The sequence below is a fragment of the Nicotiana tomentosiformis genome, chromosome 3 (genome assembly GCF_000390325.3).
Source record: "Nicotiana tomentosiformis chromosome 3, ASM39032v3, whole genome shotgun sequence".
Classification (NCBI taxonomy): Eukaryota; Viridiplantae; Streptophyta; class Magnoliopsida; order Solanales; family Solanaceae; genus Nicotiana; species Nicotiana tomentosiformis.
The window spans coordinates 136,761,800-136,833,888 of NC_090814.1; the positions used below are offsets into that span (position 1 = coordinate 136,761,800).

The 72,089-nt window shown below is 41.3% G+C and overlaps 1 protein-coding gene across 1 annotated transcript; it reads right to left on the minus strand.

Moving 5' to 3' along the window:
* Positions 1 to 16,512: 16,512 nt before the first annotated feature.
* Positions 16,513 to 25,318, minus strand: LOC138908549 (uncharacterized). Its single transcript, XM_070199227.1, has 4 exons — positions 25,163 to 25,318; positions 24,565 to 25,063; positions 23,177 to 24,151; positions 16,513 to 16,658 (listed from the first exon to the last, which is right to left on the minus strand). Exons 1-4 carry the CDS (start codon positions 25,316 to 25,318, stop codon positions 16,513 to 16,515), a joined length of 1,776 nt encoding a protein of 591 aa, XP_070055328.1.
* Between the last annotated feature and the right edge of the window lie 46,771 nt (positions 25,319 to 72,089).

Sequence of the window (72,089 nt, forward strand, 5' to 3'; positions counted from 1 at the left end):
CTTATTTAGGTGAGCGGGGTTCTAGCAAGTAAAACGACCGGTCGGGTCATTAGATTCTCCACCTCTTAAACAAATGTTCATCCTAGAACAGGTTTAGATTCATATCTGAAGTGCTGAATAAGTGTGGATATCTGCTCCGCATGTCCTTCTCGGACTCCCAGGTCGCCTCCTCGACTGGTTGGCCCCTCCACTGAACCTTTACCGCGAAAATCCTCTTGGACCTCAACTGGCAATCCTGTCTAGCAACAATATCAACTGGCTCCTCCTCATAACTGTAATACCCCGGAAAATTTCTAAGTGTTTTAAGACCATTAAGAAGATTGACGGGTGCTAATTATATCAATTCAGGTATGAACAAGACTGGTAATTTGAATGATATCAATTGATCATGATAATATATGTATGAGGTGAATTAAGAATGGTTTATGGTCTAAGAAGAGCCCAAAGGCTAAGTCAAGTTGAAATTTATATGATGGGATAAAGTTTCAAGTGAGTTTGCACAAGATATAAATTCAAATGAGCATAACTCTCAGGATATGAAGGGTTATATGGTGTATAACCTATCCAATTAAAGCCCTTTTAGTGTAGTTTCCAACACATCAAACTATTCATCATTTGGATATGTATAGAGAAAGTTATAGCCATTTTACTGGACCAGTACCATATGCGCGCCCAGATGCGCGGCCGCGCATATTTGAGACTTTCTGCCTCAGGTGCGCGGCCACTTGCCCAGGTGCGCGAACGCGCACGTAGGAGCTCATTTAATACCCCCAAGGCCAGTAGGGAGAGGGGTAAGTCATTTTTGATCTAAAACCTGATATTTTAGAGAGATGTAAGAGCATTTTAGAGAGAGGAGTAAACCTAATATTCCAATCATCCAATCTTGCACCAATCTCCAAGAATCAAGGAAGCTAATTTTAAGATCTTCATCAAAGAGGTAAGGTTCCATACCCCAGTTTTCAATTTTTGGATTTGGATTAAAAGTAGTTCATAAAAAGTATGATTCTTGGGTTTGAGAGTATTATGTATACATGTATGGATTTATTATGGAAATATGAGTATGAATCAAGTATTGAAACTCATGGTATAGTGATTGGAAGCAATAAATTCTCAATTTAAATGAATACCCACTGTATAAATTGAAAGGTGATTATTTGATGGAATTTTGTTGGTTGGGTGAGAATGGTTGGTCACACATGTGATGTTAGGATTATAAGTTGTTAAAGAATGATGGTGGGATGAATTGTTGGTAAATTATGGTAGTTGGAAGAACTAATTCTATGGTTAAGAAATGTATAAATGTATGCCTACTAGATGTTTGATAAAATGCCTAAATGACCAAATCTGGAAATATGTTTACTAATATTGGTCCACTTGAATTATGTTGATGTAGATTGAAGTTGTAAGAGTAGTGAGATTTCTTAATATCACTAAAGAGTAGAATTAAGAAAGCTCGATTTGTGGCGATCTTATTATCGAGGGATTTTCAAGGAAATCATCGGGATTTGATTCGTTCGGAGGTTGATATGCGCGGAATGGAATTTTCGGAGTATTGTACAGCTTGCTCGGTATTGGATTTGGCTTGTTCGAGGTAAGTAACTCTTCTAATCTTGGAGGTGAGGGTATGAACCCTGAATTATACGTGTTATGTGTTTGGTATTGAGGTGACGCACATGCTAGGTGACGGGCGTGTGGGCGTGCACCGTGTGAACTGTGACTCCGTTATTCCTGTGGTACTGTGTAGTTACCTGAACTTATCTAAAATTATGAAAATGTCTACGTACTAGAGCTATTGAGCTGAGAATCATATTAAAAATCATGTTAAGGCTATGTGCCAGTATTATTGGGACCCACAGAGGTCATATTAATGTGAATTATTTGTTTTAAATTAAAAATTCATACTCAGTCATATTTATGTCATTACATATCATATCTCAGTCTCTGTTGTTATTTATTGATACATCATATCATCATTTTCGAGCTATTTTCATGACATTGTGAGCCCATGAGGGAGAGACTGGAGAGATTGATGACTGAGTGAGGCGAGGGCCTGATTGTGAGGATAATTATGGGATCGGGCTGCACGCTACAGCATGCCATATTGGCTTTATATACTTTATGATTATGGGATCAGGCTGCATGCCGCAGTAGGCCAGATTGGCTTATTATAGCACGTGAGGTGTTCGCGTGGATACAGATATTGATACTATAGCACGTGAGTTGTCCGTGCAAATTATAATGCTTGGGCTGAAGGAGCCCCTCCAGAGTCTGTACACCCCCCAGTGAGCGCAGATACCTATTGAGTGCGAGTGCCGAGTGATTTGGGAGGATTGAGTGACTGTATGGCATGAGTGACTTTGAGGATTGAGTGATTGGGAGAACTGATGACTGAGAGGATTGAGTGACTGGGAGGACTGAGTGAATTGATACTCTGAGAGTATGCATATGGTTTTATCACTATGTTGCATTACATTGGCATGCACATTGACATGTAGGCATATAAAGATATACTTTTCTCATGCCATTTCAAAATGAAATTTCCTATTGTGGAAGAAAGTTTTTGGGAAAAATCACAGTTTTCAGACTTACTCATATTTTGGTGATTTCAGTGAAAAGAATTGAGTTTTACTATTATACTTGAAAATAAAATGTTTATTTTTTCTCGAAAATTGTGAACGAGCTGAGCATTTTATTATTGAGTTATTCTTTGTGTTGCCTTATTTTATTGTTATGAGATGTTACTGGATATTGGTGTGGACCCTGACCTTTGTTCCAACTCGTCACTACTTTCAACCTAAGGTTAGGTTTGTTACTTATTGAGTACATGGGGTCGATTGTACTCATACTACACTTATGCACCTTGCGTGTAGATTTTGGATGTTGATGCTGCTACACATGGTGGAAGCTGGATCTGAAGACGTACCTGCATTCCAGTCATTGATGCCTCTTGTTCATGATAGTCTTAGATTTATAAAAGTCTGTTTATGTACATTTCGAACAGATGCTGTATTTATTTCATACCAGGTTTGTAATTTCCAATCTTAGAAACTCATGATTTGTACTACCAGTCCTTGGGAAATGTATATGATTCAGATAATTTTAATTTCTTTTACTTAATTGTCTTATTAAATATTATTGGAATTGGTTAGTTGCTAATTGGCTTACCTAGCGGGTTGGGTTAGGTGCTATCACGACTAGTCGGATTTTGGGTTGTGACAAGTTGGTATCAGAGCTCTAGGTTCATAGGTTCTACAAGTCATGAGCAAGTGTCTAGTGGAGTCTTGCGAATCGGTATGATAACGTCCATACTTATCTTTGAGAGGCTACAAGGCATTTAGGATAATTTCCCATCTTTCTTTTCCTCATCGTGCGAAATTGATTCAGCTTGAGACATAACTCTTTGAATTCCTTCCACACATTCATGTACGTATGTGAGTGCTCGGTATCAGCTGTGCATCACCGGATTGTGATTCCATGAATGAGTTTCGAAATGTGTATTCTGTGTTTTGGTGATGGGCCAGTCTGGAGGACTTGAGGCCATGATTAGACCGCAGCTTAGGCTCGTTAGTTTTATTTGTGTGAACTTGTACAATTAGACTCATATGTCTAGTAGTGTTCCTATGAGTGAGATTTATGGCTCGATGAATGGCTGGGTGACCATATGATGATTATATTGTGACCACGAGATGTGTTCAGATGGTTTGAAAAACAAATGCTTGAGATGTAAAAAAAGGACTATTGAGTATTTGACTTCTGTCTCGATTTGATGTAGAGTCTCGAGTTATGAATTTGTTGAAGGATTTTTCATGTGGTGTAATTGTGGAACAAATTAAATTTTTATGTCTTGTTGATGAGTTAAAAGTCATGAAGGTTAAGTGATTACGTAGGAGTTGTGGCAGTAAAAAGGGTATAGAAATATGCCAGTTTGAGGATAAACATGCGGGTTATCACCTGCGGAATAAACTATAGAGGTGTGATCTTTATAATGTTGTGTGGAGAATCTTCTTTTCTACCAGTAGGGTAGATGTATTGGGATTTGAATTTGAATTGGTCAAGAAAGTTGACCTGACCGTCACGAGAATAAAGGCGAGCTTAGTAGACGATTTGAGGTACCATATAGGTTGTGATGCATGAGCTTGGGGAAGAATTTAGTTAAATCTCACTATGGTATTATGGCAGTAATTAAATATGGGTATTGTGAATTATTGAATGTTTGGATCTATGGCTTTGAGCCAAGTAGGGGAGCCTACTATCGACAATTCGATTTCATGGTTATAGGTTAAATTAAGTTTCGGCCCGAGATATACTTGTGGAGCAGTTATGACTGCAGAGGATGAGATCGAGGATTACTCGAGTAAGGAAATTTCCTGAATACGAGATATAATGCACTTATGAAAATATGAAAAATCATGGAATGATTAAGTTGTAAATTGCGAAGAATGTAGTACGCATCGAATATGAATTTGGCCAGTAGTGTTAATGCAGGGTTATTTCTTTGAGTGTTGTTGTGCTAATGGGGTATGTGTCTTTTGGCGTGTTTGGGTGGTGCAATTCAATTTTGAGCCGAGTGGGTGACTCTTGAGAAGGTTCTAATGGGTCCGAGATTTATATATAGCAATTAAAAAAAATTTCTGGACTTGTGTATGGATAGAATCTAAGATTTGCATTTGATGGTGCCGGGACTCGCGATAATTCAGTATGACTATGGATTCTACATTCCAGTATAAGAAAGGTAAAAGAACAATTTTAAGTTCACATAAGGTCTCTTCAGAGTGGGTGTCTCGGTGGTGGTACTTATGGGGTGCTTAAGAAGGAATACAACGACTTATGGGCCTTAGGGCAGTGTGGTTCTAAGTTAGGATGTCTTTTAATGAGGCCTTACGAGTGTTTCGTGGCAATACTCTAGGATTTGGCGACAAGCGTGGCTTGGTTGAGTTAGAAAGATACAATTCTTATAGCTTTGTTATGTGCAAATGGATTTCAAAGTGTTCTTGATTGTTTGAACCAAATAGTTTCTACCTGTATGAGGAACATGTTGTGTATTGTGATTTCCTCCTGGAAGGGAGCAAATAGAAGGTTTCTAACTAACCGGGTATGCAATTTGCTAGTGACTCAGAGTTGATAATGAGATTCTCGTGCCTTTCACATGATGGTATGATAGATGTGTGTGTTGTGCGGGATTAAGACTTACATTTGCAAGGTGGCAGTTTAGTCTTGAATGGAAGGTCACAAATTTTGGACAAATGGTCAGTTTTAGACACTTAGATGAATGCTATAACTGCTCGGTAAATCCTAAGAATGGTGCGTATTTCAAAAGGCACATTATGTTTTGACTTACGAATGTTCATTGGTATTGCGATACTCACCTGGTTGATAGACTGCTGATATTCAAATTATTGTTATGTGGCACGAAAGAATTATGGAAGTATTCCTAATGGGATGATCTGGCATGAAGGGTGTGTTAGTCATTCAAGTGTTGGTGTTGGGATCGGCTATATCGGTTTATATGTTATGTGGATTTGGGGACTGGGAGTTTTCAGAAGCAAATTGTTTGAGGCCACAGACTATGAAGGTGTGGGAAAGTTAACTAGATAATAGTACGGGTTATGGTTAAGTCATTGAAGAGTTTTTAGAGGGCTATTTATCCATGCTCAGATTGCGTTTGGGCTATAATAAGCCTAGAATCGATTGTTGAGCTTTAAGCGAGTGATGTTAATGTGAGCTTTAGAAGAGCTGGTTACTGTTATTAAATTCGTGTGTCTTGGTTCTACTATATATAATGAGCTTATAGCATTGCAGTTGTGGTGGTGCTTGTTGGACTTGCAATACGGTTCTCTACTTTAAGACATCTTCCATTTTGGGTACAAGGTTGCGCAGTTGTGGTTTGAGTTATATTGGTGTGGCATGTCAGTGAGATAGTTGTGTTTAATAATATATGGTCATTGGACCTAGAATGAGTACTATCGAATTTGATTACGGTATATTTGGGAGAATAACATCGGCAGTGTACGAAGGTTTTGGGAATGAGGTTTTGTTTGATATGAGGTTTAATACTAGTACCGAGTTGGTTTTGAGTAGTTACTGTGATCGAAAATGGTGCTGCGAGTATGCGAGTTGTGTAGTATGTTATGTGATTATATCTGGAGTTATGGTTATGGCGTGATACAACTTGTTCAGATTTATACAGTGTATAGATGTGAAATTCGGGTCTTTAAAAAACGTTTTTGGATGTTGGAAATTGAATTCCAAGGTTTATGGGCTAAGGCTAAATTAGTAATTTTCAATTATGTGGTGTCGTCAGGCCTATATTCTATAGGGTGACGTGGGATCACCTCGGGTATACATGTGTGATAAGGTGAAATAGTGATTTGAAGGTTCAAACATCTCAAAGAAGAAGCATCACTCCGTGATCGAATATATATTGGATAGAAACTTTTATGGTCATTTTCATACTAGAACATCTTAGAGAAATTTTTGGAGGTCGCCAAAGGTTTAGTTTGGGTGTTCGGCATAGAGATTTAGAGTTGAAGAAAGTGAACGGGTTATTCTCAAGATTTTCTCTATGAATATATTGGGTGAATTGTTAAGAAAGGTAAAGTATGTGTAGTCACATTAGGTCTTATGAAATCTTGAAGGAAATAGGCCAAACTATGAGTAGGATGTTTCCCTATTATTGTCCTCCATGTATTCGGTGTTTCATGTGTCTATGTTGAAGAAAGTAGTTGGAGACCCGACACTCATTGTTCCAGTTGAGACTATTGAGGTTAATGAGAAATTGACTTATGAAGAAATTCCAGTTTCTAATATTGATCGGCAAGTCCTAAAGTTGAGAAATAAAGAAATTGCCTCCGTGAAAGTGTTATGGCGAAACCAACAGGTTGAAGAGGCCACTTGGAAAGCCGAGGAAGAAATGAAGAAGAAGTACCCTCATTTGTTTGAATAGTCATGTATTTATAAAGTTGTGTTCTACGAAAATGCTAAGAGTTACCTTCTATGAATTATGTATCAACTGTATAGTTGATGTTAAAGGTGTTCATTTTTGGTAGTATACTGCTCGTAAGGCCACGGTTGGCATTGTTTTAATGTTATGTTGCGTCGTTGGTTCATGTATATATTGTTAGGACTGGTTTTGGTGATTATCTGGTAGGTGGTTAGGCCCAATTGCAGAGGACACTCTGCCAAAATTTCTGAAAAATTTGGGAGTTAGCCAAATTTTGGGGACTTAAGGAAGTTGAAATGGTGGAAGAATATCTAAGATCTATATGAAGCCAATAACGATTAAAGATGATGGTTAAGGTGAAAAGAGGATAATATTTTGCCTAATAATGACTTGTAAAACATTCGAGGATGAATGTTCTTAAGTGGGGGAGAATGTAACACCTCGAAAAATTTCTAAGTGTTTTAAGACCATTAAGAAGATTGACGGGTGCTAATTATATCAATTCGAGTATGAACAAAACTGATAATTTGAATGATATTAATTGATCATGATAATATATGTATGAGGTGCATTAAGAATGGTTTATGGTCTAAGAAGAGCCCTAAGGCTAAGTCAAGTTGAAAATTATATGATGGGATAAAGTTTCAAGTGAGTTTGCACAAGATCTAACTTCAAACGAGCATAACTCTCAAGATATGAAGAGTTATATGGTGTATAACCTATCATATTACATCCCTTTTAGTGTAGTTTCCAACGCATCAAACTGTTCATCATTTGGATATGTATACAGAAAGTTATGGTCATTTTACTGGACCTGTGTCATATGCGCGACCGCGCATATTTGAGACTTTCTGCCTCAGGTGCGCGGCCGGATGCGCGGCCACTTGCCCAGGTGCGCGAACGCGCACGTAGGAGCTCATTTAATACCTCTAAGGCCGGGTAGGGAGAGGGGTAAGTCATTTTTGATCTAAAACCTGATATTTTAGAGAGATGTAAGAGCATTTTAGAGAGAGAAGGAGTAAACCTAACATTCCAATCATCCAATCTTGCACCAATCTCCAAGAATCAAGGAAGCTAATTACAAGATCTTCATCAAAGAGGTAAGGTTCCATACCCTGGTTTTCAATTTTTGGATTTGGATTAAAAGTAGATCATAAGAAGTATGATTCTTGGGTGTGAGAGTATTATGTATACATGTATGAATTTATTATGGAAATATGAGTATGAATCAAGTATTGGAACTCATGGTATAGTGATTGGAAGCCATAAATTCTAAATTTAAATGAATACCCATTGTAGAAATAGAAAGGTGATTATTTGATGGAATTTTGTTAGTTGGGTGAGAATGGTTGGTCACACATGTAATGTTAGGATTATAAGTTGTTAAAGAATGATGGTGGGATGAATTGTTGGTAAATGATGGTAGTTAGAAGAACTAATTCTATGGTTAAGAAATGTATAAATGTATGCCTACTAGGTGTTTGATAAAATGCCTAAATGACCAAATCTGGAAATTTGTTTACTAATATTGGTCCAATTGAATTATGTTGATGTAGATTGAAGTTGTAAGAGTAGTGGGAGTTTTTAATATCACTAAAGAGTTGAATTAAGAAAGCTCGATTTGTGGCGATCTTATTATCGAGGGATTTTCAAGGAAATCATCGGGATTTGAGTCGTTCGGAGGTCAATACGCGCAGAATGGAATTTACGGAGTATTGTACAACTTGATCGGTATTAGATTTGGCATGTTAGAGGTAAGTAACTATTCTAATCTTGGAGCTAAGGGTATGAACCATGAATTATACGTGTTATGTGTTTGGTGTTGAGGTGAAGCATATGCTAGGTGACAGGCGTGTGGGCGTGCACCGTGTGAACTGTGACTCCGTTATTCCTGTGGTACTGTGTAGTTACCTGAACTTATCTGAAATCATGAAAATCTCTACGTACTAGAGCTATTGAGCTGAGAATCATATTAGAAATCATGTTGAGTCTATGTGCCAATATTATTGGGACCTCCAGAGGTCATATTGCTGTGAATTATTTGTTTTAAATTTAAAATTCATACTCAGTCATATTCATGTCATTACATATCATATCTCAGTCTCTGTTGTTATTTATTGATACATCATATCATCATTTTCGGGCTATTTTCATGACATTGTGAGCCCATGAGGGAGAGACTGGAGAGATTGATGACTGAGTGTGGCCGAGGGCCTGATTGTGAGGATAATTATGGGATCGGGCTGCCTGCCGCAGCAAGCCATATTGGCTTTTTATACTTTATTATTATGGGATCGGGCTGCATGCCGCAGCAGGCCAGATTAGCTTATTATAGCACGTGAGTTGTCCGCGCGGATATAGATATTGATACTATAGCACGTGAGTTGTCCGTGCAGCACGAGAGTTGTCCGTGTAGATTATAACGCTTGGGCTGAAGGAGCCCCTCTGGAGTCTGTACACACCTCCAGTGAGCGCAGGTACCTACTGAGTGCAAGTGCCGAGTGCGAGTGCCGAGTAATTTGGGAGGATTGAGTAACTGTGAGGATTGATTAATTGGGAGAACTGAGTGACTGAGAGGATTGAGTGACTGGGAGGACTGAGTGAATTGATACTCTGAGAGTATGCATATGGTTTTATCACTATATTGCATTGCATTGGCATGCACATTGACATGTAGGCATAGAGATGTACTTTCCTCATGCCATTTGAAAATAAAATTTCCTATTGTGGAAGAAAGTTTTTGGGAAAAATCACAGTTTTCAGACTTACTCATATTTTGGTGATTTCACTGAAAAGAATTGAGTTTTACTATTATACTTGACAAGAAAATATTTATTTATTTCCGGAAATTGTGAACGAGCTGAGCATTTTATTATTGAGGTATTCTTTGTGTTGCCTTAATTTTATTGTTATGAGATGTTACTGGATATTGGTGTGGACCCTGACCTTTGTTCCAGCACGTTACTACTTTCAACCTAAGGTTAGGTTTGTTACTTATTGAGTACATGGGGTCGGTTGTACTCATACTACACTTATGCACCTTGGGTGTAGATTTTGGATGTTGATGCTGCTACACATGGCGGAAGCTGGATCTGAAGACGTACCTACATTTCAATCATTGCTGCCTCTTGTTCATGGTAGTCTTAGATTTATAAAAATCTGTTTATGTACATTTCGAACAGATGGTGTATTTATTTCATACCAGCTTTGTAATTTCCAATCTTAGAAGCTCATGATTTGTACTACCAGTCCTTGGGAAATGTATAGGATTCAGATAATTTCTTTTACTTAATTGTCTTATTAAATATTATTGGAATTGGTTAGTTGCTAATTGGCTTACCTAGCGGGTTGGGTTAGGTGCCATCGCGACTAGTCAGATTTTGGGTCGTGACAATAACCCAAGCTCTCATCTAGCTGAATAGTACTAAAGCCTAACACATGAGACAAGTCGGTGTGATACCTCCGGAGCATAGACACATGAAAAACTGGATGAACCCCTGATAGGCTGGGAGGTAAAGCAAGCTCATAAGCAACCTCCCCAACTCGCCTCAATTCCTCAAATGGGCCTATAAACCTTGGGCTCAACTTGACCTTCTTTCTGAATCTCATAATACCCTTCATCGGCGAGACTTTCAAGAGAACCTTCTCGCTGACCATAAATGATACATTGTGCGCTTTCTGATCCGCGTAACTCTTCTGTCTGGACTGTGCTGTGCGAAGTCGCTCCTGAATCAACTTTACATTTTCCAAGGCATCCTTTACCAAATCAGTACCATATAATCTAGCCTCGCCGGGCTCAAACCACCTGATGGGAGAACGACATCGACGACTATATAAAGCCTCAAATGGAGCCATATCGATGTTGGACTGATAACTATTGTTGTAAGCAAACTCGACCAAAGGCAAGAACTGATCCCACTGTCCCCCAAAGTCAATCACACATGCTCTTAGCATGTCCTCCAATATATGAACTGTCCGCTCTGACTGGCCGTCAGTCTGTGGATGGAATGTTGTGCTGAGCTCTATACGGGTCCCCAACTTACTCTGTACGGCCCTCCAGAAATGTGAGGTGAACTGAGGGCCTCTATCTTATATGATGGAAATAGGCACACCATGAAACCGAACTATCTCCCGAATATAAATCTGGGCCAACTTCTCTGAAGTATATGTAGTCACAACCGAAATGAAGTGTGCCTACTTTGTCAACCTGTCGACAATGACCCAAACTGCATCAAACTTCTGCAAGGTCCATGGCAACCCAACTACGAAGTCCATGGTAATGCGCTCCCATTTCCACTCAGGTATAGTCATCTGCTGAAGTAGGCCACCTGGCCTCTAGTGCTCATACTTGACATGTTGGCAATTTAGACACTTAGCCACATACTCAACTATGTCTTTCTTCATCCGCCGCCACTAGAAATGCTGTCTCAGGTCACGATACATCTTTGTAGCACCTGGATACATAGAATATTGAGAGCTGTGTGCCTCCTCTAGGATCCTCTCCCTCAAGCCATCGACATTAGGAACACATAGACGACCCTGGAGTCATAGAACACCATCCTCGCCCATCGAAACCTCCTTGGCACTATCCTGTAGTACCGTCTCTTTGAGGACTGCCAAGTGCGGATCAACAAACTGTCGAGCCTTGATCTGCTCCAATAGTGAAGACTGGGCAACAACATATGCAAGAACTCATCTGGGCTCTAAAATATCCAACCTCACCAGTCTGTTAGCTAAGGACTGAATGTCCAAAGCTAGTGGTCTCCCCTCAGCTGAAATGAATGCCAAACTACCCATACTCACTGCCTTCCTGCTCAAGGCATCCGCGGCTACATTCGCCTTACCCGGATGATAAAGAATAGTGATGCCATAGTCCTTCAGTAACTCAAGCCATATGCGCTGCCTCAGATTTAGATCCCTTTGCTTGAACAAGGGATGCAAGTTGCGGTGATCAGTATAAACCTCACATGACACCCCATACGGATAATGCTTGCATATCTTAAGAGCATGAACAATCGCGGTTAACTCTAGATTGTACACAGGGTAATTCTTCTCATGAATCTTCAGCTAACGTGAAGCATATGCAATAACTCGCCCCTCCTACATCAATACACAACCCAAGCCAACGCGTGAAGCATCGCAATATACCGTATACATCCTCGAGCCGGAAGGCAACACTAGAACCGGTGCTGTAGTCAAAGTTGTCTTGAGTGGGACAAGGCCAACGGAACGGAGCATCCTTTTGGGTCAATCTAGTCAGAGGTGCTGCAATAGATGAGAAACCCTACACAAACCAGCGATAATAACCTGCCAACCCCAGGAAACTCCTAATCTCGGTCGCCGAAGTGGGACGAGGCCAACTCTGAACTGCCTCAATCTTCCTGGGATCCACCTTAATACCTTCTCCTAATACAATATTCCCCAAGAATGCCACAGACTCTAGTTAAAACTCAACTTGGAGAACTTAGCATATAGCTTCTATTCTCGCAAGGTCTGAAGTACCACTCTCAAATGCTGCTCGTGCTCCCCTAGGCTACGTGTGTAAATCAAGATTCATCAATGAAGACAATAACGAAGGAATCAATATAAGGCCTGAACACCTGGTTCATCAAATCCATAAACATCGTTGGGGCATTAGTCAAGCCGAAGGACAGCACTAGAAACTCATAATGACCATATCTGGTATGGAAGGCAGTCTTCGGAACATCTGAGTCCCGAATCTTCAACTGATGGTACCCCGATCTCAAGTCAATCTTAGAAAACACCCTAGCACCCTGAAACTGGTCAAACAAATTGTCACGACCCAAAATCCAACTAGTTGTGATGGCACCTAACCCAACCCGCTAGGTAAGCCAACTTTCAACTATCCAATACCAATAACAATTATTGAAGCAATTTAAGTAAATAATTATCTTAACCTTATACATTCCCAAAGAACTGGTATTACAAATCATGAGTTTCTAAGAATAGAGTATACAAAGCGAAAATGAAACAAATACATAGTCTATTTGAATAATACATAAACAGAGCTTTTATAAATCTAAGGCTATCCTGAACAAGAGGCAACTACAACAGGAACGCAGGTACATCTTCAAGTCCCACAACCATCGAGCACAACAACAACAACAGCCAACATTTGCACGCAATGTGCAGAAGTATAGTATCAGTACAACCGACCCCATGTACTAAGTAAGTAACAAACCTAACTGTAGGTTGAAAGTAGTGACGAGCTTCTACCAAGGTCAGGTCTATAACCAATAGTCCACAACGGTCCATATCAACATAAAGCAAATAATACCAGAAGTAACTCAGAGATAAAATACTCTGCCAAATCATGATTTCAAAAATAATAGTTCTTCCTTTCAAATACATCAGTGAAAACCCAAATTGTTTGCCGAAGTTGCCAAAAATATGAATAGTTTGAAAACAATAATTTCTCCCAAAATCTTTTCAATAATAAATAAGATGTTTCATTTTCCTTTCGGATAACCCATGTAAAACAAATGCATCACTATGCCCATCTATAAGAGAATGTGTGAGAAATCATGAATGATGTGATGTTGTACAACATGAGAAAAATACATCTCTATGCCTGTATGTCATGTGTGCATGCCAATGCGATGCAACTCAGTGATAAAATCATAAACAGCCCCTCGGGCAGAACATCACTCATATACAACCCCTCGGGGAAACCTCACAGTCACTCATGCCTCTCGGGCATACCTCACAGTCACTCATGCCACTCGGGCATACCTCACAATCATTCATGCAACTCGGGCATACCTCACAATCACTCAGCACTCGGCACTCGCACTCAGTAGGTACCTGCGCTCACTTGGGGTATGTACAGACTCCGGAGGGGCTCCTTCAGTCCAAGCGCTATAATCTACACGGACAACTCACGTGCTATAATCATAAAATATATAAAGCATGTTGCAGGCAGGCAGCCCCGATCCACATAATAATCCTCACAATCAGGCCCTCGGCCTCACTCGGTCATCAATCTCTCTAGTCTCTTGGGATCACAATGTCATGAAAATAGCCCCAAAATGATGATATGATGTATCAATAAATAACAACAGAGACTGAGATATCATATTCAATGAAATGAATATGACTGAGTATGAATTTTTAATATAAAACAAATAATTCACAGCAATATGACCTCTGTGGGTCCCAATAATACTGGCACATAGCCTCAACATGATTTTTAATATGCTTTTCAGCTCAATTTCTTTAACTCATAAAACCGCATGGAAAATGCCAAGATCATTTAACTACAAAATTCCATAGAAACAATTATGTCACAATTTCTATAGTGAACGTCCACACGCTCGTCACCTAGCATGTGCGTCACCTCCCAACAATTCACGAAATGCATATATTGAGGGTTCATACCCTCAAATCCAAGATTAGAAGAGTTACTTACCTCGAACAAGACGAATCCAATGTCGAGCAAGCTAAACAATGCTCCAGAAATCCCATTATGCACATATCAACTCCCGAATGGCTCGAATCTACCACAATTAACTTGATTCAGTCCACACAATTTATAGTAATTAATTCCATATCAAAATGCTAATATTTTCCACAAAATCCGAAATTACGCTTCAAAAATCACTCGTGGGGACCACGTCTCGAAATCCGATGAAACTCACAAAATACGACAACCCATTCAATTACAAGTTCAACCATAGTAATTTCACTCAAATCCGATTCCAAATCGATATTCAAACTTGAAATATTCGTTTTGTGACATTATAGAAATTTCCTTCTATTTCTCTTGAAGATTCAACAATCTTACACCAAAAATGAAGATTAATTCATGGAATATAATCACAAGGGAGTTAAGAACACTTACCCCAGGTTGTATGGAAAATTTCTTCTCCAAAATCGCCCAAACTGAGCTCCAAAATCCGAAAAATGGGTGAAAATGTCGAACCCTCGAACTTAAAGGATTCTGCCCAGCACTTTCGCACATGCGGCCAAGAGGTCGCACCTGCGACCCTCCCTTCTGCGGAAAACAACTCGCTTCTGCGAGAATAACATTGCCCAGCAACACCCGCACCTGCGGATACCATATTCCGCTTCTGCGATGAGCTTCGCACCTGCGCTTCCAAGTCTTGCATCTGCGTGCCTGCAGGTGTGCGACAAAATTCACTTCTGCGGTCCATTCCAACCATGCCTTCCTTCTCTTTTGCGATCGACTGTCCGTATCTGCGGACTCGCATCTGCGTGCCTTCTTCCGCAGATGTGGAAACACCAGAATCAGCAGCCTTCAGCAGCAGCAACATGAAGAAGAATGATCTGAAATCAAATCTGAAACACACCCGAGCCCCTCGGGACCTCGTCCCGATATACCAATAAGTCCCATAACATAACACGGACCTACTCGAGGCCTCAAAATACACATAACAACATCAAAACGACGAATCACACCACAATTCGAAATCATTGAACTTTGAAACTTCAACTTCCACAACCGATGCCGAAACCTATCAAATTACGTCCGATTGACCTCAAATTTTGCACACAAGTCACATTTGACATTATAGACCTGCTCCAACTTCCGGAATCGAACTCCGACGCCGATATAAAAAAAGTCCACTCCCGGTCAAACTTTCCAAAGTTCAAACTTTCGCCATTTCAAGCCAAACTTTACTACGGACATCCAAATAACAATCCAGGCGTGCTCCTAAGTCCAGAATCACTCAACAGAGCTAACGAAATTATCAGAAATCCAATCCGCGGTCAATTACTCAAAAGTCAAAACTTGGTCAAACCTTTCAAATTTAAAGCTTCTAGTTGAGAATCATTCCTCCAAATCAATTCCGAATAACCTGAAAACCAAAATCAACGATTCACATAAGTCATAATACATCATACGGAGCTACTCATGTCCTCAAACAACCTAGCGAAGTGTAAATGCTTAAAACAACCGGTCGGATCATTACATCCTTCCCCACTTAAACATATGTTTGTCCTCGAACATGCCAAGAGTTTTTTCAAAAGCCATCAAATCGCTGTGTAACCTTCCCATGCACATACCCGGGGTGATCCCACGTCACCCTATCCCATACAGGCCCGATAGCACAACATAACTGAAATTTCTCAATTCAACCTATCCCACAAGCCTTCGAATCAATCTCCAGCATCCGAAATTTCCTATAAGATCAGAATTTAGCATTTACATACCGTATGAGTCTAAACAAGCTGTACTAAAAGTCGTAACCATAACCCAAATACTCAAATTCAAATACCACATAGCTCGAATGCTCGAAGCACTAATTTCTAATCACAGTAGCGGCTCAAATCAACCCAATACCGGCAATAAACCTCATATCAAACAAAACCTCGTTCTAAAACCTTTGTACACTACCGATGATGAAAGAAACATGCCGAATTCATATCCATTCATTAGACCAACAGGTCATGGAGCTCTCGCTCCTTCCACAAGAACAATGGCCAATTTCAAAGCCGACTTCTGATGTTATCATCCCAAATATACAACAATCAAATCTGATAGCATCCATTCTAGGTCCAATGACCTCGTCTAATCCAACACGACTACTCTAGTGACATGACACATCAGTACAATCTAAAGCCACAACTTGTGCAATCCGTGCACCAAATAGAAACATTCCAAATGTACTCAATCGTGAGATCTCGCAAGCTCGACGGGTACCACTCCGACGCAATGCTAAGAACCCATCACACACTGCAAAACCATAACACAAGAATCTAACATAAAGGATCATATTTCCACATACTCTACATTAATACGCGACCCTATCCAAATACTGATCCATATGAAACACCTTAAGCCACCCTGCTAAAATCAATAACCATGCGCAATTCGACATCAAGTACCCAAAGTGCATTACCATAACCACGGTGAAGAAAATGACACCATGCCACACAAAACCCGAAAGAACATGACCAATACGTCATCAACCAAGCAATCTCTGATACTATTCTCGCTCAAATTCCGCTATAAGGTCGCAATAGAACCGCACTATATGTGCATGTAACTAACGAATCACAACTCCTCATAGCATAGAAGAGTAACTCACAGATCATTCCAGATCACGAATAAGTTCAACATTAACCGAATGACACCTCCCTCAACAAAAGCAGTACTGACCCAACCATTCCGTCTCGGTGTAGAATACACATCTTAATTAGGCCTACCAATGGACCCCCAAGTCAACTCTGGTCACCCACAAATAGACAAATAACCCTCCAAAAGTCCACAACGACTGAATCATAATACATACTATCATCTAGCTAGCTTCGGCCACGACCTCATAGTCCACCGCCATGAAACAATCTACTCCTGACAACACCCAGTCTCCACCGCCCGAATGCCTAACACCTCTCTCATACATGATCATCCCACGAGAAATACTTTAAAAGTTCTTCCGTGCCACTTGGCAAAATTTGAATATCAGCAGTCGATCAACGAGGAAAATGCTGTAATACCTATGAGATATCCATAATTCAAAACATTGTGCGCCTTCTGAAATGTGCACTCTACTCACGCAATACCAAATAGTTATAGCATTCATCTAAACAGTGAAAACTGTTCATGCCCTCTAAGAATTTATGACCTCCCTTTCAAAGCTAAACCATGACCTTGCACACGCCAACCTTAATCCCACACAACATACCGCATCTATCATGCCATCATTTGAAAAATACGAGAACCTCATAATCATTCTGAGTCACAAGTAAAATACATATTTGATCAGCCAGAAGCCTTACATTTGATCCCATCCGGTATAAAATCACAATACTCAACATGCTCCTTAGGCCGGTAGGAAAATACCCATCTCAAACCGTGGTAGAAAACCTCGAGAATGCTTTGGAATCCATTTGCACATAATCAGGCCATCAGAGTTGAATCTCTCTAAATCAACCAAGTCATGCAGGTCGCCAAGACCAGGTGTATTTCCACAAAGCACCTGTAGAAAACCCCCACATCATAAGCACCCAAAGAACCGATCATATCCATTACCATACTGATCCAACCTACTACCTGTTTGTCTTATTTTCTCCGAGTTTCTTCCGAATCTGTCTTCAGATTAATACTTCTCCTTGCTAAAACGCCACGATCTTTAGCCACAGCTCACCCCACAGACCTAGCATAGAACCATAACGCCCTACGACCCATAAACAATTGTATTCTTCTTAAGCACCTTCAAAAATACCACAACTATAACACTCACTCTGAGAAAACCTTATGTGAATTTGAAATTGTTCTTCTTACCTTCCTTCTACAAAAAAATGTAGAATCCATAGTCATATAGAATTTCCGCAAGTCCAGGCACCATCAAACGCAAATCTCGGATTTTATCCATACACAAGTCCGGAAACATTCTCAATTGCTATATATAATTCTCAAACCCACTGGAATTTTCTCGGGAGTCACCCACTTTGCTCAAATCTAATTGCACCGCCCAAATGGGCCAAAAGACACGTGCCCCATTAGCACCACAACACTCAAAGAAGTAACTCTACTTTAACACCACATATCAAATTCATTCTCCGTGCGCACTACGTCATTCACCAATAACAACTCACTCATCCCACGAATTTCATATACTTATACGTGCAATATAATTCTTAACCAGGAATTTCCTTATTCGAGTCATCCTCGATCTCAACTTCTACAAGTCATAGCTAACCCACAAGTATGCCTCAGACCAAAATTAAAATTTAACACCTAACCATGAAATCAAATTGTCAATAGCAGTCTCCCCCCACTTGGCTCAAAGCCATAGATTAAAACATTCCATAACTCACAATACCAATACTCTCTTACTGCCATAATGCCACAGTCAGTCCAAAGAAACTTCTTCCCAAGTTCATACAACGCCAACCATAAAAATACCTCAATCATCCACTAAGTTCGTATTCATTCTCTTAACAAACAAGTCAACTTTCTCAACCAGATTCAGATTCAAATTTCCACCCATACACCCCGTTGGCAGAAAAGAAACTCTCTACTCACATCATAAGGTATACACCTACGTAGATTACTCCGCAGGGGATAATCCACCTGCTTAGCCTCAAACTGGTATCTTGTTATATCCTTTCACAGTCATAATTACTACGCAATCACTTAGTCTATCTGAGTCCAAACTCATTAACCAGACATGAGAGTTTGGTCTGTCCCAAAATTTAACAATGTGAAAGATCATTCAAAACATTCATTACTCGAGACTGTACGTCATATCAAAATGAAAATCAAGCATCCAATGTCCTTTCCTTTACATTTTACGGAAACACTTCTCATCATATTCAATGCGTCTTAACACATCCCGTAGTTACATCGTACTCATCACAAGGTCATTCCAATGCTTATCGATCCACAAATTCCACCTATAGGGACATTACCGGACATATGAGTCCAAATGTATAAGTTATAATTGAAGCTACCGAGCTTAAACTGCATTCTAACCATGGCCTCAAGTCCTCCAGACTGGCCCATCACCAAAACATAGAATACACTTCTCGCACATCATCCCTGAAATCACAAGCCGGTGATACACAGATAATACCGAGCGCTCATGTGCGCATACAGATGCGTGGAAGGAATTCAAAGAGTTATATTTCAAGCTGAATCAATTTCGCACGATAAAGAAAGAAAGATGGGAAATTATCCTAAATGCCCTATAGCCTCTCGAAGATAAGTATGGATGTCATTATACCGATTCGTAAGACTCTACTAGACACTTGCTCATGATTTGTAGAACCTATGAATTAATACCACCTTATCACGACCCAAAATCCAACTAGTCGTGATGGCACCTAACCCAACCTGCTAGGTAAGCCAACTTTCAACTGTCCAATTCCAATAATAATGATTGAAGCAATTTAAGTAAATAATTATCTTAACCTTATACATTCCCCAAGAACTGGTAGTACAAATCATGAGCTTCTAAGAATAGAGTATACAAAGCAGAAATGAAATAAATACATAGTTTGTTTGAATAATACATAAACAGAGCTTTAATAAATATAAGGCTACCCTGAACAAGAGGCAGCTACAACAGGAACGTAAGTACATCTTCAAGTCCCGCAACCATCGAGCACAGTAACAACAGCAGCCAACATCTGCATGCACTGTGCAGAAGTGTAGTATCAGTACAACATACCCCATGTACTGAGTAAGTAACAAAACTAGCCGTAGATTGAAAGTAATGACGAGCTTCTACCAAGGTCGGGTCCATAATCAATAGTCCACAATAGTCCATATAAACATAAAGCAAATAATACCAGAAGTAACTCAGAGATAAAATGCTCAGCCAAATCATGATTTCAAAAAACAATAGTTCTTCCTTTCAAATACATCAATGAAAACCCAAATCGTTTGCCGAAGTTTCCAGAAATATGAATAGTTTGAAAACAATAATTTCTCCCAAAATCTTTTCAATAATAAATAAGATGTTTCATTTTCCTTCCGGATAAACCGTGTAAAACAAATGCATCACTATGCCCATCTGTAAAAGAATGTGTGAGAAATCATGAATGATGTGATGTTGTACAACATGAGAAAAATACATCATTATGCCTGTATGTCATGTGTGCATGCCAATGCGATGCAACTCAGTGATAAAATCATAAACAGCCCCTTGGGCAGAACATCACTCATATACAGTCCCTCGGGAAAACCTCACAGTCACTCATGCCTCTCGGGCATACCTCACAGTCACTCATGCCACTCAGGCATACCTCACAATCACTCATGCAACTCGGGCATACCTCACAATCACTCATGCCTCCCAGTCACTCAGCACTCGGCACTCGCACTCAGTAGGTACTTGCGCTCACTTGGGGTATGTACAGACTCCGGAGGGGCTCCTTCCCAAGTGCTATAATCTGCACGGACAACTCACGTGCTATAATCATAAAATATATAAAGCAAGTTACAGGCGGGCAGCCCCGATCCACATAATAATCCTCACAATCAGGCCCTCGGCCTCACTCGGTCATCAATCTCTCCAGTCTCTCGGGATCACAATGTCATGAAAATAGCCCCAAAATGATGATATGATGTATCAATAAATAACAACAGAGACTGAGATATGATATGCAATGAAATGAATATGACTGAGTATAAATTTTTAATTTAAAACAAATAATTCACAGAAATATGACCTTTATGGGTCCCAATAATACTGTCACATAGCCTCAACATGATTTTTAATATGCTTTTCAGCTCAATTTCTTTAACTCATAAAACCGTATGTAAAATGCCAAGATCATTTAACTGCAAAATTCCTCAGAAACAATTATGTCACAATTTCTATAGTGCACGCCCACATGCCCGTCACCATGCATGTCTGTCACCTCCCAACAATTCACAAAATGCATATATTGAGGGTTCATACCCTCAACTCCAAGATTAGAAGAGTTACTTACCTCGAACAAGTCGAATCCAATGTCGAGCAAGCTAAACAATGCTCCATAAATCCCATTATGCATGTATCAACTCCCGAACGAATCAAATCTATCACAATTAACTTGATTCAGTCCACACAATTTATAGGAATAAATTCCATATCAAAATGATAATATTTTCCACAAAATTCGAAATTACGCCCCAAAAATTACATGTGGGGCCCACATCTCGAAATCCGACGAAACTCACAAAATACAACAACCCATCCAATTACAAGTTCAACCATACTAATTTCACTCAAATCCGATTCCAAATCGGTGTTCAAACTTGAAAAATTCATTTTTGACATTATAGAAATTTCCTTCTATTTCTCTTGAAATTCAATAATCTTACACCAAAAATGAAGATTAATTCATGGAATATAATCACAAGGGAGTTAAGAACACTTACCCCAAGTTGTGTGGAAACTTTCCTCTCCAAAATCTCCCAAACCGAGCTCCAAAATCCGAAAAATGGGTGAAAATGTCGATCCCTCGAACTTAAAGGATTTTGCCCAGCACTTTTGCAGATGCGGCCGAGAGGTCGCACCTGCGACCCTCGCTTCTGCCGAAAACAACTAGCTTCTGCGAGAATAACATTGCCCAGCAACACCCGCACTTGCGGATACCATATTTCGATTCTGCGGTGAGCTTTGCACCTGCACTTCCAAGTCTTACATCTGCGTGCCCTCAGGTGCACGACAAAATCCGCTTGTGCGGTCCATTCGAACCATGCCTTCCTTTGCTTCTGCGATCCACTATCCACATCTGTGGACTCGCATCTGCGTGCATTCTTCCGCAGATGCGGAAACACAAGAATCAGCAGCCTTCAGCAGCAGCAACATGAAGAAGAATGATTTGAAATCAAATCCGAAACACACCCGAGCCCCTCGGGACCTCGTCCCGATATACCAACAAGTCCCATAACATAACACGGACCTACTCGAGGCCTCAAAACACACATAACAACATCGAAACGATGAATCACACCTCAATTCGAAATCATTGAATTTTGAAACTTCAACTTTCACAACCGATGCCGAAACCTATCAAATCATGTCCCATTGACCTAAAATTTTGCACACAAGTCACATTTGACATTACGGACCTGCTCCAACTTTTGAAATCAAAATCTGACCCCGATATGAATAAGTCCACACTCGGTCAAACATTCTAAAGTTCCAACTTTTGCCATTTCAAGCCAATCTTTACTACGGACATCCAAATCACAATCCGGACGCGCTCGTAAGTCCAGAATCACTCAATAGAGCTAACGAAATCATCAAAAATCAAATCCGAGTACAATTGCTCAAAAGTCAAACTTGGTCAAACCTTTCAAATTTAAAGCTTCTAGCTGAGAATCATTCCTCCAAATCAATTCCGAATAATCTGAAAACCAAAATCAACGATTCAAATAAGTCATAATACATCATACGGAGCTACTCATGCCCTCAAATAATCGAGCGAAGTGTAAATGCTTAAAACGACCGGTCGAGTCGTTACACAAATCATCGATACGCGACAACGTGTACTTGTTCTTGATAGTAACCTTCTTCAACTGGCGGTAATCAATGCACATCCGCATAGTCCCATATTTCTTCTTCACAAATAACACTAGTGCACCCCAAGGTGATACACTTGGTCTCACAAAACCCTTTGCTAACAACTCCTCAAGCTACTCCTTCAACTCCTTCAATTCTTTCGGAGCCATACGGTACGGTGGGATAGATATAGGCTGGGTGCCTGGAGCCAAATCAGTACGAAAATCAATATCATGATCTAGAGGCATGCCTGGAAGGTCAGAAGGAAACACATCGGTGAACTCTCGGACTACTGGAATTGAATCAATCGCCGGAAACTCTTCGGTGGTGTCCCGAACATAAGCTAGATAAGCCAAACAACCCTTCTCGACCATATGTCGAGCCTTCACAAAAGAGATAACCCGACTAGCTGTACTAACCGAGGAACCATTCCACTCCAATCTTGGTAATGCTGGCATCGCTAAGATAATAGTCTTGGCATGATAATCAAGGATGGTGTGATGTGGAGATAACCAGTCCATGCCCAAGATGACATCAAAGTCGATCATATCAAGTAGTAAAAGGTCCGCCCTAGTCTCATAACCACAGAATGTGACCACACAGGACCGGTAGATCTGATCCACAACCACAGAATTGCCCACAGAAGTGGACACATAAATAGGAGTACCCAAGGACTCACAAGGAATATCCAGAAAATGAGCAAACAGAGATGACACATACGAATAGGTAGACCCTGGATCAAATAATATCAAAGCATCGCTACCGCATGCCGAAATAATACTTGTGATCACGGCATCTGAGGCCAATGCATCTGGTCTAGCCAGAAATGCATAGAATCTGGCTGGAGCGCCAGTGGGCTGGCCTCCGCCTAACTGAACAGTAGCTGACTGGCCTCCCCCTGCCCGACCTCCACCTCTAAGACGGCCCCTGCCAGCCTGCCCTCCTCCTCTGGGCGGCCGGACAGCTGATGTTGTAATCATAGGCAGCTGACCCTGCTGCACTGCCTTGCCCCGAAGCCTGGGCAAAATCTCCTCATGTAACCGAGATCTCCGCACTCGAAACAACCCCTCAGTATGGTGATCTGCTGCCCTGATGTCTGATCCTGATGGCCTGTAGACCCACTGGAAGAAGCCTGAATAGCCGGTGGCCGGTATAAACTCTCCGACATGGCACAAAGATAGGAGCTGGAAGAACCCTGGTGACTTGAGTACCCACTGGAAGAACCCTGGAGGGATGGTGGGTAGTAAGAACTCTCAGGTGTGGCACGGAAATAGAGGCATGCTGGAGCACCTTGAGGAGGTGGTGGTGATGAATATGGGGGCCTACTAGGCTGACCCCTCCCAAACTAACATCTGCCCCTAGCCGGGGCACCTCTAAACTCTCCAGAGAAACGAGCTCTCTTGTCCTGCTACATCTGCTCTCTCCCTCTCTGACGGTAGCCCTCAATCCTCTAAGCAATCTCCACTACCAGCTGATAAGAAGTCCCCAACGCAACCTCTTGGGCCATATTGGCCCTAATACCGGAGTGTAGCCCCACAATAAACCTCCCTACTCTCTCTGCATATGTAGGAAGTATCATAAGTGCATGGAGAGACAACTCAGAAAACCTCGCCTCATAGTCAATCACTGACATCTAACCCTGCTCAAGATGATCAAACTGATACCGTAACTCTTCCCTCTCCGAGGGCGGAATATACATATCCAGGAAAAGCTGTGTGAACTGGCTCCAAGTCATGGGAGGAGAACCCGCTAGTCTGCCAAGAAGATAAGACTGCCACCTTCTATGGGCCCTACCCTCCAGCTGGGAAGTAGTGAAGTCAACCCCATGAGACTCCAGTATCCTCATGTTATACAGTCTGTCCCTGCACCTATCTATGAAATCTTGGGCATCCTCATGGCGCTCGCCTCCGAAGAAAGGAGGGTGTAGCCTAGTCCATCTGTCCAATAACTTCTGCGGATCACTGTCCATAGCCGATCTAGTTTCAAGTGCCACTGCTGTAATTGGCTGGGCCCCGTCCATGGGTAATGTACCCGGAGTCTGATACACTGCAGCTGCATGCCCAGGAGCCTGAGCAGTAGGGGTCTGTGCTCCCCCTCCCGCCTGAGATGTGGCTGGGTCTGCTAGAAATATACCAGCCTAGGTCATAGAATCCATGAACCGCAGTATACGACCCATGATCTCCTGAAAGCCCGGTGCTGTCATGAAATCTACCGGGGCTGGCTCTGCTGCGGGCACCTCGCCCTGCTTCTCAATAATGGGATCCTCCACTGGATCCGCTGGTTGTGTGACTGGGGCATCTCTGGGATGCCCTCGTCCCCTACCTCGGGCTGGTGCCCTTCCCCTGCCTCTAGCAATGGGGGGAGTAGCTCCTCCTGGGTCTGGAACATCCATCGTATGCGTCCTCACCATCTGTGAGAGAATAGAAGGAAGAAACTTAGTGTACCATCAATTGCACGATAGGAGATGAATAAAAAGTAGTTTCCTAACATCCTATAGCCTCTCGAAGATAAGTATGGACATCTCCGCACCGATCCGCAAGACTCTACTAGGCCTGCCCATAACTTGTGAGACCTACGTGAACATAGAGCTCTGATACCATGTTGTCACGACCCAACTCCATGTCAAGCCGTGATGGCATCCAGCACCGTTGTTGGACAAGCTAACAGTGAACAACTTAGTGATTTCCCATTTGTTTTTGTTTATTAAGCAATTCCAATATTTAGCTTTAATTACATTTAAAGCATTTGATAAATAACGGATTTTAAGGCAAACAAACGGAAACATCTAAAAGCAGTTATAACTATTGAATTACAACCGAAAAATCAAAGTCTACTAATATGTGCCAAGATCTAGTGTCACAAGCATGTAGGCAACTAGTAGAATATACAAAAGATGACTATCCTACTGTCTGAAATAGAGTAGACAGATAAAAACAAAAGAGAAACTCCGGCATGCTGCTGAACAGCTCAGAAGGGGGCAGCTCACCGTGAAGTCTGGGTCCAAGATCAGGTATGCATGCCGGGCGGGTAGCTAGATGCACCAGTCTCAGATCCTGTACAATTAAGTACAGAAGCGTAGTATGAGTACATAAACAATATGTTCCCAGTAAGTATCCCGCCTAACCTCGAAGAAGTAGTGACGAGGGGTCGACTTGACACTTACTAGGGCCAATAATAATGTAATTAAAGTGTTATGCTAAGCATATATATCATGAATAATTCTAACAGTTCAATAACGAGAAGAGATAAGTACTTCTTTCATAAATTTAAAATTTCAATCTCAGTCATATCATTTAACCACTTACATTTCAAGATATTTAAGCAGTATAAATCACTGAGAGTTCCAAATAATTAACATGCGCAATTATGCCAAGGTTGTACGGCCCGATCCAACATAATATTAAATTGTACACTGCTGGGGGGTCGAACGGCGCAAACCATAGATGCATCTATTTACTACTGAGGCGCTCGGCCCGATCCACAAATAACAATTATTTTCAAGAAAACACAAGTTTCTCATTTACAGTCAAGTATCTCATACAAACCTTCAAGTAAGTGAATTTAACCTTATGCAATTCTTTTATCAATTTCTATCATGACTTAAGTGATTATATTAGCAAGTAAGGGCACAAACATTCCAAGTATAGCATGATACGGGTCCTAAACTACCCGGACAATAGCATAATAGTGGCTACTTACGGACTCTCGTCAGCTCGTACGTATGTAGCCCCCCACAATTAGGTACAAACATTTATTTAATTCACCTATGGGGTTAATTCCCTGTTACAAGGTTAGAAAGGAGACTTACCTCGCCTCAAAGCCTACTTCCTAATTCAAGAACGCGCTCAAACCTCCAAATTTGATGCCAGACGACTCGAAATTAGTCAAATATTACATAAACTAGTCAATCTATGCTCAAAAGTTCATATTTCCTCTATTAAGGTGATTACCCAACCCAAATTACAAGATTCCTAAAATTCACCCCCCGGGCCCACGTGTTCGGATTCCGGAAATTTCCAAAGAAAGTTGTTACCCATAACCTTAGGAACATAAATATATGATTTTACTACATTCCATAACACATTTCGTGGTTAAATCTCATTTTTATCAAAAACCTAGGTCTTCCTCTAAACCCTTGTTTTTCACTAATTTCTACATGTTAATCTACCCATAATCTAAGTATTTAATTCACATTTGGTAGAAATTACTTACCTCCAAAATCTAGGTGAAAGCCCCTCTCAAGAAGCTCCAAGAATCGCCCAAGAAGTGAGTGAAATGAGTAAAAATTGGTCTAAGTCCCGTATTAAATGAATCTCACTGCCTCCAGTTTTTCCGCACCTGCGGTCAAGGGACCGCATCTGCGCCCTCGCTTCTGCAAATGAGAGTCCGTTTCTGCGGAAGTTCCTGGGCTGACTGGGCCGCTTCTACGGGCGTTTTACTGCTTCTGCGGAACTTGGGGCTACCCTCATTGGCCGTATCTGTGAGGCTTGGCCCGCATCTGCGAGCTCGCACCTGCGGCTAACCAACCACAGGTGCGGTTATGATAGATTTGGTGCACTCAGCTGTAGTTCCAAATTCTCAACTTAGTCTGAGCCTCGTCCGATTGGCACTCGGGGCCCCGCCCAAAGATACCAACAAGTTTGGAATCACAAAACAAACTCGCTCGAACTCACGGAACACCCGAAACAATATTAAAACTAAGAATAACACCCTAAAGCCAATTGAATCAAACTTAAGAACTTCAAGTTCTTCAATTTACTTCCAATGCACCGAAACGTACTTATACTACTTGAAATGACACCAAATTTTGTGTGCAAGTCTTAAATGATATTACAGAACTATTCTCGGTCCCGGAATTCAATTCGGACCTCGATAACACCAAAATCCGCTCCAAACCAAGTTTTAAAGAACTTCTAAAACTTTCAAAAACCAACTTTCACTATTAGGCGCCGAAACGCTCCCAGGTCATCCAAAACCCGATCCGAGCATACGCCCAAGTCCGAAATCATCATACAAACCTATTGAAACCGTCAGATCCCAATTCCGAGATCGTTTACTAAAAATGTTGACCAAAGTCAAACTTGGCCTTTCAAGCTAGCCTTAAGGAACCAAGTGTTCCGATCTCAACCCAAACTCTTCTAAATCCGAAACCAACCATCCCTACAAGTCATAAATCAGTAAAAGCAAATACGGAAAGTCTTATTTAGGGGAACGGAGTTCTAGCAAGTAAAACGACCGGTCGGGTCGTTATACGATACTTACCAGTATATGGGGTCGGTTGTACTGATACTACACTCTGCACTTCTTGTGCAGATTTCGGAGTTGGTCCCAGCGACGTACTGTAGATTCGCCCGGATACAGCTACCAGCGGAGTTTGAGGTATAACTGCACAGCGTTTGCAGTTCTGAAGTCCCCTCCTATCTTATCTCAACTGTGTATTATATTTCAAATAGCTTGAATTTTATTCAGACCTTTATATGTATTATTCTAGAAGCGCGTGCACTTGTGACTCCAGTTCTGGGATGGTATTTAGAGTTCGCGATTATTATGGATTACTCACTTTATTTCAGACTTCATTTTTGCATTTGTTTCTCTGTTATTAATTAATTTAAAATTGTTTTAAAATGGCTAATATTATTCTAATGTTGGCTTGCCTAGCAAGTGAAATGTTAGGCGCCATCACGGCCCCGAAGGTGGGAATTTTGAGTCGTGACATGCACACAAGTCATAATTGACATTACAGACCTACTCCCACTTACGGAATTGGAATCCGTCCCCGATATCAAAAAGTCCACTCCCGGTCAAACTTCCCAAAAACCTTCAAATTTTCAACTTTCGCCAAATGACCCCGAAATTACCTACAGACTTCCAAATCCACATCTAGACGCTCCCCTAAGACCAGAATCACTATTCACTATCGATAACATCAAAATCCACTTCAACCCAAACTTAGGAAATTTTTAAACTTTAAAAATGCCAACCTTCAATAATAGGCACTGAAATATCCCCGGGCCACCTGATACTCGACCTGAACATACGCCCAAGTCCGAAATCATCATACGGACCTACTGGAATTATCATAATTTTATTCCAAAGTCGTTTGCTCAAAAGTCAAACTCCGGTCAACTCTTTTCATTTAAGCTTCAAAAATAAGAATTGTTCTTTCAATTTAAATTCTGAATCTTCCGAAAATCAAACGACCGCACACGCAAGTTATAATACGTATTACAAAGTTGCTCGGGATCTTAAGTAGCTGAATGGGGCATAGATTCTTAAAATAACAAGTCGGGTCGCTATAAAAACACACTATAAAAAATATAAACTCCAATCCGTCAATCTTTATTTCAATCAATAAATCGCTTCAAATCTAGCAAAAAAGAAAAACAAAAAACTGGATTGTACACATCCAGGATAAAATACAGGAGAAAATACTTTCAGGTGATATATCTCCAGGATAATATATAGGAAGAAAAATTTTAAAGTCTTTAACTCCAGCAAATTATTCTGGATATAACTTCTACATTGTTTTACACTTCTCCGTTATAATATATTGGTTTATAGCGCTTCATAAGTAGCATTTCCACTGTAATATACAGGAACAAAACAAAATAACAAATCCAATTAATTATAATAGAATAGCACCAACAAAAATTATGTAATCCAACTTATTATCCATAAAAATACACCATAAAAAATATAAACTCCAATCCATTAATCTTTATTTTAATCAATAAATCGCTTCAAATCCAGTAAAAAAAAAATGGATTGTACACATCCAGGATAAATTACTGGAGAAAATACTTTCAGGTGATATATCTCCAGGATAATATACAGGAAGAAAAATTTTAAAGTCTTTAAGTCCAGCAAATTATTTTGGATATAAGTTTTTCATTATTTTACACTTGTCCATTATAATATGCTGCTTTAAAGTACTTCATAAGTAGCATTTCCAATATAATATACAGGAACAATACAAAATAAGAAATCCAGCTAATTATAATAGAATAGCATCAACAAAAATTATGAAATCCAACTTATTATCCATAAAAATACACCATAAAAAATATAAACTCCAATCCATTAATCTTTATTTTAATCAATAAATTGCTTCAAATCCAACAAAAAAAAACTGGATTGTACACATCCATGATAAAATACTGGAGAAAATACTTTCAGGTGATATATCTACAACAGAATATACAGGAAGTAAAATTTTAAAGTCTTTAACTCCAGCAAATTATTCTGGATATAACTTCTACATTGTTTTACACTTCTCCGTTATAATATACTGGCTTATAGCGCTTCATAAATAGCATTTCCAGCACAATATATAGGAACCAAACAAAATAAGAATTTTAGCTAATTATACTAGAATATCATCTACAAAAATTATGTAATCCAACTTATTACACATAAAAATACACCATAAAAAATATAAACTCCAATCCACATTATACATAAAAATATAAAAATAGAAACACAAACACATGCTAAAAATATTCCAGTATATTAATCTACATTTCAATCCAAAATATCTTTTAAATTACAGTAAAAAACAAAAAACTATTTATTGGTATATGTGTTGCGCCTTTTTGAAACGCAAGGTTTGTCTAATCTTCCAGTGGCCTCATCTTCACTAACCAGATATTCCATCTGCTTCTTCTTACCATAATTGTATTATAATGCTCCATATCTGGTTCGTACACGTGTAGGATGAAAGATGTTCTTGTCAACAGGTATCTTCTTGCCTTCAATGAAATATTCCGCAAATGCAGAACAATATATACCACATTTACAACATACAAAACACATATTAAGAAAGAATAAGATAAACAATAAAGGAGTAAAAACTGAAGAATATGATATAAAAAAATATTGCAACTTGCGCCTTTTCCTGTTGAGGCAAGTCATCCATTGATATAAGAAGAAATGGTTCAGATAGATCCTCTTTTCCCAAGTAATGTGATCTATTCATTGCAATGTCACTTCTTTGCTCATAAAAATATAGTAGTGTTGAGCAACAATGGTATCATTACAGCAAATGAGTGCAATGCTTTACGAACTACAACATCATGTCTTGGGGATCTCATTGAATCATATACGTATATGCATCCATCATGCAAAGATAGAACGTCCAACACCCAATGCCATGCATCTTTTACATTGATTGGCATAAGAACATAATCAACGAAAAGCCAGAGAGTGTTACAAAGAATGTAAAATCCAAGCACATACTTTTTTAATTTCTTTGTCAACTCAAATATCTGTTTTTTACATTCATGCTATCTATGATTGATTTATTGTACACCTCTTCAATGGAAGAACTGAAATAGTTATCGGTAGTTGTCATCCTTATGTTTTCATATTTTGCTTTCTTCCAGAGGTAATAGAATATAACATCAATATGCTACAAAAAGAAAACAGACATCAATCGAATATACACACACATACCGATACTAAAACAAAACCAAAAAAAAAATGTATGTTGACATACCGTCTCATTGATACCTATACCAGCATAATGAAGTTCAAAAAATCATGTCCTTTCAACTATAAATGCAATTCCAAGATCAAACTGTTCCTCCAGTATATCATCCTTCTTTTCGTACCCCTTCTTCCTAAAAAGATTTAATAAATATATAAATATAATAGTCCAAACTATCATTATAAAGAAAATACAATCAAAACATAAAGAAATATGTAAAATTACCTGCGAGTTTGAATTAACTTTGTTTGAACAAACTTACTAAACTCATCACTAATTGATACATGAATTTCTTTAGTAATTGACGTTTTAAAAGGGTGATCCCCTTTCACAATAACACGAGGTACAACATGTTTTCTTATTCTTGTTGCATCTTCTTGACTAGAGTCGTCCAAAACCTCATAAGATTGGACACCTTCAAAACTTGACTGAATAGGCAAGGAAGAAATCGCAGCATCTTCAGGTGTAGAGCATTTTGGAATAGATGACATTATAGGACCAACACCTATGGACTCATTAACAAACTCGGAAGTTAATTTATGAATCTGATAATCAATCTGAGAGTCATCTCAATTTCATGATTTGGAATCATCTTGGTTGATGATATTTTATAAACCTCTACAGCTGAAACATCTTCATTGCATGACTATTTAGTCATCTTACCAGATGAAATATCTTCATTTATTGTTTGGTTACAAAGCTCAGCTGTTAATTTATGAGCCTCTGAATCACACATTTCTAACCATTTATCTTCATCCGGAATTCCAACATCAACAAAACCATATGCTACATAACATATGCATTAATATGTTAGAAAATATAAATAAAATAAATTTTAATATACAACTTTATGTTTCAATACCATAAATCCCCCCCCCCATCACTTCTAAATTAAAATCTTCTAATTTTCCATGTTCATTATTGACATCATGTTCTTTGATATCATGTGAATCCTCTGCAGAACCAGAAATTGAATAATTAAAAATAGTATATTTTATACTCATCGTCTAAATTATACTAATCCAGTATATAAAACTGGACAACATTCCTTTGGACATTACACTTCCAGTATAATATACAGTATACTAGTATACCTTCTTTATTTTCATTGACTGCATCCTGGTTCCTATCACCATCACCTTCTACATATTTTTTCACATCTCTATTGTGTTGATGCTACATCAAAAAGTTTAAATAAAATGATATCAGCTTTAAAACTACCAAAATATAGAAAACAATACAGACAATAAGTACTAGTATACCTCTAACGTGTTCTTCTTCATTGAATCAATTGCATTGAACACCTCAACAAATTTTTCAGCAAGATAATTTTTTAAAACTACTAGTTCATCCTTGTATTCCTTCTTTAATAATGATACTTCTTTCTTCAATTACACTTGGCCATCTTGACAAATCTTAAACTGAACATACCACTTACTATCTTTAGGTGATGAGTCGACAGAGGCTTTACCTATACTTTGATGTTTGTCATGAATATTCTCCACAACCTTCTTCTCCAAATCATTTGCAAATTTATTTTTCATTTTTGATTTTCCAGGTGTAGGATCGACAAGGTCATTATTTGCTGCCGTAACTTTAGAATATTTTTTTATTTTTTCAGTTGTAGCATTGACAAGGACATTCTCCATCATCTGCATCTCCAAATCATTAGCACCCATACTTTGCATTCTTGATGTTTCACGTCTACGATAGACAAGATCATTAGCAGCTTTCTCATGCTTCTTCAAATTATTAACATCTTTCCCATTCTTTTCCAAAACTTTAGAAGCTTTCTGCTGCCTTTTCACATTCATTTTATTCAGTATTTTGCATCGCCTTTTTGAAGTCTCAGGTGGATGATCAACAAAATCATCATCTGAACTAAGGTGTTTCTAATCAGCATTATCCACCATTTCATTCTCAAGAGACATATTCCTTAAATTCAACTACATAAACATACATTTTAGTAAATTTTATTAACAAAATTATATATAGCAAAAGTAACTGTTAATACATGACAAAATAAAAAGAAATTAATTTACCTTCTCAGAAGGTAGTTTGTCATTTAACTCCTCAAACTTTAGCTGCTGTGTAACCTTCCATCTAAGAATTCGTGAAGAGGTATTTTGACACCGAACGGCGACAGAATTATGCAAATATCCACAACATTCATAGAACCATATCTGAATATCATAAGGAAATCCCGAAATCCAATAATACTGTCGATGCTTGTCCAAAATACATGACATTATTCTCACGGTTTCCTCATATACATCTATTCTCCATGAATAACTATTGTAATCACCCTCGTTAACCAAGTCCAATGTAACGACCCGATCGGTTATTTTGAGTATTATAATCACGTTCCCCCATTTACTGCTCAATTTATGCTTTACAATTGATTTATGACTTATCGGGTTAGTTGGTTCGGGTCCGAAAGGATTTCAGAGTGAAATGAGACACTTAGTCTCATAATTGAAAACTTAAGTTGAAATAGTTGACCGGATATTAATTTATGTGTAAATGACCTCGAATTTGAATTTTAATGATTTCGATAGCTCTGTGTGGTAATTTTGGACATAGAAGTGTGTCCATAAAATTTTTTGGAGGTCCGTAGTGGAATTAGGCTTAAAATTGCGAAAGTCAAATTTTTGGGAAGTTTGACAGGGGGGTTGACGTTTTGATATCCGGGTCGGAATCCTGTTCTGAAAATTTTCATAGTTTTTTCATGTCATTTATGACTTTTGTGCAAATTTTGAGGTCAATCAGAATTGATTTGATAGGTTTCGGCATCAAATGTAGAAATTGGAAATTCTTAAGTTCCTTAAGCTTGAATTGGGGTATGATTCATGGTTTTAGCGTTGTTTGATATGATTTGAGGTTTTGACTAAGTACTATGATGTTATAAGACTTGTTTGTATGATTTGACAGGTCCCAAAGGGCTTGGGTGTATTTGTTTTAGGATCATTGGTTGAGAGACTAGTAAGGTTAGGAAATTTGAGAGTTTGACCATAGTCAATATCAGGTCAAGACGACCTCTTTTCAGTGTTGTGAGTGCGCGAGCAGGTCCGTAGCGTGTTTTATGATTGAAATTCATATATGATTTGTGTTCGGGAGGTTTCAGGTGAGTTTCGGATGGTTAACAGATCAAATTTTAGACTTAAACAGCTGCTAGAAATTTCTGCTGCTGGAAAAATCGAGGCCCTGAAAAACCGTGGTCATGAAAAATCGTGGTCATGAAAAAATCGAGGTCATAAAAAAATTGAGGCTGGAGAAAATCGAGGTCGAAGACCGAAGGCCGAAGACCGAAGACCAAAGCCAGAAAACCTAAGACCGAAGGCCGAAGTTAGAAAACCGAAGGCAGAAAATCGAAGGCCGAGGGCCTGGACAGAACCAAAGGCCGAAGGTCGAAGACTGAAGGCCGAAGACCGAAGGCAGAAAATCGAAGGCCGAAGACCGAAGATCGAAAGCCGAAGACCGAAGGCAGAAAACCGAAGGCCGAAGGATGAAGACCGAAGGTAGAAAATCGAAGGCCGAAGGACGAAGACCGAATGCAGAAAACTGAAGGCCGAGGGCCTGGACAGAACTGTAAGTTATTAAGCAGGGGACGTCGTCCCATTTTCCATTTTTGTCAAATTGGAGCTTGGGGAGAGGCAATTTTTGGGAGATTTTCAGAGAAAACGTCGGGGTAAGTGTTCTTAACTCAACTATGGTTAGATTACCAGAATCCATCATTTGTTTTCACCCTTTAATTAGTGTTTTGAGATTGAAATTTGGGAAATTTTAGAAATCTTATAGAAACAAACTTTTGAGATTTCGGTATCGATTCGGTGTCAGATTTGAGTAAAAATGGTATGGTTAGACTCGTAATTTAATGGGTTGTCAGATTTTGGGAGTTTCGTCGGATTCCGAGATGTGGTCCCCACGGGCGATTTTTGAGCTAAAATTCAGATTTTTATAGAAAATTAGCATTTGCTTATGGAATTAATTCCAATAAATTTTATTGATTGAGTCGAATTATTTGTGGCTAGATTCGAGGCGTTTGGAGGCCAATTCATGAGGGAAAGGCTTAGCGGAATAAGAATTTCACGGTTTGAGGTAAGTAATAGTTATAAATATGGTCATGAGGGTATGAAACCCTGGATTTTATGCCATGTGATTATTTTGGAAGTGACACACATGCTAGGTGACTGGCATGTGGGCGTGTACCAAGGTGATTATGACTTGGTCCGTCCCGTGGAAATTGTAAAGTTGAATAACTTGTTGTTAGTTATGCGCTCTCTATGTGTTGTGGAAATTTGACTATAAGTCATGTTAGAAACCATATTTAGGCTATATATTGGTACTGTTGGGACCCACAGAGGTCGTGTACATGATGAATTATCTGCTAAATTGTTGTTTTGTACTCAGTCACAGTTCACTTGTTAATTTATCTCAGTCTCTATTGTTCCTTATTGATGCATCATATTATTGTTGTTTGGGCTGATTATCATGACTATTGAGAGCCCGAGAGACTGGAGAGATTTATTACTGAGTGTGGCCTAGGTCCTGATTGTGAGATATTATACTATAGCACGTGAGTTGTCCGTGCAGCATATGAGTTGTCCGTACAGATCCTTATATTATACTATAGCACGTGAGTTGTCTGTGAGGATGCAGATATTTATACTATGGCACGTGAGTTGTCCGTACAACACGTGAGTTTTCTGTGCAGATTATAGCGCTTGGGCTGTAGGAGACCCTCATGAGTCTGTACACCCCCAGTGAGCACGGGTACCCATTGAGTGTGAGTGCTGAGGGCTGAGAGCCGAGTGGTTGAGCTGTTGTGACGAGTTGAGTGACTGTTTCCCTGAGAGGCTATACCTGCTTTTCATTTGTTGTTGTACTTAGTTTCTATTGGTCATTGTTGTGAAATTCTCTGAAAGATTTTATATCCAGATTACATGAACTTGAATTGTATAAAACAGATTTGTCTTAAACTGCTGGAATTACTGAAAATGAACTATAACTGTGTAGCTTGTCACTATCTTCAGTTCCTTATTTATTATTTTTATTTGCTGAGTTGGTTGTACTCATACTACACCGTGAAATTTGTGTGCAGATCCAGGTGTTCCCGGATATAGTGGGTGTTGATTCTTTGGCACAGTTGACTTTTTCGGAGACTCAGAGGTAGCTGTCGTATTCCGCAGACCTTACCTCCCCTTCCCTATCTTCTTATTTACTGCATTTGGTCTCAGACTATTATGGACCGTATTTTCAGACTTGTAATCATATTAGATGCTCATGTACTCAGTGACACCAGGTTTTGGGAGTATTTATATTTGTACTTGTGAGATTTATTTCGCTGAATTTAATCATTCTCTTTTCAAATTTAAAAGAATACGTGGTTTATTGAGATTGTTGGCTTGCCTAGTATTGAGATAGGCGCCATCACGAAGGGTGGGATTTTGGGTCGTGACCAGTTGGTATCAGAGCCTAGGTTACATAGGTCTCACGAGTCATGAGCAGGTTTCGTAGAGTCTTGCGGATCGGTATGGAGACGTCTGTACTTATCTTCGAGAGGATACAGAACCCTTAGGAAAATTTCTCTTTCTTTTATTCTGTCGTGCGAATTTGTTGATTCCGGAAACTAAATTTCTGTTATTCTATTCTCTCACAGATAGTGAGGACACGTACTACAGGATCAGACGGTCAACCACCAGTGCCACCAGTTAGGGTCGCGAGTGGCAGGGGCCGAGGTATAGGTCGAGGCATAGCTCGTACAACAGTTGTAACAACACCTGTAGTACCACCAGTTGCTCCAACTCAGGAGTAGATTTTGGATACAGTTGAGCCGGCAGGACCAGCTCAGGCACCAGCTACACCTATTGTGATTCCAGGCCTTTAGGAGGCTCTAGCCCATATATTGACAGTTTGTACTGGTCTTGCTCAGGTGGTTTCGGCTCAGGCCGCACCTGCCACTTCTCAGGCCGGGGGAGGTACTCATACCCCTGTTGCCCGTACTCCAGACCAGGTAGTACAAGGATTTCAGATACCGGGGGCACTCCTAGCCCAGCCGGCTGCAGCTGCTCAAGCCCTAGTAGTTCCTATTATGGTAGATGATGATAGCAGAGGAGACTTGAGAGATTTGAGAGGCTTCGACCTCCACCATTTAGCGGTACTGAGTTAAAGGATGCTCAGGGTTTTCTGGATAGGTGTAAACGGATGCTTCGGACAGCGGGTATACTGGAGACCAGTGGGGTCTCGTTCACTACTTTTTAGTTTCCTGGGGCTGCCTTCAGATGGTGGGAGGTTTATGAGAGGCACATGCCAGTTGGTGTAGTACCACTTACATGGCAGGAGTTCTCTGTTCTCTTTTTGGAGAAGTTTGTGCAGTCTCGTAGAGAGGAGCTGTGCAGACAATTTGAGCAGTTACATTAAGATGGTATATCTGTGACACAATACGAGATGAGATTTTCAGAGTTAGCTCGTCACGCAGTCTGGTTTGTTCCCACTGATAGGGAGAGGATTAGGAGGTTCATTGATGGCCTTACATATCAACTGCGGTTACGTATGACTAGGGAGAGGGTCTCTGGTGCTACTTTTGATGAGGTAGTTGACATTGCTCAGCAGATAGAGATGGTTCATAGCCAGGAACGTGGAGAGAGGGAGGCCAATAGGCCTCGTGGTCCAGGTGATTATAGTGGTGTTCCTTCAGGGGGTCAGTTTTACCGCGGTAGGGGTCGTTCTTACAGACACGCTCAGACAGGTCGTCCAGCTCATCATGGTACATCAGCTAGCCACGGCTCTTATAGTGCTCACTCAGGACAGTATTCATTTAGTGCACTACCAAAGCAGAGTTCTCATCATGCCTCGTCCTCTCAGGCTTCTACAGGTAATTCTTCGGGTTATCAGGAGCAGCAGTTCTGTCAGAGAAGGGGTTGTTTCGAGTGCGGAGAATTTGGTCATTTCAAGAGAGATTGTCCTAGGCTGTTGAGTGGGACTCCACAGCAGAGTTCTCGACTGACGGCACCAACACCAGCAGTTCTACCACCCGCCTAGCCAGCTCGGGGTAGGGGTCAGGTATCTAGGGGTCGCCCAAGAGGGGGAGGCCGATCAGGTGGCGGTTAGGCCTGATTCTATGCTTTCCCTGCTATGCCAGATGTTGTTGCTTTAGATGCAGTGATCACAAGTATTGTTTTAGTGTGCCACATCAAAGCTTCTATATTATTTGACCCCGGTTCCACTTATTCATATGTATCATCATATTTTGCTTATTATCGCCCATGACTAAATTGACCCAGAAAGGTGCTCCGTTCAGGTGGTCGGATGAATGTGAAGAGAGCTTTTAGAAGCTCAAAACAGCTTTGACTACAGCTCCAGTATTGGTGTTGCCTACAGGTTCAGAGTCTTATACAGTGTATTATGACGCATCGCGTATTGGTCTCGGCGCAGTGCTTATGCAAGATGGTAGGGTGATTGCTTGTGTGTCCTGACAGTTAAAGGTACATGAGAAGAATTACCCGGTCCACGATCTTGAGTTAACAACTATTGTTCATGCCTTTAAAATTTGGCGGCATTACTTGTACGGTGTCCAATGTGAGGTATATACCGATTATCGGAGTCTACAACATTTGTTTAAACAGAAGGATCTTAATTTGCGGTAGTAAAGGTGGTTGGAGTTGCTTAAGGATTACGACATTACCATTCTCTATCATCCCGAAAAGGCCAATGTAGTGGCCGATGCGTTGAGTCATAAGGAGGAGAGTTTGGGCAGCTTAGCATACTTACCGGTATTAGAGAGGCCTTTAGCCTTGGATGTTCAGAGCTTGGCTAACCAGTTTGTTAGATTGGATGTTTCGGAGCCGAGTCGAGTTTTGGCTTGTGTGGTTTCTCGGTCTTCTTTATATGATCACATGAGAGAGTGCCAGTATGATGATCCACATCTGCTCATCCTTAAGAACACGGTTCAGCACGGTGATGCCAATGAGGTCACTATAGGGGATAACTGTGTATTACAGATACAGGGCAGGCTATGTGTGCCTAATGTAGATGGTTTGCGTGAGTTGTTTCTCTAGGAAGCTCACAGTTTGCGGTACTCCATTCATCCAGGGCCGCGAAGATGTATCAGGATTTGAGGCAGCACTATTAGTGGAGGCGAATGAAGAAAGGTATAGTTGGGTTTGTAGCTCGGTGTTTAAATTGTCAACAGGTAAAGTACGAGCATCAGAGACCGGGAGGATTTCTTCAGAGACTTGAAATTCCAAAGTGGAAATTGGGCACCCAGGTTGAATTGAGTACATCATTTCACCCTCAGACGGACGAACAGTCCGAGCGTACTATTCAGATATTAGAGGATATGATATGCGCTTGTGTCATTGATTTTGGGGGTTCATGGGATCAGTTTCTGCCACTCGCGGAGTTTGCTTATAATAATAGCTACTAGTCAAGCATTCAGATGGCTCCTTATGAGGCTTTGTATGAGAGACGGTGCCGGTCTCCGGTGGGTTGGTTTGAGCCGGGTGAGGCTAGGCTATTGGGTACTGACTTGGTTTAGGATACTTTAGAGAAGGTCAAAGTGATTTAGGAATGGCTTCGCACGACGCAGTCTAGACAGAAGAGTTATGCCAACAGGAAGGTTCGTGATGTTTTTTACATGGTTGGGGATAAGGTTCTGCTCACGATTTCACCCGTGAAGGGTGTGTTGAGGTTCGGGAAGAAGGTCAAGTTGAGCCCTCGGTATATTGGGCCTTTTGAGATACTTAAGAAGATTGGAGTGGTGGCTTATGAACTTGCTTTACCACCTAGTCTATCAGGTGTTCATCCAGTTTTCCATGTATCCATACTCCGAAAGTATGTTGGGGATCCGTCTCATATTTTGGATTTCAGTACATTACAGCTGGACGGTAATTTGACTTATGATGTGGAGCCAGTGGCTATTTTAGACCGGCAGGTTCGAAAGCTGAGGTAAAAGAACATAGAATCAGTAAAGGTACAGTGGAGAGGCCAGCCAGTCATAGAAGCTACTTGGGAGATTGAGCAGGATATGCGGAGCAAATATCTACACGTATTTGAGACTCCATGTATGATTCTAAACCCGTTCGAGGACGAACGTTTGTTTAAGAGGGGGAGAATGTAACGACACAGCCGGTCATTTTGAGTATTATAGCCCCGTTCCCCCATTTCTGCTTCTTTTTGTGTTCTTCAGCTATATTATGATATGTCGGGTTAGTTGGTTCGGGTCCGGAGTGGTTTCTGAGTGAATTGAGACACTTAGTCTCTTTATTAAAAGCTTAAGTTGGAAAAGTCAATCGGATGTTGACTTATTTGTAAACGATCTCGGATTTGAATTTTGATGGTTCCGTTAGCTCAGTTAGGTGATTTTGGACTTAGGAGCGCATTCAGGATGTGATTTGGAGGTCTGTGGTAGAATTAGGCTCGAATTGGCGAAAGTTAGAATTTTGGCGATTTTGGCCGGTAGTGGAAATTTTGATATCAGGGTCGGATTGGATTTCCGGAAGTTGGAATAGGTTCGTGGTGTCATTTCAGAATTGTGTGCAAAATTTGAGGTCATTCGGACGTGGTTTGGTAGGTTTCGGCATCGTTTGTGAAATTCAGAAATTTCTAAGTTCATTAGGCTTGAATCCGTGTGTAATTCATGTTTTTGGTATTGTTGGAGGTGATTTGAAGGTTCGACTAAGTTCGTATGATGTTATGGGACGCGTTGGTATGTTTGGTTGAGGTCCCTAGGGCCTCGGGTGAGTTTCGGGTGCTTAACGGATCATTTTTGGCCTTGGTCAAATAGCTGATCTTCTGTGGTATTTTGGTTCTGGTTTCCTATTAAACGTTCGCGAGAGGGGGCTCGCGTTCGCAAAAAGTGTTTCTGAGATAGTGAATTTTTGTTCTACGCATTCGCGAAGGTGAGGACATGAACGCGAAGGGTAGGGCAGTGTGTGCATCGCGAACGCATGAGTGGTGTCGTGTTCGCAAAGAGGAGTAAGGCTGTTGGGACCCCAGGTCCTTGGTATACGCGTTCGTGAGGTGAGGGTCATATTCGTGAAGGTTTGAGCTGATAAGGCATCGCGTTCGCGAAGCAGTTGTCGCATTCGCGAAGAATAAATCGGAGAGGCAGTCTAAGTTGGTCTAAGCGAACGCGAGTGGACGATCGCGTTCACGAAGAAGGAACCTGGGCAGACAGTGTTAAATTCAAAAATCGAGGGTTTGATCTCATTTTTCATATTTTAGCTAGAGATCACGGATTTGGGCGATTCTTGAAGGGATTTCCGCGGAGTTGATTGGGGTAAGTGTTTCTCACTTGGTTTTGGTTAAATTCTATGATTATATCTTGATTTTTATCATCTAAATTGTGATTTTGGGTGATTAATTGGGGAAAATTTGGAAGAGTTCTTGAGATGGAATTTTGAGGTTTTGAAGGGGATTTTGTTGTCGGATTTTGGTAAATTTGGTATGACTAGACTCGTGAGTGAATGGGCTTTCAATTTTTGTGACTTTTGTCGGATTTCGATACGTGGGTTCGGGGACCGGGTTTGAGCCGATTTTGGATTTTGGTTATAATTTTGTATTTTTCTTGTGGAATTGATTCCTTTAGCCTATATTGATTGTATTGTATTGCTTGTGGCTAGATTCGGGACGTTTGGAGGGCTATTTGAGAGGCAAAGGCATTGTGGAGTAGGAGTTTACTCGGATTGAGGTAAGTAACAGTCTTAAATCAAGTTTTGAGGGTATGAAATCCCGAGAATTTGTATTATGTGAATATTTGGAGGTGACACACATGCTAGGTGATGGGCGTGTGAGCGTGCACCATGAGGGATTGTGACTTGGTCCGTCCCATGAGACTGTAAAGTCGAATAGCCATTGTTATTACTTGTTTTTCCTTGTCTTTGAGCAATTGACTGCCTTTCATGTTAGAAACCATGCTTATGCCATATGAAATCACTATTGGGACCCGTAGCGGTCGTATACTTGTTGAATTGACTGCTAATTGTTGTCTCGTACTCAGTCAAAGTCTTATTGTGTGTTATATCTCAATTTCCTCTCATTTCTTGTTGATACTTGTTGTATCCTCTGTTTGGGCTGGTTATTATGATATCTTGTGAGCCCGAGGGGCTGGAGAGTTTAGTGACTGAGATAGTGCCTGAGTGTCGGGTTGAGAGCTATGTGAGATATATTGGATCGAGCTGCACGCTGCAGCAATATTGGATCAGGTTGCACGCCGCAACAAGCCTTCGGGCCATATATCGGATCGGGTTGCATGCCACAGCAATATATGGATCGGGTTGCATGCCATAGCACTATTGGGTCGGGCTGCACGCCGCAGCAATATATAGCGCTTGGGCTGTAAGAGCCCCTCCGGAGTCTGTACACCCCCAGTGAGCACAGGTACCTTTGATTGTGAGTATTGAGGCTGAGAGCCAAGTGATTGAGCTGTTGAGATAGATGAGTGACAGTAGCCCTGTGAGGCTGTACTTGCTCTTAATTGTTGTTGCACTTCGTTGCTAATTGTTGTTGTTGCGAAATTTTCTGGAGGGCTTATATTGTTGTACCTAAGCTCGAAATGTTTTGATTTAAAACACCGGATTGAAAGCATGCCTATTTTCCTTGCTGAAATTACTGAAATGAACTGCATTTGTGTAGCTCGTCACTGCTTCTCAGTTCCTTATTTAATTTTATTACTTACTGAGTTGGAAGTACTCACATTATTCTCTGCACCTTATGTGCAGATTCAGGTGTGACTGGACGTGGAGGTTATTGAGTTCGTGCGCAGTTGATCTTCCGGAGATTTACGAGGTAGCTGACGGCGTTTGCAGACCTTGTGCTCCTTCCTTATTATCTTTCTTTCTCGGTATTGATATCTAGACGCAGACTATTGTAGACACTATCTTGTAGATTGAGAGTCTAGTTGCTCATGACTTAGTGACACCACGATGTCGGGCTATTTTTCTGTTCTTATGTTTTGTTTGGGTTTTACCCCGTATTTATGAGAAACTCCGATTATTTTAAATGTCTTAATTCATTTTTGTTAATTATTTTGAAAGTGTTTTGGAAAGGTCGGCTTGCCTAGTACCACGATAGGTGCCATCACGACGGGTTAGGTTTTGGGTCGTGACAATACTACACCCTGCACTTCGTGTGCAGATCCAAGTGTTCCCGGATATAGCGGGTGTTGATTCTTTCACACGGTTGACTTTTTCGGAGACTTAGAGGTTGCTGCCATGTTCCGCAGACCTTGCCTCTCCTTCCCTATCTTCTTATTTATTGCATTTGGTCTCAGACTATTATGGACCATATTTCCAGACTTGTATTCATAGTAGATGCTCATGTACTCAGTGACACCAGGTTTTGGGAGTATTTATATTTGTACTTGTGAGATTTCTTCCGCTGAATTTAATCATTCTCTTTTCAAATTTAAAAGAATACGTGGTTTATTGAGGTTGTCGGTTTGCCTAGTATTGAGATAGGCACCATCACAATGGGTGGGATTTTGGGTCGTGACATCCAAGTACTTCCTATCAACTAGTTTTGTGTTCTTAGTTGAAAAGAGGAACAAATTTATAACAAAATAACACTGCCATCTTAATAGAATCTTCATTAGAGTCAAATGTTTTTGTAAGAAAACAATGCACAAGGTGTTTTTTTAGAAACAGAAGGGTAATCCACAAAGTACTTTCCAATTGAACGATTATTCTTTTGCGTAGCTTCACTAAAAAGTTGTACATCACCGGTACATTTTAATCCACTCACACAAGCAAACTCAGCCAAACCAAAACGTAGCTTAACCCCATTGACAAGAAACACCATTTCATTCCCATTCCCCTTTTCAACCTCCTTGGTTAACAAATAGTATATCAATTGTGTTTGCAGTTTTATACTAGGAAAATTCAACAAATAGCCAAAACAAGTTGACTTAAAAAGTTCAAGTTGTGTTGTTAATAATTTTGTTTTCAAATTGCTAACAATCTCAGAATTGAAGTCACGGCCAAGTTTCGGTCTATCACTTGCACTAAGCTATAATAGAATACATTGTGATGACCCAAAAGGTCATCTTATGTTTTAGAACTCGAATCTGTGCTCTTAAGCCTTAAAAATCTCATTTTTACCCTCCTTGATTTGCGTGCGCAGTTCGGGCAGGTTTCAGGAAAGCTTTTATGTTGAAAATTGATGAAAATAAGAATTTATGCCTTTAAAAGTTGATTTTATTTGACTTCGGTCAACATTTATGGTAAACAGGCCCAGATCCGTATTTTGACGGCCTTGTTGGGTCCGTATCTAATTATGCGACCTAGGCGTATGCCCGTAATCGAATTCGGAGGTCCCTAGCATGAGTTATGAATTTTTGATGAAAATTAAAAGTTTGAAAATTATTTATTTTTAAGAATTGATTGATATTTGGCATTGTTAGTACCGGGTCCGTATTTTGGTTCCAGAGCCCGGTACAAGTTCGTTATGATATTTAAGACTTGTCTGTGAAATTTGGTGAGAAACGGAGTTGATTTGACGTGATTCGGACGTCCAGTTGAGAAGATAGGAATTTTAAAAGTGTTTTGAGAATTTCATTTGATTTGGTGCTAAATTCGTAGTTCTAGGTGTTATTTTGACGATTTGATCGCGCGAGCAAGTTCGTATGATGTTTTTAGACTTGTGGGCATGTTTGGTTTGGAGCCCCGAGGGCTCGGGTGAGTTTCGGGTAGGCCACAGGATGTTTTGGACTTTGAAAATCTAGTATTTTGCTGCAGCAGGTGTTCTGGCAGGTCCTTCTTCGCGTTCGCGAAAGTGCTCTCGCGAACGCGAAGAGTAAACTGGGCAGCTGAAGTTTTCTTCTTCGTGAACACGAAGGCTGAGTCGCGAACGCGTAGTGTTAGGCACACCTGGGGGAGGGTTGGTCGTTCCTTCATCCCAAACGCGAGCAATGTCTCGCGAACGCGAAGGCCTGGGGGGAGTAACCATTGCGAATGCGAGCAGGGTCTCGTGAACACGATGGCTTGGCAGCCAGTACCCTTCGTGAATGCGACAGTGGCCTCGCGAACGCGATGCACACTGTCGTCCAGTGCATAAAACAGAATCAAACACGGGTTTAAGCCATTTCTTCAACATTTTTCAAGAACCAAACGGGTAGAGGCAATTTTCAAGAGTCATTTTCTTCCCCAAATTGTTGGTAAGTGATTCTAAACTATTTTCTTTCAATTACCCATTACATTTCTTGAATTATCAATCTAAAATCTAGAGTTTTCATGGTAGAATTAGGGGTTAGGGTAGAAACTAGAAATTTCGGAACCTCGGGTTTTGACCAAGCGGGTCCGGGGTCGATATTTCGACTTTTTGGAGGAAAATTTAATTTATGCAATATAATTGATTTCTTTAGCAATATTTGATATTATTGAGTCATTTTTGAATAGATACGAGTAGTTTGGAGGTGAATTCCAAAGAAAAAGCTGTGATTGAGAATTAAGTGGCCTTCGGAATAAGGTAAATGTTGTGTCTAACACTGACTTGAAGGAATTAGAAACCTTAGATTATTTGCTAAGTGAAATTTATGAGAGCGGCGTATATGTGAAGTGACGAGTACTTATGCGCTGCCAATTTACCTGTTTTTCCATGTTTCTTCCGTTTTTTTATATTGTCTCTTCCTATGCCTAATTGCTACATGTTTATACTAGTGTTGTTAAATTGATCGTCATTATCATGTTTACGGATTTTTTGTCGGTAATCGAGTATTTATTTAAAAGTTGAGATTTATATTGTGGAACCAAATGTTGAAGTAAGGTTTGTACTTGTTATTTTATCTCTCTGTTGTTATTTATGCATTGCATTATGGTAAGGGGGAGTGTTAATAAGGGTGATGCCGTGCCATGTTGTGAGTGTAAAAGCACGAAGGGTGATGCCGTGCCATGATACGAGAGTTAATGCACGAAGGGTGATGCTGTGCCGTTTCTATTGATTTTATGGTGAGATTGAGAGTAAAAGCACGAAGGGTGATGCCGTGCATTTTTTTCCTTACTGTATTTATTATTCCTGTTGATTCATGGTATATTGACTGCTCCGGTTATCATTATGTTGTAGTTCTTTATCTTGTATTCCCCTCAGTATGTTCCCCTCCTGACATTTCCTATTTAGTTCTTCATTTCTGTTATTTGTATATACACTGTTAAATTGTACAGGTTGATTTGCAGGTGCCTTGCCTTAGCCTCGTCACTAATTCGTCGAGGTTAGGCTCGACACTTACCAGTACATGGGGTCGGTTATACTGATACTTCACTCTGCACTTTCTGTACAGATTTTGATGCCGGCTCGGGTTGATCAAGATTTTGTTATTGGTCCGCTGTCCGGAGACTCAAGGTAGATCTGTCGGCGTTCACAGACCTTGAAGTCCCCGTCTATCTAATCTGTTCTACTGTTTCTTTCATTCAGACAGTTGTATTTCTTTCAGACTATTACTTGTAGTAAATTCTAGAATGTTTGTGAATTGTGACTCCAGATCCGGGTGGTAGTAATTAATACAGTTTTATAATATTCCGCACTTATTATATTTCATCTTAGTTAATTATTGTTATTTACTGAATGGAAAAAAGGAATTGGTTTAATGATTCTCTAACGTTGGCTTTCCTAGCAAGTGAAATGTTAGTGCCATCACGGTCCCATTGGTGGAAATTTCGGGTCGTGATAAGTTGGTATCAGAGCACTAGGTTGCCTAGGTCTCACGATTAACAAGAAAGCTTAGTAGAGTTTGGAGGATCGGTACAGAGACGTCTGTGCTTATCTTCCAGAGGCTATGAAGTTTAGGAACAAGTTTCACTTCTATTCTTCTCTGTTGTGAGATTTTGCTTTCTCAATGCTGATTGAACTCTTTTACTCTTATTCTCTCGTAGATGGCGAGAACATGAACTGCTTCCTCAGCTGAGCAACAGCCAGAGCCTCTAGTGGCAGCTCCTACGCGGGGTAGAGGTCGAGGCCGAGGCTGTGCCAGAGGCCGAGGCAGGGGCAAGGCTCAGCCTAGAGCCCGAGCAGCAGCCCCAGCAGTGGAGCCTCAGATAGATCTTGATGAGGAGATTCTAGCACAGACTATTCATGCCGGACCAGCTCAGGTTCCGGAGGGGTTCATTGCTACTCCAGTACTTCAGGATGCTTTGGTCCGTTTGGTGTACCTTATGGAGAGTGTGGCCCAGACTGGCGCATTTCCCATGGCATCAGCAGTCTCTCAGGCTAGAGGAGGAGCCCAGACTCCCACCACTCCCGCTCCGGAGCAGATAGCTCCCCAGTATCAGGATCCAGTAGCTCAGCCAGTTGGATCAGTTCAGCTGGTTATTGCGGCACAGGTCAGAGATGGGCCAGCTATGTCTTCTGAGGCTTTATGGAGATTGGACAGGTTTACCAATCTCTTTCCTGTTCACTTCAGTGGTAATCCTTCAGAGGACCCCCATGAATATCTTGACAGCTGTCACGAGGTCCTACAAAACATGGGTATAGTGGAGACCAATGGGGTCGATTTTGCTGCATTTCAGATGACTGGTTCCGCCAAGAAGTGATGGAGAGATTACTTGTTGACGAGACCAGATGAGTTGCCTGCTCTTACTTGGGACCAGTTCTCTCAGCTCTTCATAGAGAAGTTTCTGCCTATCACATTGAGAGAGGAGCGTCACCGTCAGTTTGAGCGTCTCCAGCAGGGCGGTATGACTGTTACTAGTATGAGACCCGTTTTGTGGATTTGGCTCGTCATGCTATTCTTCTACTTCCCACCAAGAGAGAGAGGGTGAGGAGGTTTATTGATGGACTTGCTCAGCCTATCAGATTGCAGATGGCTAAGGAGACTGGGAGTGAGATTTCTTTTCAGGCGGTTGCTTTTGTCGCCAGACGAGTTGAAATGGCTCTTACTCAGGGAGGTCAGGGGCTGACAAGAGACCTCGTCATTCCGGTGAGTTCAGCGGTGCCTCATCTAGAGGCAGGAGTACTTTTGGTAGAGGCCATCCTCCCAGGCCGTTTCATTCAGAGCTCCAGGCATCCCACGCTGCCTCAGGTGGTCGTGGCCCTCAGATGCATTATTTCGACCAGCTAGCCTATGGTGCACCAACAGCTTCTATTAGTGCACCTCCACTCCAGAGTTATCAGGGTGGTTATTCAGGTCGACAGGGTTAGTTTCAGGGTCAGCAGTCACATCAGCTGAGGTTATGTTATACTTGTGGTGATCCGAGGCACATTGCTAGATTTTTCCCTCGGGCAACGGGCAACGGGAAGCTCACATCATCATAGTTCTCGTGCTATGGTTCCGAAACCAGTTGCTGCACCACCTACTCAGCCAGCCATAGGCAGGGGTCAGGCAACCAGAGGTAGAGGCCAGAATGTTAGAGGTGGAGACCAACCAGTTAGAGGCCATCCCAGGGACGTAGTTTAGGGTGGTGAGGCCCAGCCCCGGTGTTATGCTTCCTATCCTGGCCTGAGGCTGAGTCATCTGACGTTATCACATGTACTATTTCAGTTTGCAGTAGAGATGCTTCAGTTTTATTTGATCCGGGATCTACTTACTCCTATGTGTCATCCTATTTTGCTTCCTATTTGGTTGTGCCTCGTGATTCTTTGAGTGCTCCTGTGTATGTGTCCACACCAGTGGGAGATGCTATTGTTGTATATCATATTTATCGTTCGTGTGTGGTCACCATTGGGAGTCTTGAGATTCGTGTAGATCTTCTACTTCTTGACATGGTTGATTTTGATGTCATACTGGGTATGGATTGGCTGTCACCTTATCATGCTATATTAAATTGCCATGCCAAGACGGTGACTTAGCCTTGCAAGGTTTGCCTCGATTAGAGTGGAAAGGGAATCTTGGCCATTCTACTAGCAGGGTTATCTCTTATGTGAAGGCTCGGCATATGGTCGAGAAGGGGTGTCTAGCTTATTTGGCTTATGTCCGCGATTCTAGTGCGGAGGTTCCTTCCATGGATTCAGTGCCGGTTGTTCGTGAGTTTCCAGAGATGTTTCCTACAGACCTACCAGGGATGCCATCCGACAGGGATATTGATTTCTGCATTGATTTGGCTCCGGGCACTCATCCTATTTCCATTCCGCCATATCTCATGGCCCCGCTAGAGTTGAAAGAATTGAAGGAGTAGTTGCAAGATTTGCTTGATAAGGGCTTCATTAGACCTAATGTCTCTCCCTGGGGTGCACCTGTGTTGTTTGTGAAGAAGAAATATGGATCAATGAGGATGTGTATAGATTATTGGCAGTTGAACAAAGTCACTATCAAGAACAAGTATCCATTGCCGAGGATTAATGATTTATTTGATCAACTTCAGGGTGCCCAGGTGTTTTCGAAAATTGATTTGAGATCCGGCTAACATCAGTTGAGGATTAGGGCATCCAATGGCCCTAAGACAGCTTTTCGGACTTGGTACGGGCATTTCGAGTTTCTAGTGATGTCATTTGGGATGACAAATACCCCAGCAGCATTCATGGAGTTGATGAACCGGGTGTTCAAGCCCTACTTGGATTCCTTTGTGGTTGTGTTTATTGATGATCATGATCTACTCCCACAGCCGAGAGGAGCATGAGCAGTACCTCCGGATCGTTCCTCAGACTCTGAGAGACACCTAGTTATATGCTAAGTTCTCAAAATGCGAGATTTGGTTGAGTTCAGTTGCTTTCTTGTGTCACGTTATATCAGTAGAGGGTATTCAGGTGGATCCTAAGAAGATTGAGGCAGTTCAGAATTGGCCTAGACCCACATCAGCTATAGAGATCCGTAGTTTCCTGGGTTTGGCGGGCTATTACCGTAGATTTGTGGAGGGGTTTTCATCCATAGCAGCCCCATTGACTAGATTGACCCAAAAGGGTGCCCCGTTCAGGTAGTCACACGAGTGTGAAGCGAGTTTTTAGAAGCTCAAGACAGCTTTGACTACAGCACCGGTATTGGTGTTACCCACAGGTTCAGGATCTTATATAGTATATTGTGATGCATCTCGTATTAGTCTGGGTGTTGTATTGATGCAGGGTGACAAGGTTATTGTATATGCTTCGTGGCAGCTGAAGGTTCACGAGAAGAATTACCCTGTTCATGATCTAGAGATAGCAGCCATTGTTCACGCGCTGAAGATTTGGAGGCACTATCTTTATGGCGTGCCATGTGAGGTAATCACGGATCATCGGAGCTTGCAGTATTTGTTCAAGCAGAAGGAACTCAATTTGAGGCAGATGAGGTGGTTGGAGCTATTGAAAGACTATGATATCACTATATTGTATCATCCTAGGAAGGCCAATGTGGTGGCCGATGCCTTGAGTAGAAAGTCAGCCAGTATGGGCAGCCTTGCTTATATTCCAGTTAGTGAGAGACCGCTAGCATTGGATGTTCAGGCCTAGGCCAACCGGTTCGTGAGGATAGATGTTTCTGAGCCCAGCCGTGTTCTAGCTTGTACAGTTGCTCGGTCTTCTTTATTTGAGCGCATCAGAGATCGATAGGATGACGATCCTCATTTACTTTTCCTTAGAGACACCGGTGGTGCCAAGCAGGTTACTGTTGGAGATGACGGAGTTTTGAGGATGCAGGGTCGTATTTGTGTACCTAATGTGGATGGACTTCGTGAGTTGATTCTTGAGGAGTCCCACAGTTCCCGGTATTCTATTCATTCGGGCGCCGCCAAGATTTATCAGGACTTGAGGCAGCATTATTGGTGGAGACGAATGAAGAAAGACATAGTTTCCTATGTAGCTTGGTGCCTAAATTGCCAGCAGGTAAAGTATGAGCATCAGAGACATGGTGGTTTACTTCTAAGGTTAGAGATTCCTGAGTGGAAATGGGAGCGTATCACTATGGATTTTGTTGTTGGACTCCCACATACTCAGAGGAAGTTCGATGCAGTTTGGGTCATTATGGATAGGCTGACTAAGTCAGCGCATTTCATTCCTGTGGCAGTTACCTATTCCTCAAAGCGGTTGGCAGAGATTTACATCCGGGAGATCGTCCGTCTTCACGGTGTGCCCGTGTCTATTATATGTGACCAAGGTACATAGTTCACCTCACACTTCTGGAGGGCAGTACAACGTGAGTTGGGTAAGCGGGTTGAGTTGAGCACAGCATTCCATCCTCAGACGGACGGGCAGTCCAAGCGCACTATCCAGATCTTGGAGGATATGCTCCACGCATGTGTTATAGACTTCGGAGGATCGTGGGATCAGTTCTTTCCCCTTGAAGAGTTCACCTACAACAACAGATACCAGTCAAGCATTCAGATGGCTCCCTATGAGGCATTATATGGTAGGTGGTGCCGGTCGCCAGTTGGGTGGTTCGAGCTAGGAGAGGCTCGATTGTTGGGCACAGACTTAGTATAGGATGCCTTGGATAAGGTCAAGATTATTCAGGATCAACTTCGCACAGCTCAGTCCAGGCAGAAGAGTTATGCCGACCATAGATTTTGTGATGTTTCATTCATGGTCGGAGAGAGAGTGTTACTTCGGATACCACCCATGAAGGGTGTAATGAGGTTCGTAAAGAAGGGCAAGTTGAGCCCTAAGTATATCGGACCTTTTGAGATTCTGGAGAGAGTGGGAGAGGTGGCTTACAGGATTGCGTTGCCACCTAGTTTAGCAGCTGTTCATCTGGTATTCCATGTGTCCATGCTTCGAAAGTATCACGGCGATCCGTCCCATGTGTTAGATTTCAGCTCTGTCCAGTTGGACAAGGATTTGACTTACAAGGAGGAGCCGGTGGGAATTCTAGCCCGGCAAGTTCATCAATTGAGATCAAAGAGTTACCCTTCAGTTTGAGTGCAGTGGAGAGGTCAGCCTATTGAGGCAGCTACTTGGGAGTCCGAGTCTGAAATGTGGAATAGATATCCCCACCTTTTCACCATCCCACGTACTTTTCTATGTCCGTTCGAGGACGAACGGTTGTTTTAGAGGTGGAGAATGTGATGACCCAAAAGGTCATTTTATGTTTTAGAACTCGAATCTGCGCTCTTAAGCCTTAAAAATATCATTTTTACCCTCCTCAATTTGCGTGCGCAATTCGGGCAGGTTTCCGGAAAGCTTTAATGTTGAAAATTGATGAAAATAAGAATTTATGCCTTAAAGGTTGATTTTATTTGACTTTGGTCAACATTTTTGGTAAACAGGCCCGGATTCATATTTTGACGGTCCCGGTGGGTCCGTATCGAATTATGGGACTTGGGCGTATGCCCGGAATCGAATTCGGAGGTCCCTAGCTTGAGTTATGAATTTTTGATGAAAATTAAAAGTCTGAAAATTATTTATTTTTAAGAATTGATTGATGTTTGGCATTGTTAGTACTGGGTCCGTATTTTGGTTTTAGAGCCCGGTATAGGTTCGTTATGATATTTAAGACTTGTCTGTGAAATTTGGTGAGAAACGGAGTTGATTTGACGTGATTCGGACATCCAGTTGAGAAGATAGGAATTTTAAAAGTGTTCTTGAGAAATTCATTTGATTTGGTGCTACATTCGTAGTTCTAGGTGTTATTTTGGCAATTTGATCATGCGAGCAAGTTCGTATGATGTTTTTAGACTTGTGTGCATGTTTGGTTTGGAGCCCCGAGGGCTCGGGTAAGTTTCGAGTAGGCCACGGGATGTTTTGGACTTTGAAAATCTGGTATTTTACTGCAACAGGTGTTCTGGCAGGTCCTTCTTCGCGTTCGCAAAGGTGCTCTCGCGAACGCGAAGAGTAAACTAGGCAGCTAAAGTTTTCTTCTTCGCAAACGCGAAGGCTTAGTCACGAACCTGAAGCGATGGGGGCGTTACCTTTCACGAACGTGACCAGCGCCTCTCGAACGCGACCAGCGCCTATCGAACGCATAGTGTTAGGCACACCTGGGGGAGGGTTGGCCGTTCCTTCATTGCGAACGCGAGCAATGTCTCGCGAACACGAGGGCCAGGGGGAGTAACCATCGCAAACGCTAGCAGGGTCTCGTGAACACGAAGGCTTAATACCCTTCGCGAATGCGACAGTGGCCTCGCGAACGCGATGCACACTGTCACCCAGTGCATAAAACAGAATCAAACACAGGTTTAAGCCATTTCTTCAACATTTTTCAAGAACCAAACGGGTAGAGGTGATTTTCAAGAGTCAATTTCTTCCCCAAAGTGTTGGTAAGTGATTCTAAACCATTTTCTTTCGATTACACATTACATTTCTTGAATTATCAACCTAAAATATAGAGTTTTCATGGTAGAATTAGGGGTTAGGGTAGAAACTAAAAATTTCAGAAATTTGGTGATTTAGACCTCAATTTGAGGTCGAATTCCAAAACCAATTATATATTCGGGCTCGGGGGTGAATGAGTAAATTGATTTTGGTCCGAACCTCGGGTTTTGACCAAGCGGGCCCGGGGTCGATTTTTTGACTTTTGGAGAAAAATTTGGGAAATTTAATTTATGCAATATAATTGATTTCTTTAGCAATATTTGATATTATTGAGTCATTTTTAAAGAGATACGAGTGGTTTGGAGGTGAATTCCAAAGGAAAAGTTGTGATTGAGAATTAAGTAGCCTTCGGAGCAAGGTAAGTGTTGTGTCTAACCCTTACTTGAGGGAATTAGGAACCATAGATTATTTGCTAAGTGAAATTCATGTGAGCGGCGTATATGTGAGTTGACGAGTACTTATGTGCCGCCAATTTACCTATTTTTCCATGTTTCTTCCGTTTTCTTATATTGTCTCTTCCTATGCCTAATTGCTACATGTTTATACTAGTGTTGTTAAATTGATCGTCATTATCATGTTTACGGATTTTTTGTCGGTAATCGAGTATTTATTTAAAAGTTGAGATTTATATTGTGGAACCAACTGTTGAAGTAAGGTTTGTACTTGTTATTCTATCTCCCTGTTGTTATTTATGCATTGCATTATGGTAAGGGAGAGTGTTAATGCACGAAGGGTTATGTCGTGCCATATTGTGAGTGTTAATGCACGAAGGGCGATGCCGTACCATATTGTGAGTGTACAAGCACGAAGGGTGATACCGTACCATGATACGAGAGTTAATGCACGAAGGGTGATGTCGTGTCGTTTCTATTGATTTTATGGTGAGATTGAGAGTAAAAGCACGAAGGGTGATGCCATGCATTTTTTCCTTACTGTATTCACTATTCCTGTTGATTCATGGTATATTGATTGCTCTGGTGATCATTCTATTGTAGTTCTTTATCTTGCATTCCCCTCAGTATGTTCCCCTTCCGACATTTCCTGTTTAGTTCCTCATTTCTGTTATTTGTATATACACCGTTAAATTGTACAGGTTGATTTGTAGGTGCCTTGCCTTAGCCTCGTCACTACTTCGTCGAGGTTAGGCTCGATACTTACCAGTACATGGGGTCGGTTGTACTGATACTGTACTCTGCACTTTCTGTGCAGATTTTGATACCGGCTCGGGTTGATCGAGATTTTGTTATTGGTCCGCTGTCCGGAGACTCAAGGTAGATCTGTCGGCGTTCACAGACCTTGAAGTCCCCGTCTATCTTTTTGTTTTATTGTTTCTTTCATTCAGACAGTTGTATTTCTTTCAAACTATTACTTGTAGTAAATTCTAGAATGCTCGTGAATTGTGACTCCAGATCCGGGTGGTAGTAATTAATATAGTTTTATAATATTTTGCACTTATTATATTTCATCTTAGTTAATTATTGTTATTTACTGAATGGAAATAAGAAATTGGTTTATTGGTTCTCTAACGTTGGTTTGCCTAGCAAGTGAGATGCTAGGCGCCATCACGGTCCCGTTGGTGGGAATTCTGGGTCGTGACATACACACACATATATAAGTATATCACATGGGTATACATTATACAAACTATCTATTAATAAATAAGGTGTAATATAATTTACCTTCAAATAGGATTTGGAATGTCTTCTCTGATGAATAGTTGATTCAGAAACCTTCCTTTCTTTTGTAGGCCTTATATTATTTTGAGAAACATCAACTTCTAGTTCCTTTGCACTTTAAGAACCACTAATTTCGCATTCATTAGCACTTTGAGAACGAGTTATTCTAAGACTAGCTTATCCAGAGGCATTCGAAGCTGATCCAGAGGTATTTTGTGCCTTAGCCCTTTGTAAACGTGACCGTCCCAGACTAACAGCTTTTGTTCCACTTGCTGAAGATGATTCTTCAACCGCAAGCGCACTTGGAGCATCTTTCATATAAGACTCTAACATTGTAAGAGAATGATTTTCCACATTCATAACAAAATTAGAAAATTGTGATGATGCTGAGATTGGATGAATAGGTTTTCCACGCTTGAGAGAGTGCTTTCTACCCATAAAACTTCAACACTTTTTACTCGAAATTAAACTTGACATTTAAAAAATTAAAGTTCAAGAATATCCGATTAAACCTTAACAGTTGTGTATTTTGAAATTGAACGTAAATATGTGGGGCACACATGGTATAAACGTACGCTTTAGGGAATGGCGCGTCATTTGGAAAAGAGAGACACCGTACGCTTTTTAGAGTGAAGTTATTTTTTTACTATATAAAAATTGTTGACTTATTAATCTGAAGTTACATTTCTATTTGCATTTATCACCTACTTGTTGTCTTTTACCACCTACTTTTCTTAGAATGTGCAAAAAGTTACATTTCTGAAATCCATATATCTATCAAATTTTCTATCTAATACTCAGTTAAATATACTGGAACTTATTACATAGAATATAGCAGTATATTATACATAATATACTAGATTAGTATAATATACTGATCTAGTATAGTATACCATACAGTATATTATACAGATCGAGTATATTATGCATGAAAGTTTATGAGTTTTACATATCAATTCAGAAAGCTCCAGCATATTATACTGGTGTTTTATTGTTGTTTTGCAATATTTTATGCAACATTTTTCTCTGGTTTTGAAAATTATATGAAAATAACAACTCCAGGATAGAACGATAAAAAATCATGAAATGCAGCAGATTATACAGCTTGTAAAAATAATTGTGCATCAAATAATTATCCAGTATAAAATACTGGATAATATGCTTTCACATGATATATCTCTAGCATAATATACATGAAGCAAAAATTTTGAAGTCTTTAATTCCAGCAAATTGTTATGGATACAACTTCTCCATTGTTTTACACTGCTCCATTTTTTATAATATACTAGCTTATATCGCTTCATAAGTAGCATTTCCAGCATAATATATAGGAACCATCAATCTTTATATACTAGAATAGCATCAACAAAAATTATGAAATCTAACTTATTATACATAAAAACACACCATGAAAAATATAAACTCCAATCCATTAATCTTTATTTCAATCAATAAATCGCTTAAATTCCATAAAACAAAACTAGATTGTAGACATCCAGGAAAAAATACTGGATAATATGCTTTCACATGATAGATTTACAGTATAATATACAAGAAGTATTTAATTCGAGCAAATTGTTATGTATACAACTTCTTCATTATTTTACACTGCTCCACTATAATATACTGGCTTATATCGCTTCATAAGTAGCATTTCCAGCATAATACACAGGAAGGAAACAAAAATAAAAACTCCAGCTAATTATACTGGAATAGCATCAACAAAAATAATGAAATCTAACTTATTATACATAAAAATACACCATAAAAAATATAAACTCCAATCCATATATCTTTATTTCAATCAATAAATCGCTCAAATCTAGCAAAAACAAAACTGGATTGTACACATCCAGGATAAAATACTGGAGAATATGCTTTAAGATGATAGACCTCCCGTATAATATACAGGAAGAAAAATTTTAAAGTATTTAATTCCAACAAATTGTTATGGATACAACTTCTTCATTATTTTACATTGCTCCATTATAATATACTGGCTTATATCGCTTCATAAGTAGCATTTCTGTAATGACCCGGCCGGTCATTTTGAGAGTAATAGCCCTGATCCCCTATTAACTGCTTTCCCCAAATCTTTTTCTGCTATTGTGACTTACCGGGATGATTGGTTTTGAGTTTCGGAGTGTTTTGGGACACTTAGTCCCTAAATGAGAGCTTAAACCTTAGGATTTGGACCGTAGTCAGAACTATGTAAAGACGACCCCGGAATAGAATTCCGTCAGTTCCGTTAGATCCGTCAGGTGATTTTGGGTTTAAGAGCGTGTCCGAATTGTGTTTTGGAGGTTCGTAGCTCATTTAGGCTTGAAATGGCGAAAGTCGAATTTTTGGAGTTTTGGGCCGATAGTGGAATTTTTGATATCGGGGTCGTTTTCCGATTTCGGAAGTTGGAGTAGGTCCATAATATTGACTATGACTTGTGTGCAAAATTTGAGATCAATCGGACGTGATTTGATAGGTTTCGGCATCGGTTGTAGAATTTTGAAGTTTCAAGTTCTTTAAGTTTGAATTGGAGGGTGGTTCGTGATTTTAGCATTGTTTGATGGGATTTGAGAGCTCGACTAAGTTTGTATGGTGTTTTAGGATTGGTCGGTATGTTTGGTCGAAGTCCCGGGGGCCTCGGGTGTCTTTCGGATGCTCAACGAGTCATCTTTGGACTTAGAGAAGTGGAAGATTTCTGGTGTTTTATTGCAGAAAAATCCTTCATCGCGTTCGCGAGAGGTGCCTCACAATCGCGTAGTGCATCGGGGAAAGGCAGCAAAGTTGTTCTTCGCATTCGCGATGTTGTTCCCGCGTTCGCGAAGGTGTGGGACCTTAAGCCTACGCGTTCATGATATGTTCTCCGTGTTCGCGTAGAGGAACGGGGCAGAGAAAGCTTCGGGCATTAAGCCTAAGTGTTCGCGAAGAGGTTCCCGCGTTCGCGAAGGGTCCGTCAGTGGAAGGTTCGCGTTCGCGAGAGTCCCCTCACGTTCGCTAAGGACGAATTTTGAGCCAGTGGAAGATTGTTCATCGCGTTCACGATCGTGATGTCGCGTTCGCGAAGAAGAACGCACCTGGGCAGAATTTAAGGTTCAAAAATGAGGGTTGAGTTCATAACACAAAAATTTGATTGAGAGATCGGTAGAAGGCGAAATTTGGAGAGATTTTCGGAGGAAGTTTTTGGGTAATGATTCCTAACTCTTTTATGGTTATATTCCACTAATCTATGGTTGATTTCATAGATTAGTCTTGGCACTAATCTATTGTGGTGTTGGCACTTACTGGGTACCATTGTGGTGTACTCATGCCCTTCCCTGCACATGTTTTCGTGTGCAGATCCAAGTGCGAGCTATCAGCCTCGGGGTTAGTACGTGTTGCTGATTCTAGGAGACTTCAAGGTACTTCTGCTTGCGTCCGCAGATCTTTGGAGTCCCCTTCTACTCCTTCGCCTAGATACTTTCTTTATTATCCTCAGACTTTCATATAGAGCTAAATAGATTATAGCAGCTTGTGACTTAGTGATATTCCGGGTCTTGGGAAATTATTTTGTATATGCCGAGTGGTACTACTCTTGGCTATTTATAATATGTTATTTATCTTTAAAATGTTGTGTTTCTTTATATTTTTCACAATATTAGACTTACCTATTCGTAAGGACTAGGTGCCATCACGACACCTTACAGAGGGATAATTTAGGGTCGTGACAAGTTGGTATCAGAGCACTAGGTTCATAGGAGTCGCGAGTCACAAGCCGGTTTATTAGAGTATCGCAGATCGGTGCGAAGACGTCCATACTTATCTTCTGGAGGCTATGTAACTGTTAAGAACAATCATATTTCTTTGATTTCCTTGTCGCGCGAGTTATTGACATCAAAAATTCTAAGATTCTATTCTATTCTTTCTCAAAGATAGTGAGGACCCATACTGTGAGGACCAACGATCAGGCACCCGAGCCCCCTGTCAGAGCCGCCAGAGGCCGGGGTCGGGGTAGAGGACGACCACGAAGTACATCCCAAGCACCAGCAAGAGCTGCATCAGAGGAGCCCCCAGCAGCTCCAGCTGGAGGGCCAGCGCCGGAGATCTCTATGGCTACTCCAGCCCTCCAGGAAACTTTAGCTCAGTTCTTGAGCATGTTCAGCACTCTGGCTCAGTCTAGACTATTTCTGATAGCTCCTGCTATATCTCAGGCTGGGGGAGGGGCACAGACTTCGGCAGCCCGCACTCCTGAGCAGAGGGTCCAGGTTGATCAAGCCCTAGAGTATATTCCTATGCCCCAAGTGGCTCCGGTTCAGCATGAGATCAGGGTAGCTGCTTCTGAGGCAGAGCAGCTCAGACTTGAGAGGTACAAGAAGTAGCACCCACTTACTTTCAGCGGACTAGCTTCAGATGATGCTCTGGGTTTTCTTGAGGAGTGTCATCGTATTCTCCGCACTATGGGCATTGTGGAGACGAGTGGGGTTTCTTTCACCGCTTTCCAGCTGAGGGGAGCAGCATATTAGTGGTGGCGTGCCTATGAGCTGAGTAATCCGGATGAGGTAACCTTACTCACTTGGACTAAGTTTTCAGAGATGTTCTTGCGTGAGTATGTTCCTCAGAGCCTCAGGGATGCTTGGCGCGCAGAGTTTGAGCAGTTGCGTCAGGGTGCTATAACTGTGTCAGAGTATGTAGTCCGTTTCAGTGAGTTAGCTCGCCATGCGCCGGCTCTGGTTGCTACAGTCATAGAGAGGGTTCGTCGCTTCATTGAGGGACTCCACCAAAGTATTCGGACTAGTATGGCCATGGAGTTGGAGATGGACATCACTTATCAGTAGGCAGTGAGCATTGCCAGGAGGGTGGAGGGCATGTTTGCCCGGGACAGAGAGGCGAGAGAGGACAAGAGGTCTCGAGAGACTGGTCATTATTCAGGAGCTCGTGCACCAGCAGCACGCTATGGTAGGGGTTTTGTGAGTCACCCTGTTCATTTAGCTCTTCCAGCAGCCAGCGGTGTTCCAACACCTCCTAGACCTCAGGAGCCCTATTATGCACCGCCAGTATCCAGTATGCCTCCTACTCAAGGTGCTATTACCGGCCAGTCCAGCAAGCCATGTCCGAGTCAGTCTCAGCCGCCGCGTCCTCCGAGAGGTTGTTTTGAGTGTGGTGACACTCGTTACCTGGTTAGAGATTGCCCCAGAGCCAGGAGGGGTGCACCTCCACAGACTTATCAGCCTCTACGTGCTCCACCGGGTCCTCTGACCATTCTTTCAGCACCAGCTGCTACCCCACCTCCTCAGCCAGCTTGAGGTGGAGGTCGGGGAGGTCAGGGAGGTTGAGGTCGCCCTAGAGGGGGAGGCCAGGCCAGGTACTATGCCCTTCCAGCCCGTTCAGAGGCCGTTGCTTCAGATTCAGTCATCACAGGTATCGTCCCTGTCTGTCATAGGGATGCATCAGTATTATTTGACCCAGGCTCTACGTATTCATATGTGTCTTCTTGTTTTGCTCCATATTTGGGGATATCTCGGGATTCTTTGAGTTCCCTGTTTATGTATCTACTCCTATGGGAGATTCTCTCGTTGTGGACCGCGTATATCGATCGTGTTTGATTGCTCTTAGTGGTTTTGAGACCAGAGCCGATTTGTTATTACTTAGTATGGTAGATTTTGATGTTAATTGGGCATGGACTGGTTATCTCCTCATTATGCTATTCTTGATTGTCACGCTAAGACCGTGATGCTGGCTATGCCATATTTGTCGAGATTAGAGTGGAGAGGTACCTTATAGTATACTCCATACAGGGTCATTTCATTTCTTAAGGCTCAGCGAATAGTTGAGAAGGGGTGTGATTCGTATTTGGCCTATGTGGGAGACGTCAGTATTGATACCCCTACAGTCGAGTCGGTTCCAGTAGTGAGGGACTTCCCATATATGTTTCCAGCTGATCTTCTGAGCATGTCGCCCGATAGAGATATTGATTTTGGCATTGATTTGTTGCCGGACACTCAACCCATCTCTATTCCTCCAAACCGTATGACTCCTCCTGAGTTGAAGGAGTTGAAGGAGCAGTTGCAGGAGTTGCTTGATAAGGGTTTCATCAGGCCTAGTGTATCACCTTGGGGTGCTCCGATCTTATTTGTGAAGAAGAAGGATGGTTCTATGCATTGATGATTTATTTGATCAGTTACAGGGTGCCAGGGTGTTTTCCAAGATTAACTTGCATTCTAGCTATCATCAGTTGAAGATTCGGGAGCCGGATATCCCGAAGACTGCTTTCAGGACCAGATATGGTCACTATGATTTTCTTGTCATGTCATTTGGGCTGACCAATGCCCCAGCAGCCTTTTATGCATTTGATGCACAATGTATTCCGACCTTATCTTAATTCTTTCGTCATTGTGTTTATTGACAACATCCTGGTATATTCCCGGTCTCGAGAAGATCATGAGCAGCACCTGAGGACCGTGCTTCAGACTTTGAGGGAGAAGAAATTGTATGCAAAATTTTCTAAGTGCGAATTCTGGCTTGATTCAGTGGAATTCTTGGGCCACATAGTGTCTTGTGATGGGATCAAGGTAGATTCGAAAAAAGTGGAGGTAGTGCAAAATTGGCCCAGACCGTCATCAGCTACGGAGATCGGCAGTTTCCTTGGTTTGGCGGGGTATTACCGTCGCTTTGTGAAGGGATTTTCATCCATTGCAGCACCTATGACCAAGCTGACATAGAAGGGTGCTCCATTCAGGTGGACCGAGGAGTATGAGCAGAGCTTTCAGAAGCTCAAGATAGCTTTGACTACAGCCCCAGTATTAGTATTGCCTACAGGTTCGGAGTCCTACACTATCTATTGTGATGCCTCGAGGATTGGCCTTGGAGCGGTATTGATGCAGGACGGTAGGGTGATTGCCTACGCGTCTAGACAGTTGAAGGTGCATGAGAAGAATTATCTAGTTCATGATCTCGAGTTAGCAGCTATTGTTCACGCCCTGAAGATTTGGCGTCATTATTTGTACGGTGTTCCCTGTGAGATTTACACTGACCACCGGAGTTTGCAGTACTTGTCCAGTTAGAAGGACCTTAATTTGCGTCATCGGAGGTGGTTGGAGCTACTTAAAGACTATGATATCACTATATTGTACCATCTGGTGAAGGCCAACGTAGTGGCCGATGCCTTGAGTCGCCGGGCAGAGAGTTTGGGGAGTTTGGCATATCTTTCGGCAGCTGAGAGGCCCTTAGCCTTGGATGTTCAGGCCTTAGCCAACCAGTTCGTGAGATTGGATATTTCAGAGCCTAGCCGGGTATTAGCTTGTGTGGTTGCTCAGTCTTCTCTTTATGAACGTATCAGGTAGTGCCAGTATGATGATCCTCATCTTCTAGTTCTTCAGGACAGGGTTCGGCGAGGTGATACTAGAGATGTGACTATTGGTGATGACAGTGTGATGAGGATGCAGGGCCGGATCTGCGTGCCCAGTGTAGATGGGCTTCGGGAGTTGATTCTTGAGGAGGCCCATAGCTCGCGGTACTCCATTCATTCGGGTGTCGCGAAGATGTACCAGGACTTGAGGCAGCACTATTGGTGGAAAAGAATGAAAAATATATATTTGGGTTTGTGGCCAAGTGTCTCAACTGTCAGCAAGTTAAATATGAGCACCAGAGGCCGGGTGGATTACTTCAGAGGTTAGAGATCCCAGAGTGGAAGTGGGAGCGGATCACCATGGACTTTGTAGTTGGACTTCGATGGACTTTGAGAAGGTTCGATGCTATTTGGGTGATCGTGGATCGGCTGACCAAGTCAGCTCATTTTATTCCTGTGTTGACCACTTATTCTTCTGAGAGGTTGGTTGAGATTTATATCAAAGAGATTGTCCGCCTTCATGGTATTCCAGTATCCATCATTTCAGAAAGAGGTACACAGTTCACATCACGGTTTTGGAGAGCCGTACAGCATGAGTTGGGTACTAGGGTGGAGTTGAGCATAGCCTTTCACCCTCAGAAGGACGGGCAGCTCGAGCACACGATTCAGATTCTTGAGGATATGCTCTGCGCCTGTGTGATGGAGTTCGGAGTGTCATGGGAGCAATACTTGCCACTTGTAGAGTTTGCTTACAACAACAGTTATCAGTCCAGCATTCAGATGGCACCGTACGAGGCTTTGTATGGTAGGCGGTGCCGGTCCCCAATGGGATGGTTTGAGCCGGGCGAAGCCTGATTGTTGGGTACATATTTGGTCCAGGATGCCCTGGATAAAGTGAAGGTGTTTCAGGAGAGACTTCGCACAGCCCAGTCCAGACAGAAGAGTTATGCAGACCATAAGGTTCGTGATTTGGCATTTATGGTTGGTGAGCGAGTCTTGCTTCGGGTATCGCCTATGAAGGGTGTCATGAGGTTCGGGAAGAAGGGCAAGCTGAGCCCGAGGTTCATTGGTCCTTTTGAGATATTGCGGCGAGTTGGGGAGGTTGCTTATGAGCTTGCCTTGCCTCCCAGCCTAGTAGGAGTTCACCCGATATTCCACGTGTCCATGCTCTGAAAGTATCACGGTAATCCGACTCATGTATTGGATTTCAGCTCAGTCCAGTTGGACAAAGATCTATCTTATGTTGAGGAGCCAGTAGCCATTTTGGAAAAGCAGGTCAGAAAGCTCAGGTCAAAGAATATTGCTTCAGTAAAGGTCCATTGGAGGGGTCAGCCGGTCGAGGAGGCGACTTGGGAGACCGAGCAGGATATGCGCAGCCAGTACCCTCATCTTTTCACAGTTTCAGGTATGTCTTTATACTCGTTCGAGGACGAACGATTGTTTTAAGAGGGGGAGGATGTAACAACTCGGCCGGTCGTTTTGAGAGTAATAGCCCCGATCCCCTATTAACTGCTTTCCCCAAATCATTTTCTGCTATTGTGACTTGCCGGGATGATTGGTTTTGAGTTTCGGAGTGTTTTGGGACACTTAGTCCCTAAATGAGAGCTTAAGCCTTAGGATTTGGACCGTAGTCGGAACTATGTCAAGACGACTCCGGAATGGAATTTTGTTGGTTCCGTTAGCTCTTTTAGGTGATTTTGGGTTTAGGAGCATGTCCAGATTGTGTTTTGGAAGTTCGTAGCTCATTTAGGCTTGAAATGGCGAAAGTCGAATTTTTAGAGTTTTGGGCAGGTAGTGGCATTTTTGATATCGTGGTCGTTTTCCAATTTTGGAAGTTGGAGTAGGTCCGTAATGTTGATTATGACTTGTGCGCAAAATTTGAGGTCAATCGGACGTGATTTGATAGGTTTCGGCATCGGTTGTAGAATTTTGAAGTTTCAAGTTCTTTAAGTTTGAGTTGGAGGGTGATTCGTGATTTTAGCTTTGTTTGATGGGATTTGAGAGCTCGACTAAGTTCGTATAGTGTTTTAGGATTGGTTGGTATGTTTGGTCGAGGTCCCGGGGGCCTCGGGTGGGTTTCAGATGCTCAACGAGTCATCTTTGGACTTAGAGAAGTGGCAGATTTCTGGTGTTTTATTGCAGAAAAATCCGTCATCACGTTCGCGAGAGGTGCCTCGCGATCGCGTAGTGCATCTGGGAAAGGCAGCGAAGTTGTTCTTCACGTTTGCGATGTTGTTCCCACATTCGCGAAGGTGTGGGACCTTAAGCCTACGCGTTCACGATATGGTCCTCGCGTTCTCGTAGAGGAACGGGGCAGAGGAAGCTTCGGGCATTAAGCCTACGCGTTCGCGAAGAGGTTCCCGCGTTCGCGATGGTTCCATCAGTGGAAGGTACGCATTCACAGAGGAGGAATTTTGGGCCAGTGGAAGATTGTTCATCGCATTCGTGATCATGATGTCGCGTTCGCGAAGAAGAACACACCTGGGCAGAATTTAAGGTTGAAAAATGACGATTGAGTTTATAACACAAAACTTTGATTGAAATCTCGGTAAAAGGCAAACTTTGGAGAGATTTTCGGAGGAAGATTTTGGGTAATGATTCCTTAATCCTTTATGGTTATATTCCCCTAATCTATGGTGAATTTCATCATTTAATTTCGGATTTGGGGTTTTGATCGAGATTTTGGTATTGGATTTGAGCAATTTTGGTACGAGTAAACTCATGAGTGAATGTGTGTTTGTATTTTGCGACTTTTACCCAATTTCGAGACGTGGGCCCGGGGTGACGTTTTGGGCGTTTTTCCTAATTTCACGCTTTAGCTTCGAATTAATTAGCTAAATTAGTTACTCGTAGTTATATTTACATTATGCAATTTATTTGAATAGATTTGGGCCATTTGCAGTCGGATACTCGTGGCAAGAACGTGTTTTCGAGGTGATTTGAGCGGTTCGAGGTAAGTAGCTTGCCTAACCTTGTGTTGGGGACTTCCCCCTTAGGATATCGTGATATTATTTGGTGTGTGGGCGCCGTGTACGTGAGGTGACGAGTACGTACACAGGCTATTATTGCAAAAATCATGTTTAACCTTTTTAAATCATAAATTGTTTGTCTTATTAAGTCGTACTAATATGTTTAATTATGTAGTTTAGACTAGAAAAGCATGTTTACGTGTTTTAACTGCCTAATTGACATTTTGTGCGTCATGTTTAGCTAAATCCTCATTTTCCTTATCTGTGTCCAGTATAAACTATATAACTCGATGTCATACCTGTCATTTCATCTTGCGTTGCATATTTACTTTGGGACTACTGACGTATTCTGGGAGACCCCCCTGTATTGCATATTTACTTTGGGACTACGGACGTATTCCAGGAGATCCTCCAGCACTACATATTTACTTTGGGACTACGGACGTATTCCGGGAGATCCCCCTGTACTGCATATTTATTTTGGGACTACGGACGTATTCCGGGAGATCCCCCTGTACTGCATATTTATTTTGGGACTACGGACGTATTCCGGGAGATCCCCATGTACTGCATATTTACTTTGGGACTACGGACGTATTCCAAGAGATCCCCCTATACTGCATATTTATTTAAAACTACGGGACGGTATCCCAAGAGAATTTCCCATTGTGTTTACCTTGTTTTGAGCCGAGGGCTCCCTTAACTGTTAAATTTTCGAGAATTTCTCTAACTATGTTACCGTACATTTCACTTATATCTTTTACTGTTTAATTTATTATATTTACTCCGGTAGGGCCTTGACCTGACCTCGTCACTATTCGACCGAGGTTAGGCTTGGCACTTACTGGGTACCATTGTGGTGTACTCATGCCCTTCCCTGCACATGTTTTCGTGTGCAGATCCATGTGCGAGCTATCATCCTCGGGGTTAATACGTGCTGCTGATTCTAGGAGACTTCAAGGTACTTCTTCTTGCGTCCGCAGATCTTTGGAGTCCCCTTCTACTCCCTCGCCTAGATACTTTCTTTATTATCCTGAGACTTTCGTATAGAGCTACATAAATTATAGCAGCTTGTGACTTAGTGATATTTCGGGTCTTGGAAAATTATTTTGTATATGCCGAGTGGTACTACTCTTGGCTATTTATAATATGTTGTTTATCTTTAAAATGTTGTGTTTCTTTATATTTTCACAATATTAGGCTTACCTAGTCGTAAGGACTAGGTGCCATCACGATACCTTACGGAGGGATAATTTGGGATCGTGACAATTTCCAGCATAATACACAGGAAGTAAACAAAAATAAAAACTCCAGCTAATTATACTAGAATAGCATCAACAAAAATTGTGAAATCTAACTTATTATACATAAAAATACACCATAAAAAATATAAAATCTAATCCATATATCTTTACTTCAATCAATAAATAGCTCAAATAGACCCAAAAAAAAACTGGATTGTACACATCCAGTATAAAAAAACTGGAGAATATACTTTAAGATGATAGACCTCCAGCATAATATACAGGAAGCAAAATTTTAAAGTATTTAATTCCAGCAAATTGTTCTAGATATAAATTTTCCATTGTTTTACACTTCTCCAATAAAATATATTGGCTTATAGCGCTTCATAAGTAGCAATTCCAGCATAATTTACAGGAAGCAACCAAAATAAGAATTCCAACTAATTGTACTAGAAGTTGCATCAACAAAAATTATGAAATCTAACTTATTATTCATAGAAACACACCATAAAAAATATAAACTCCAATCCATTAATCTTTATTTCAATCAATAAATAGCTTCAATTCCATAAAATAAAACTGGATTGTACACATCCAGCATAAAATACTGGATAATATGCTTTCACATGATAGATCTCCAGCGTAATATATAGAAAGCAAAACATTTTGAAGTCTTTAATTCAAGCAAAACATTATGCATATCAATCAACAAAGTATTTATATTTTATATATGATGCAAAAACTAAGTTTATGAATGTATTTACACTTAAGGATAACAAAGTGCTAAAGGATATTTACAAAAGTTATTTCCATTCTCTCCTTAATCATCACCAACCACCTCTGTATGTAATGGCATGGCCGGTCATTTTGAGAATTTAAGTCTCGTTCGACGGCATAAGGCCCTGAGCAGCTTCATATTATGTTTATTGACTTGCGTGGTTTCGAAGTGATTTGGGACACTTAGTCCCTAAAACGGAAGCTTAAGTCTTAGAATTTTAACGTAGTCGGAACTATATGAAGACGACTCCGGAATGGAGTACTGTCGGTTCCATTAGCTCCGTTGGGTGATTTTAGACTTAGGAGCGTGTCCGGACTGTGAATCCGGGGTCTGTAGCTGATTTAGGCTTGAAATGGCAAAAGTCAAATTTTTGGAGATTTGGACCGGAAGTGGACTTTTTGATATCGGGATCGGAATGCGATTCTGAGAGTTGGAACAACTCCATTATGTTATTTGGGACTTGCCTGCAAAATTTGACGTCATTCCGGATTGATTTGATAGGTTTCGGCACGAGTTTTAGAAGTTGAAAGATTTGAAATTTATAAGTTCGATTCATGGTGTGATTCGTAGTTTCGACATTGTTTGATGTGATTTGAGACCTCGAGCGGGTCCGTGTTAGGGTATAGAAATTGTTGGTATGTTTGGACGGGGTCCCGAGGGCCCCGGGTGTTTTTCGGACGAGTTGCGGATGATTTCCATGGTTTTGGGAAGGTCTGAGTTATGGTGTAATCGCACCTGCGGACCTTGGGCGCAGGTGCAATGGTCGCAGGTGCAAAAAATAAGGCGCAGGTGCGGGAAGAGCTGGACTTGGTAGTCTCCGCAGGTGCGGAGAATTTGTGCACATCAGCGGACTCGCACGTGCAGAGATGGAAGTACAGATGCGAGAATTTGAGAGTTGGCCTGGGGTCGCAGTTGCGAGGAAGTTCTGCATCTGTGATGCCTGCATATGCGTAGAAGACTCACAGGTGCGGAGGCTATGGGAGTTAGTGACTTCCGCAGGTGCGAGTAGACCGCAGGTGCGAGAAATGATCGCAGGTGCGAGGATCGCTGGGCAGAAAGGAGTTGGAATCAAGGGTTATTTCATTTTTCACTCCATTTTTTATTTTGAACTCGGGAGAAGGCGATTCTTTGAGGAATTTTCAGAGAAATCTTGCAGGTAACGATTTCTTACTCGAATTTGGTTTTATTGCATTAATCTATAGTTGTTTTCTCAATTTAGTTTTGGATTTTTGGGGTTGAAATTGGAAACAAATTGGAAGAACTTCTTCAATAAATATTTCGAGTTTTGAAAGGGGATTTGTGGTCAGATTTGAGTAATTCCTATATGGTTGGACTCGTGAGTGAATGGGTGTTCATATTTTGTGATTTTTTCCCGATTCCGAGACGTGGGCCCGGGTGGACGTTTTAGGGCAAATTTCAGAATATTTTGTTAAAATATTGATTTCATTAATTAGATGAGTCTATTATCGTTGCATTCATGATATGCAATTGTGTTTGGTTAGATTTGGACCATTCGGAGTCTGATAATTGAGGAAAGGGCATTCTTACAGACTGTTTGAGCTTGGTTCGAGGTAAGTATCTTGCCTAACCTTATGTGGGGGACTTTCCCTTAGGATTTGAGTCTTCTATGTTGATTGTAGTCCGTGTACACGAGGTCACGAGTGCGTGCACAGACTTATTTGTGGAAAATTGGTCTTGTAGGGTTCTTAGGTCATTGTATTCATTGAATTTACAGTTGTTCTTATTATGCTTATATATCTTAATTACTAGATTCACATATACCTGCTTAATTAGAATCAATTGCTTCATGATCCACTATTATTGTTACTTGATTCATATGTGCCTTAACTGAAATTGTTATCTCTTTTATAGCCATGCTATCTTTTCATAACTGCTTATCTTTATTTGGAATTTATATTATTTCATCCTATAATTGTTCAGTCTTAATTGAGGTTATGATTATTTTTCCGCTGCTTATCCTTAATTGAATTGTTGAATATCCTTCGTAATTTCCTCAACCTTAAAAGAAGTTTAGATATCCTATATTTTAGTCGACTTGTTTTATTTGGAATTATTTGACTCGTGTTAGCTTCCCTGTTGTTGAGGTGTATATTGTGGGATCGTTGCTACACATTAGTTTTCCCTTGTTGAGCTGTTCTCTTTACGCCTAGCATTTCAGACTGTGGTTATTCCTTGTGAATTGGTTCCACATTTTCTTGTGATTTAAAGGTTGTTGAGTTGATTTACTTGGCGTACTTTGTATTATTGCCATTGTTGTTGTTTTATTCATTGTGGTAATGCACGAGGTTTCTGCCGTGCGATTGTTATTATTGTGATGCACGATATTTCAGCCGTGCGGTTGTTATTATGGGGTTGCACAAGATTTTTGCCGTGTTATTGTTACTATTAATATTTGCACATGCGGCGTGACAAGGCGGGATATGTGTGTGTGTGTATATATATATATATATATATATATAGGGATATGTAAATATATATGTGTGGGTTGCGCATGTGGCGAGACAAGGTGGGAATATTATTATGCACGTGTGGCGAGACAAGGCGGGCATTTATGTTACTATTGCACACGTGGCGAGACAAGGTGGGCTGTGTCAGGGATTGATTTGTGATGATTTATGGCCTGGGGGTATTCTTGTTGTTGATATTTGTGTAGTGGTATAAGTACATGTGTGAGCTTTATCTTGTGAAAGCTGTGAGAAAATATTTTACGTGTTGTCCGTTCTTCTTCTTCCTTATGCTTATTTGCTGGTATGGACTATGTTAGGACACTTGCACAAGCATACGCATAGTTAAGCACTCTTATCGGATAAGAGGTGTTCTTGATATTTTTGAGCATAGATGCTCACCCTTGTTTACTTGCCTTCTATGTGAGAATGGCTCTATTGGCACATGAGTCGTTAGTGTGGTTATGAGGTGTTATGAGGGCACAGGATGCCAAGTGTTAGGGTTCAGGTATTGAGACCCGTGAGTTGTGAATTGTCCGAGGTTCGGTACCTCGTGGAGTTGTTGACTAAAACCTGATGTAAAAGCGGTTGTAAATACTGAGTTATTATTTGTCCTTGTTGTATTCGTGATTTCGGATTTAGGTTGTGTTCCATTCACTTTGTCTGCGTCATTTTCATGATATTCCACTGATACTTGTTGTTTCTTGATTTAATGTCATTACTGTATTGTGAGCCATATTGCATAGTCTTTATGTAGACATCATACTTCTATTATTCATGTACTTATATCTATTCAGTTCATTAGACCAGTGGGTGTCTTGACTGTTTCTCGTCACTACTCCACCGAGGTTAGTCTTGATACTTATTGGGCACCACTGTGGTATGCTCATGCTACTCTTCTCTACATTTTTGTGCAGATCCAGGTACTTGTTCGTTAGCTAGCTATGTGGATTGTTGCTGTGGAGACTCAAGGTAAACCTGATGATGCGTTCGCAGGCTTCGGAGTCACCTTCCAATTTTTGTTTTGCACTGTTTATTCTTATTTCTGGACAGTTGTATTTAGAAGTTTTCTAGCAAACACTCTGTAAAGTTTATGACTTGTACTACCAGTTTTGGGAATTTTAAGAGATTCTATTTAAATAATGTTGTTGTTTTAATTATTGTTAGGCTTACCTAGTCCCTAAGACTAGGTACCATCAGTTACCTAGTGGAGGGAAAATTGTGTCGTGACAAGTTGGTATCAGAGCTCTAGGTTCATAGGTGCTACAAGTCATAAGCGAGTTTAGTAGAGTCTTGCGGATCGGTACAGGGACGTCTGTACTTATCTTCGAGAGGCTACAGAACTATTAGGACAATTTCACTTCTTTCATTCCTATCGTGTGAGCTTATTGATCTTGGAGTTTGAACTTTTATCATTCCATTCTCTCACGGATGGTGAGGACATGAGCTGCAGTTATCGACGACGCTGCTCCCGGAGAAGGTATCGCTAGAGGCAGAGGCCAACGAGGAGTAAGTGCCATAGCCAGAGCACCTACCAGGGCAGCAGTTGAGGAGCCACCAGTAGTTCCAGTTGGGGAGCAGGTACCGGAGGTGCCTGCTATTACCCCCGGACTTCAGGAGACCTTAGCACAGTTCCTGAGCATGTTTGGTACATTGGCTCAGGCGGGGTTGATTCCGATTGCACTAGCTATTTCACAGACCGGGGGAGGAGCCCAGACTCCCGCCGCCCACACCCCAGAGCAGCGAGTTCATGTTGGTCAGGTTCCAAGTGTCATGGAGACACAGCCTGTGGTCCCAGTTCAGCCTGTGGTCAGGACAACAGCATCTGAGGAAGAGCAGCTTAGACTTGCAAAGTTCAAGAAATATGACCCTCCTACATTTAGTGGTTTGGCTTCAGAGAGTGCACAGGGTTTTCTGGAGGAGTGTCACCGCATTCTCCATACTATGGGTATTGTGGAGATGAGCGGCTTATTAGTGGTGGCGGGCATATGAGTTGGGTAGCCCAGCCGAGTTAGCTTCACTTACATGGGTTCAGTTTTCAGAGATGTTCCTGAGAGAGTTTGTACCTCAGTTCCTTCATGATGC

Coding starts and splice junctions, on each gene's coding strand:
- LOC138908549 (XM_070199227.1), bottom strand. CDS start 25,318: ATGGATGTTCCAGACCCAGGAGGAGCTACTCCCCCCATTGCTAGAGGC. Junction 25,064..25,162: donor TTATTGAGAAGCAGGGCGAG/GTGCCCGCAGCA, acceptor TCTATGACCTAG/GCTGGTATATTTCTAGCAGA. Junction 24,152..24,564: donor GTTTGATCATCTTGAGCAGG/GTTAGATGTCAG, acceptor CCATCCCTCCAG/GGTTCTTCCAGTGGGTACTC.